The sequence below is a fragment of the Littorina saxatilis genome, linkage group LG4 (assembly GCF_037325665.1).
Source record: "Littorina saxatilis isolate snail1 linkage group LG4, US_GU_Lsax_2.0, whole genome shotgun sequence".
In the NCBI taxonomy this organism is placed as follows: Eukaryota; Metazoa; Mollusca; class Gastropoda; order Littorinimorpha; family Littorinidae; genus Littorina; species Littorina saxatilis.
Window position 1 is genome coordinate 11,426,635 of NC_090248.1, and position 57,572 is coordinate 11,484,206.

At 42.0% G+C, this 57,572-nt stretch overlaps 2 protein-coding genes across 3 annotated transcripts in view; one reads left to right on the forward strand and one right to left on the reverse strand.

Annotated features, from left to right (window-relative positions):
• The window catches only part of LOC138963967 (uncharacterized), a 76,100-nt gene extending 65,058 nt beyond the window's left edge, over positions 1-11,042 (forward strand). For both annotated transcript variants that reach the window (XM_070335827.1, XM_070335828.1), the window contains 5 exons: positions 1,741-1,983; positions 3,490-3,717; positions 4,706-5,035; positions 5,455-5,778; positions 6,876-11,042. In XM_070335827.1, the coding sequence (XP_070191928.1) occupies positions 1,741-1,983; positions 3,490-3,717; positions 4,706-5,035; positions 5,455-5,778; positions 6,876-7,193 (1,443 nt within the window). In that variant the 3' untranslated portion in view covers positions 7,194-11,042. The remainder of the gene's footprint in view (positions 1-1,740; positions 1,984-3,489; positions 3,718-4,705; positions 5,036-5,454; positions 5,779-6,875) is intronic.
• A 10,488-nt stretch (positions 11,043-21,530) lies between these two features.
• Positions 21,531-54,815, reverse strand: LOC138963966 (DNA replication licensing factor mcm2-like). Its single transcript, XM_070335826.1, has 18 exons — positions 54,761-54,815; positions 51,775-51,965; positions 49,359-49,528; positions 48,489-48,577; positions 47,134-47,308; positions 46,052-46,161; positions 44,886-44,995; positions 44,273-44,480; positions 35,067-35,201; positions 33,935-34,126; positions 32,995-33,339; positions 30,680-30,844; positions 29,346-29,420; positions 28,488-28,574; positions 26,887-27,051; positions 25,242-25,424; positions 22,724-22,879; positions 21,531-21,910 (listed from the first exon to the last, which is right to left on the reverse strand). The coding sequence occupies exons 1-18, from the start codon at positions 54,764-54,766 to the stop codon at positions 21,800-21,802; spliced, it is 2,673 nt and encodes an 890-aa protein (XP_070191927.1). The 5' UTR covers positions 54,767-54,815; the 3' UTR covers positions 21,531-21,799.
• Between the last annotated feature and the right edge of the window lie 2,757 nt (positions 54,816-57,572).

Below are 57,572 nucleotides of genomic sequence, written 5' to 3' on the forward strand. Positions count from 1 at the left end.
AACAGGGTCCTGGCTATGAACATCGCTCACCAGCTTGTGTTTAAAGGTTGACATGCTGACACAATTATGCACAGTAGCAACATGCCCCCACGAAGAGAACTGAGCGATTTGGATAGAGGAAGGGCAATAGGATGGCTACAAGACGGTGTTGCTGCCAGGCAAGTGGCCCAGAGGCTTGCAGTGGCTCCCTCTGTCATCATCAGACAAAAACAGATTCCACGCAACTGGAAGAGTGCAGGAGCGACAACGTTCTACTCTCCTTATAGATGCCAACATGCACCTTTCACGTTTCTCCCCGAGAAACACTTTCGCCATTAGCGAAAAGAACTGTCGCTACGACCCGTAACGATGGAGACTCCTCCGTCCAGCCATCTGCGCCGATGTGGTCTCTTTCGACACCATCCTTCTGCGCTCTCCCGTGTGAGGTCCGTCCCTCGTACACTCCATGGAAACTCCTCGTACATGGAAACTCCTAAAGAATTAACCCAAGTCTTAATACAACATTCTCTTAAACCATCTCCTCTTCCCAAACAGTCATGTATCATCTCTCTCGTTCATTCTTCATTCACATTCCGTCCACAGTCAATATCCAAACTATGCTTAATCCATAAATCATTTAATCCACTAATGACACAACCATACATAGTATCACTGTCTTAAACATAACATAAATGCATAACATTTATGTTCAAGAATTTCCCAACAAAAACCATAATACAATCACAACAAGAAATCTCTTAAAACTTCACACTAGAATTTAGTGCACTTTGTATACACTAACATTTACATTCCAGCTATGTATTCAAGCTTCAGGAATATACAACATAATAAATCATTTACCTTAAGAGACCCGTCTCTTGAAAGAGTGCTTGTTCCCTGAACAAACCTGACACACGCTAGACACCTTGCTCGGTCGAGCCTCTACAACGTTGTGACGTTATTAAACCCAGACCAGCTACATTTCTCATACTCGTAAACACAACTCATGTCAAACTAGGGTTTTCTCGTGCAACACACGAAACCCGTGATAACGCTTCTCCTGTCCCCTACGCATCGCAATTCAATATTTAGGGAGGTTAAAATCACGACGTGTTTCACATCACAAATATCCTACTCACATCTTTGTGACACACACACACACACACACACACACACACACACACACACACACACACACACACACACACACACACTCTCTCTCTCTCTCGCTCTCTCTCTCTCTCTCTCTCTCTCTCTCTATCTATCTATCTATCTCTCTCTCTCTTCCTCTGTCTCTCTCTTTCACTCTCTCTTACTTTTTATAAGAAATAGAAGGCAAGATTTGACAATAAGGTGTTCAATTTCTCGAACCAGACATAGGTTTTCAAGTGAGAAATTGCGATAACAGAGAGCACTGAAACATGCATTCACGTAATGATGCTGGCAAGGAAGTAAGTCCAGTGCAAAGCTGAAAACCAAGAAGTCCATGGACTTGCTTCCATTTGCCAATTTTTTGCTTTGAATAAAAAATTTTAAGTGGACTTACCTCTTTAAAAAATTAATAATCATTGATCGCACAACTTAGAAATTTTGACAAAAGATGCGCCTTCGTTTTCTATGCAATATAATACGATAATGTCATTTTGACCAAATTTGGACATACTGCCTTCTGCCAATACACGGCAGAACACACAACAAATTAAATCATGAAATTTATTATTCTGAAACTACAGTGAAAGTCAGGGTTAACTCTTCTTGCAGATGCTCGAGCATCATCCTCTTCACGAAGCTCAACACATTCATCTAAGGAACGAGGAGATCAAGCCTCGCTATGACGACATCCTCGTTGTCAGGGGAACACGCAACAAGCTCGTGGAGTCGGCGGTGTTCTCGCAAAAAGTGTACGCCTCCAATCACAGTCACCCGGTCAAGCCAGTGCCACCAGTGGCGGACATCCCTGTCACGCAGAAAGGTCTGGAAACACCGTGTAAAACTGTCAGAATGGTGAGTTTCATGTTTCTCTCTGTCTGTCTGTCTGTCTGTCTGTCTGTCTGTCTGTCTGTCTGTTTGAGGGCCAGATGCAAAAAAGTATAGGGGAAGGGCCCCTAATATGGACCACTTTTTGTTCATTGCTGATAACTAGCTTGTTTTCTTGCGAAGAAGTTTCATTTTGTGGTTGGTAGTCCTTCTCTCTTAGTTTAACCGTTAGGCCTAATTAGAGTGAAATAGCTTTGATAGACCTTCAGCAAAAATTAAATACAGAAAAAATCACAAATGGTCCATATTAGGAGCCTGGGCGCCCAATATGGACCAGTGAAGCGGCCTTCACGAATCACTGTAAAAAGCCCCCTATACTTCAAAATAACATGATACAACTTAGTGTGCAAGTCAAACTAATTCAAATATGCTTTAGATTTAGCTGTTTCGGGTTGATGAGAGTATTATTTGAAGCACACCAGGAAACTGAAGAAGCTTATCAAAAACAGAGGGAAAATAAGTGAAATTATCAACTTTCACAAAAAAAGAGACTATTTTGTTATATTTTTTTGAAATCTTGAGGGCTAGTTATAGATTATTTTCAGCAAGCTTCTTAATGAATTAATTAAAATTGCCTTTAGTTTTTATTTATTTCGATTTGTTGAAGGAGGGGACTCACACATACTTTGAGGTTTTGCTATCATTTTTTGTTTGCAGTAGAAACTCGGGGTACACGTACACTGTTAAAATATAACAAATACTGTCTTAGCTGTCATATATAGCCATTTTTGTGTAATGAAAGCTTTGGCTGTGGACGGAAACGAGTCCGTTTTAGGCGGCAAATTTAGAGTGAACGCTGCCAAAAGTGAAAAAAAGCGAAAAAGCCTAACGGTTTTGAGGTTTGTGTTTCTGCAACTGTTTTGACATGTGCAACTTATCCAGAGAGGGTGAATAAAGCGAATGAAATTGTTTTGAGCGCTCTTGCGCCGTTAGTTTGTCAGAACAGGACGGGTGGTCCATATTAGGAGCCGGTCCATATTAGGAGCCTTTCCTCTACCAATGCTTATTCTGTTACCCTCGTAAAATAAAGAATTGTCATTGTCATTGCCTCTGTCTCTGTCTCTGTCTCTGTCTCTGTCTCTCTCTGTCTCTATCTGTCTATCTCTGTCTCTCTCTGTCTCTCTCTGTCTCTCTGTCTGTCTCTCTCTCTCTCTCTCTCTCTCTCTCTCTCTCTCTCTCTCTCTCTCTCTCTCTCTCTCTCCGGCCTCTCTCTCACGGCTATGCTTTTTTGCCTGGTTCGTTTGAGACCGTGCCAAAGTCGACTATTCTTTAACTTTCCCTTTCCCTTCAGAACAAAAAATATATAAAATAAATAACAACATAACAAAATAGCGGGTTACAGGGCAGTGCTAGGGGAGGTCCAGGGGGGGGGGGGGGGGGAGGGTTGTTTTGTGAACTTTGGCATTTTAACGTGGATTTTATGTGATTTTTGGACACCGAAGCTGATTTTTTTCTTAAAATGTTTCCACGCAGGTTGAGTTTTTTGGTCAAAAACTGACGCTGAGTGGCGACCCCCTGTGCCAGTGGCTTGACTCCACAACCATGATGGCGGACAATCGCTTCGTCCTCTACGCCAACAAGATGGCGCTGCTTTATGACGTCATCGTGGACCCGGATGCACGCCAGACGGGTCCGAAGGGAGGCGAGAAGATGGAAGAGGTGTGGGGGCAGGACGAGCAATCCGAATACCTACATCTAAAGGTACATTTTTACTCGTCCATAGTCTACACTGGTATCTGCTAAGGTAAGGTAACGGTAAGGTAAGGTAAAGTAAGGTACGGTACGGTAAGGTAAGGTATGGTAAGGTAAAGCAAGGTAAGTTAAGGTAACTTTATATTGTCCTCGGGATTCAACCCACACCTAGCACAAGATCAAGTGCGCACGTAAAAGATCCTGTAATCCATGTCAGAGTTCGGCGGGTTATAGAAACACGAAAACACCCAGCATGCTTCCCCCGAAATCGGCGTATGCTGACTGAATGGCGGGGCAAAAACGGTCATACACGTAAAAATCCACTCGTGCAAAATCTTGAGTGAACGTGGGAGTGTCAGCCCATGCAAGAAGAAGAAGAAGAAGAAGAAGAAGAAGAAGAAGAAGAAGAAGAAGAAGAAGAAGAAGAAGAAGAAGAAGAAGAAGAAGAAGAAGAAGAAGAAGAAGAAGAAGAAGAAGAAGAAGAAGAAGATGAAGAAGAAGAACCCACACCGATAGCGAACTAGCTTCAAAGTCAGCGCGCCGCCGACTGAGCTATCGATCTCCCCGCCCCATAGTCTGGTATGGAATGATAATGTATGTCTTCCCTGCAATGTCATCGGTGGCCACGTAACCAAAATGTTCCCAATAACTCTTAAACGCATAGTAGGGTTATAAGGAATCTAAAGAAGAAGGGGACAGAGAACAGACATTGCCCTTAGTTATTTCTTTTGATTGAATTAAGGCCAGGGATGTTGTTTGGATTCGGCAGTCGGCAGAATTTTGAAACATATTTTCAATCGCCGAAAATGTTGCCGTCATTTTTGTAGAATTGTCGAAGTTTTTCAAAGTGTGGAAAAGGTGACAATGACTGCCAAAAATGTCCGGAAGTTCACAAAACTTTTGATGCCATTTCGGCATGTTTGCCAAAGAAAATAAATACTACCATAAGCAACATTTGCATTAAACTCACGGAGGCCTGTATATTTTTATGTGACAGGACGGGTTCTTCACGCTCCAATGTAAATCCAAGCCCAGCGCTCACTTCGCCGTGCCCAAGGACCACCTCAACGAGTGGCTGGCCTCTGTGCAGTGCGTGGACAACACCACTACGGCGGTCAAGACTGACCCATTGAACACTGTGCGAGGCCTGACGATCGCCGTTCAGCGCTACGAGTATGTGAATCTGTACCACACTATGACGGACTTCTTCAACGCTTTCCTGACCATGATCATGTTCAACCAGCACCCGGACGACGTGACCATACTGTGGGTGGACGCTCACCCTCAGGGGGGACTGGATGACGTGTGGGACACCCTGTTTGGCAAGGTGGGGTGTGCTTGTGTGTGTTGGAAAGAGGGGGGGAGTGAAAGGAGAGGGGGGGGGGGAACGTTCGGGGTGTGGTGGGCGCTGTAAATTGGTGATAGGTTAGAACGTGTGCTCGTTTGTGAATGTCTTGTGGCTTTCGTGCGTGTACATGTTGCAACGTGTATGTACAATGTGTGTGTGTGTGCGTGTGTTTGTGTGTGTCTGTGTATGTGTGTGTGTGTGTGTGTGCCTGTGTGTGTGTGTGTGTGTGTGCGTGTGTGTGTGTCAGTTCGTGCTTGCATGCAGTGCAGTGCATGGGTGCGTGCATGTGTGTGCGCGTATTCCTGTGTACATAAGTGAATGAGTTCCTCGTCATCTCAACAAAATCCAAGTTTTCTTCAACCCAACCCTACACCTTTTCTCGCGGCTCTCTCCCCCAGGTGATACGAGCTGGCCGCCTCCCATCCAAGACCCGCTTCAACAGCATGGCGTGGGCAGCCATGGGCTACAACAGTCCCCTCAACGAGCACAGCCGTCCCTCCGTGTCCTACCTGGAGGAGTTCAGACACTTCTTCCTCAGTCGCTACGGGGTGGATGGCACCCGGAAAGCCAACTGCTCCTCCCTCAACTTCCTCTTCATCTGGAGGCGGGACTACACGGCCCACCCGCGCAACAAGGGGGGCAGCATCAGCCGGAAGGTGGATAACGAGGACCAGCTGATGAATGCCGTGAGAGATGTCATCGCTCCGGGTGATAATCTCCACGTAAGTTGATATTCTTTTTCTCTTAATTCTTTTTATTAAAGCCGAACATCCGTCTCCAGGAGACCAAGCCTTTATTAAAATAGTAGAAGTAGTAGAGTTAGATTTAGAGTTGCCAGCACGAGAAACTAGCTACCTGTGCCGCACGCCGATGTTGGCCTTTAAAGGCACACTTCTTCTCGTGAAAACTGTTAGTTCCGTTCACCATCATAGATTTGGCCAGGCTTTTACATAGGAGAAAACCATCCCTCCACTTGGTTACGAGAAAACCATCCCTCCACTTGGTTACGAGAAAACCATCCCTCCACTTGGTTACGAGAAAACCATCCCTCCACTTGGTTACGAGAAAACCATCCCTCCACTTGGTTACGAGAAAACCATCCCTCCACTTGGTTACGAGAAAACCATCCCTCCACTTGGTTACGAGATAACCATCCCTCCACTTGGTTACGAGAAAACCATCGCTCCACTTGGTTACGAGAAAACCATCCCTCCACTTGGTTACGAGAAAACCATCGCTCCACTTGGTTACGAGAAAACCATCCCTCCACTTGGTTACACACCAAAAATCAACACCCAGACCGTTTGTCTTGTTGAGTTGGAAAATGTTGATGAATTAATTTTTGAGTTTTGTTAACGATATTAATTCATCAGTCGAGAAATCCCCACTTAGCACAGGGAGCACACAGGCTGTTCATGTTTTGTATGTGACCAAGTGGAGGGATGGTTTTATTTCATGTAAAAGTCTGGCCAGATCTGAGACGGTGAGCCAAACTGTTTCCACGAGGAGTGTGCTTGAGTAACGTCTCGTTGATGGTAGCTGTTTGTTTTCTCTTTGGAGCTTTTGCCCATTTACCCCCATGGCATGGAAAACAACTCTGTCAATTTTCAAATTTTAAAAACGTAGCAAAGTGACTACTGCAAGTTTTCCAAACTACAAATGCTCAAACATTGCAGGAATCCAGTAGAAATGCAAACTGTAACTATCATTGTGTATAGCGGGTGTTTCGGGGGTCTGCATTTGGGAGCTCTAGCTTGTGGTATTGGGCGCTCTGGGTTAAAAAGGATAACCCTTCTAATTTTCATCCTCTCATCTCCAGGGCCTACAGCTGGACGCCCTGTCCATGCAGGAGCAGCTGCAGCTGATCGCCGGCACGGACGTTCTGGTGGGCATGCACGGCGCGGGGCTGTCCCACACGCTCTTCCTCCCGCCTCACGGGGGCCTCCTGGAGCTCTACCCCACCTACTGGCCCCAGGCCAACCGCCACTTCAGGGCCATGGCCGGGTGGCGCGGGCTGCACTACCAGACCTGGCAGAACCACGACTCCAGGAACGAGAAGGAGAACCACCGGACCTACATCCCGCCCGAGGTGGTGGTCAAGATGGTGAAAGAGATAAGGAAGAACATCTGTGGGTAAGGGTCCCAAGGGGTTTTAAAGACCTGAGAGAGATAGTCAACACAGGAAACACCAGAACCCAGACACCACGAAAAGACTCAAAGGACCAACAGGCTGCAAGGTGCTCGTCAAGATCGTCAAGAAGATGAGAAAGTTCAAAGAACATCTGTGGACCTATCCTGACCTGAGACCTGAGAGTGATAGTCAACACAGGAAACCCCAGAACCCAGACACCACGAAAAGACTCTAAGGACCAACAGGCTGCAAGGTGCTCGTCAAGATCGTCAAGAAGATGAGAAAGTTCAAAGAACATCTGTGGACCTATCCTGACCTGAGACCTGAGAGTGATAGTCAAGACATAGCAACGTACGCCAGAAACCATTAGAAGAGTCAAAAGGACCTACAGGCTCACTCTACAGGCTCACTCTACAGGCTCACTCTACAGGCTCACTCTACAGGCTCACTCTACAGGCTCACTCTACAGGCTCACTCTACAGGCTGCGTGAGGGGGTGGTCAAGATTGTCAATGAGATGAGGGAGAATGTATGTGGGTGAGAGGATGGGGTGGCTAAAAGAACCTGCCAAGGATTTTGTGAAGTCGAGAACCGCCAGAAATCAGAACCACAGGACTTGCATTCTGTGTGATGTGATAGTGAAGATGGTGAGACAGACGAAGAATAAAAGAAGCGGGTGATAATCCGATGTTATATAAAGGACCTTGGAAGGATTGTTCAATTGACAAGATCGTCAGACGGCAGGAACAAGAAGGAAACTTCCATCCAGCTAGAGTTAGTAGCGAAGATGCTGAAAGCGGAGAGGAAGAACGTCACGTGTGTGAGGGTGAAAGCCTGTAGTGACTCCAAACTCATTTGACAGATTCCAAGTTTCTAGAAACGACACAGATAGGGCATCCTGGGACAATCAGTCTGTTGGATGCTGTGGTGAAAATGGTTAACAGAAAATAAAAATAAAAAGATGAATAAGAACATCAGTTGGTGTAAGAGTCTGTAGTGACTGGACAAATATTTGAGAGATTCCATGCCTCCAGAAACATTAATTACGACGCATCTTCGAGCCAACTATATCCTGGTTAAGATGGTGAAAGAGATGAAGACGAACATTTGTGGGTGAGAGACTGTTGTGACTTAAACACATTTGACAGATTATCTCCAGAAACGACACTAGTCAACAATCTACTGGTGGAAATGGTGAAACAGATGAGAGAGACCCTTGTTGTTGTTGGAACATTGGACGGATTCCTTACAACACCAGATCGTTCAGACCGGGAAGGAATGGGAGAACCATGGGGCCAGCTGTATGTCTGATGTTGTGGTGAAGATGGTGTTTGGTTACTAAACTGTGACAGCTTATGTTCTTACGTCACAAAGCGGTACAAATTTCAAAGAAAATGGTTTAGTTGTGCAAACGCGAGAGAGTTTTTACGATGCCCTTTCAAAGTTTGTCAGTTTATCAACTTTAATTTCGCTGGTATTTTTAAAAGTTACGGTACATAATACATGTAGATGAGTGACTTTACTTGTGGCTCTTAACTCTGACGATCAAGAGTATGAAAGTGATATCAGACCTACATTCCATTGCGTGCCAAAGGCATTGGTTAATATGACGAGGAACCATGTACTGGGTATGATGCCCTGGGACCTTTGCCTTGTGGAGAGGACTGGTTCAAGAAAACAGAAGCTTATAGCAGTTTCACACAAACCTCTATGGGCAGTCATTCACCGATGGACTATATTGTCAGCCTTTGAAGCATGATTTATTGGCTCAGTCTCGATCCATGAGAGTCTTCGTGGTGAGACGATTTGGGGCCGCGGGCGCCGAGCACTGAAGAGTTACATCAACTGCCTTGACCCTTATATGTTATTTGTTACTTATTATTGTTAGAAAGTGTGTTTGGAACTTACGTGGATCGTAGATCAGCCAACACCAGTGTGAGAACGTTGTTATTGTGTGTGTCAGTGTCGGTTTGTTTTGTTACGTCAGTGATTGATACCTGAATGTTGGTTAAAAATGGCTTCTGACAATTTCCGTTCAGGGTCAGATTTGTTAACTGCACAATGCTGTTTATGATGTTCCTCATTCAACTTATGTCATTTGTTATGCTGAATGCTAATGCCGAATGCTCGTTAACCTGTGGTTCGTGAGAATACCTCTGAATCACTGTATACGGAGTGTACCGACTCTAAATAGTTCTGAAGTTTTGAATACGCCAGTTTGTAAATAATTGTTGAATGCTTGTGTATGACTTCCCTGTTGACGATGGAAGGAGAAAGAATTTGAACACTCGCCGAGATATCATAATCGCTCAGTGATGATGGCACAAATGAGCGTTGAATGACTGCTGAAGAATTCCCGATTTCATTTTGCTTTCATTTCACTTTTGCCTGCATTTATATTGCGTAAAGATGCTGTATTTTACAAAAGCATATAACATTGAATCTTAACTGTCTCAGCTGCATTTCTCTTTTTGATTGGTGATCGTACCATTGGGGGGAAAAATATAACCTTACTGTTGTGGAACATGACCGGTACACACACATACAGAACATTCCATCCATATTGTGTATTCGGTTTTTGAAAACTACACCAATGAAAATCTATTTTCTTGAATTCCTTTCACTACGTTTCACGGATTTTGAGTTATTTTGATAATTAGTTGTATTTTTTTTATTTTTTACAGATTTAAAGTCTTTACCAGTGTTATTCTGCCTGAAAACAATTCTCCGCCTGTTTGACGCCAATCTTTGACTTCGGTGAAAAAAGACAGATTGCAATTCCCACTGCTGAAACTTATTTTGAAACATATTTGTTCGTGCAGATTTTGCACAGCTAATTCGATTTACAATTCGTACTAACCCACTTATTTGAGATACCTTTTCTGTTGTTTGTCGCACATCACAATGGTTGCATATCACAGACGACGATCAACCAAGTGAAATTTCTGTTCATTCTTCGTGTTTTTATATTTAGTCAAGTTTTGACTAAATATTTTAACATCAAGGGGGAATCGAAACGAGGGTCGTGGTGTATGTGCGTGTGTCTGTGTGTCTGTGTGTGCGTGCGTGTGTGTGTGTGTGTGTGTGTGTAGAGCGGTTCAGACTAAACTACTGGACCGATCTTTATGAAATTTGACATGAGAGTTCCTGGGTATGAAATCCCCGAACGTTTTTTTCATTTTTTTGATAAATGTCTTTGATGACGTCATATCCGGCTTTTCGTGAAAGTTGAGGCGGCACTGTCACGCCCTCATTTTTCAACCAAATTGGTTCAAATTTTGGTCAAGTAATCTTCGACGAAGCCCGGACTTCGGTATTGCATTTCAGCTTGGTGGCTTAAAAATTAGTTAATGACTTTGGTCATTAAATATCTGAAAATTGTAAAAAAAAATAAAAATTTATAAAACGATCCAAATTTACGTTTATCTTATTCTCCATCATTTGCTGATTCCAAAAACATATAAATATGTTATATTCGGATTAAAAACAAGCTCTGAAAATTAAATATATAAAAATTATTATCAAAATTAAATTGTCCAAATCAATTTAAAAACACTTTCATCTTATTCCTTGTCGGTTCCTGATTCCAAAAACATATAGATATGATATGTTTGGATTAAAAACACGCTCAGAAAGTTAAAACGAAGAGAGGTACAGAAAAGCGTGCTATCCTTCTCAGCGCAACGAATACCCCGCTCTTCTTGTCAATTCCACTGGCACTGCCTTTGCCACGGGCGGTGGAGTGACGATGCTACGAGTATACGGTCTTGCTGCGTTGCGTTGCGTTCAGTTTCATTCTGTGAGTTCGACAGCTACTTGACTAAATATTGTATTTTCGCCTTACGCGACTTGTTTCTTCTCTGTCCTTCTTCTTATTGCCTTAACCTTTATCCCCGTCAGTACCTTAACCTACACGATGCTGTTAAAGATACCTTCCTTCTCGTGTAGACGATCGATTTAAACCATCATGAATCCATCCAGACTTTCACATCGCATGTCTGCATCTCTCAGGTGTGACTGAATCTCAACGATTGAGTCGTGCGTGTGACTGCTGCTTAAGACACATGCCAAAAATCACTGACAGTCTAGCAGCTTACTGTGCACAAGATTTTTTGTTTGTTGTTGTTTTTGCTGGAATAATGTTGCAGGTTGACATAAGTATGTATTACTTACGAACTATTAATTCAACCCCACCAAAAATCCTCACTTTCCGCAAAAAGCAGCTAGTCTGTGGACTGTTGGTATGACTGACTTAACATACTGCTAAACGTCCTCACAGGTAATTTAACCTATCAGGGACATGATTGGTGATACGATAATGACTGTTGGTGTGTGCCCAACAGGTTGCTTTTATCCCATTTGAAAGCCGCCTGCACACATTTGTGCTGGTTCTTTTTCTTCTCGTTCGCTTCTGATGGTTTACTTGATGGTCTTCTGAAAACAGAAAGTACCCAAAGCAACTACTGTCTCATGGTCCAAAACCCACGTGTGCGTGCGTGTTTATTATACACATTTTGTACAGAGGTCGAGGTGACATACTCTAAGCAAATCATATTGGCATTTCTTCGATGATGCAATCATTCTACAGCTCAGTTTTGCATAATCACAGCAATGCCTTGTCTTTTGTGGACCTTCAGTTGTGAATCTGTTTTCTGGGCCTTGCACTGTTTGGACTTCTGTTTTATTCGAACTCTGCATGATATTTTCTGAGGGTCGTAGCGTTTTCTGAGGGTGGTAGCGTTCATCCCTCTTCTACGTTTGTCTTCTGGCAGCTCTTATCTGTGGCCTTACTTTGCACAGATCGGTAAACGATGCCCATCCCCCACACACATACCCCCCTCCCCTTCAGATGTTCCTGAAGTATATCAAGACTTCGAAGTCATTCCAAGGACGTTATACTGTCCATCCTGTTCTTTGCCACATTCAGCCTTGACCTTGACGTTCACGAGTTGCTTAGACTGCGAGTTTCAAGAAAAGACCTCGAAATGCATTTTCTGAGACTCATCAGTTGAGAGTGTCCACTTAACAGAAACGTCTTTTATTTTGGTGTCAATTTGTTATCGAATTCCAGGATCCGAGTTCCATATTTTCGTATGTTGCTTGGTTGTCATGCGCGCCGCGTGTCGCCTACTGGTGCGGAATTCGCGTGTGAACCAAAGCATGCTATCTGTATTGGAAAGTGTAAGTGTACAGAACAGGAAGGACACGCTTGAGAAAAGAGAAATGGTGTCAGTATTTTTTTCCTTCTTTTTCTTGTTTCTTTCTCTCATTTACTCCTCTTTATGTTCACTTTTTCATGTTGCTGTACAAACTTGGTGTACAGATATGGTTGGTTTTTATTATGCGACTATTCCACATCCAGCGGGTTGTGATATTAGCCTAGAATTATATTTGAAAAGTTGGTTTGAGCATATATCCCTGAAATCCAACCCAGACAAAAAACGGATTTCGTTGCTCAATCTGTGTACAGAAGAGTGAATGAGAGCACGGTTGTTTTTACTGTACCGTACACATGGCACAAACAGCTTGACTGCCGAATATTTTCTTCATGAGTAGCACAGACCGTTTCTCTTTAAGTGAAATACCGCGTTGGCAAGTAAAAATGTATATGACTCGTGCTGCAAATATAGGCCAGCCTTAACAGCAAAGCAAGAATTGTTGCATTAAAACGCAACTTTTCGAGCTGAAATGACAAGTGTGTGTGATTGTGGAAAAGGTAATTTTATTTTATTGCTGTTTCTTGTTAATTTGTTATCTTGTCAAAACCATCTGTTGTGTGTTTTGTAACTGCAACATGTGCACTTGATAATTGGTGCCAAACTTTTACCAATGTTTTATTTTTAGGTTTTACTTGAATACAGGCATTTCCCTGTAAGAAACCTTCCAGCGCTTGCTTTCTTTCTTTTTTTTTTTAATAAAATATTTTTAGTTTTACTTTTTTTTTGGTGACGAAAATAGTTTTTAATCCCAAAAGCAATTGTTTGTTCCCTATCTCGTCTTAAACACAATCAAATGCACATGGTATGTAAAGGGTCTAACACAGACATTGTTTATTTCATATCAGAATCCTGGTGTTTGTCGTGTTTTATATATTTTGACCCATACCAGATAAGCCCAGAGATGCAATCATACATGAATATTTATATCTTATGACATAACCTTGTCACGTGGAAAATGAAACGGAGGATTGCTTTTATGACACAGGAGGCTGGAGTTCTGCATGCTTTTAATTGTTTTTTATGATCAATTTTATCAAAAAGGCACCATGGCTTGTTTTAAAAAGGATACCATAATTTGAAGAAGTGCAATCCTGACTGCTGATACGTTGAATGTTATTTCAGTGTCCCATCACTTCTGTGCATTATTCTAGCGTACAACTCCTGGATGAATGTGATTTCTGGCCAGCAAAATGCTGACTGATTACAATAGAATCATTTGCAGTATAAAATGGTGGCTGAAATGTGTGTGTGTTTGTACGTACGCGCGCGCACGCATGTGCGTGTAGTAAATTACACTTTTGACGGACGGATAAAAAAATCAAAACCGTATTGCATATCTGCCGAGTGCCTTGGTAGAAATAGTACTACATGCAATCAAAAGTACTCGTTCAGTCAGATGAAAACATTCCTGGAATAACATCTTTACTTAGCTGTACATAAAGAACTTTTTTTCCAATAGCTTTTTTGACATCGTGATGTCCATTCTGTTTAAATTCAGAATTGTCATCCGTTTTCTGCTTACGAAATAATGTTCCTTGTAAAAAAATTGTTTTAAATCATTCCATGCCACTTTATAAATGAGCGCAAATGCACAGCTTTTCTGAGAAAAAAAATACTCCAAGGGTGAGGAAGAGAGTACGGTCGTGTTAAGGTACCTGCAATGTGTAGCCCCTCCGATGAGAGGACACCTTTCATGAAAGGACACATTCTGTGGTCCCGCTGCTATTTATCTTGGCCCAAGTATACCTGTCATGGCAAGCCACCTTCGATGTAGGGACTCATTGGATAGTGGTACCTGTTAAGAAAGACTGCCCTCGGGGCCAGCCAATGTGTCTATATTGCAGGTTGGCCGTCATGACAGGTATACATGTGTTTTGGTTAAGTTGTTAAACAGACTTGTCAGAACTGAAATGACCTTTCTTGGGAGGTGTTCTCTCGTCGGAGGGGCCTCACATTGCAGGTACACCCCCCCCCCCCCCCCCAAAGAAAACCCCAAGTCGCGTAAGGCGAAATTACTACATTTAGTCAAGCTGTGGAACTCACAGAATGAAACTGAACGTAGTCCGCCGCTAGTGCAAAAGGCAGTGAAAGTGACGAGCCTGTTTGGCGCGGTAGCGATTGCGCTGTGCTTCATAGCACGCTTTACTGTACCTCTCTTCGTTTTAACTTTCTGAGCGTGTTTTTAATCCAAACATATCATATCTATATGTTTTTGGAATCAGGAACCGACAAGGAATAAGATGAAATAGTTTTTAAAACGATTTCGGAAATTTAATTTTGATCATAATTTTTATATTTTTAATTTTCAGAGCTTGTTTTTAATCCAAATATAACATATGTATATGTTTTTGGAATCAGAAAATGACGAAGAATAAGATGAAATTGTTTTTGGATCGTTTAATAAAAAAATAATTTTAATTACAAGTTTCCGATTTTTAATGACCAAACTCACTCATTAGTTTTTAAACCACCAAGCTGAAATGCAATACCAAACCCCGGCCTTCGTCGAAGATTGCTTTGCCAAAATTTCAATCAATTTAATGGAAAAATGAGGGTGTGACAGTGCCGCCTCAACTTTTACAAAAAGCCGGATATGACGTCATCAAAGGTATTTATCGAAAAAATGAAAAAAACATCCGGGGATATCATACCCAGGGACGGGCGCTGTGGCGGGGTGGTAAGACGTCGGCCTCTTAATCGGAAGGTCGAGGATTCGAATCCCGGTCGCGGCCGCCTGGTGGGTTAAGTGTGGAGATTTTTCCGATCTCCCAGGTCAACTTATGTGCAGACCTGCTAGTGGCTTATCCCCCTTCGTGTGTACACGCAAGCACAAGATCAAGTGCGCACGGAAAAGATCCTGTAATCCATGTCAGAGTTCGGTGGGTTATAGAAACACGAAAATATCCAGCATGCTTCCTCCGAAAGCGGCGTATGGCTGCCTTAATGGCGGGGTAAAAACGGTCATACACGTAAAATTCCACTCGTGCAAAAAACACGAGTGTACGTGGGAGTTTCAGCCCACGAACGCAGAAGAAGAAAAGAATACCCAGGAACTCTCATGTCAAATTTCATAAAGATCGGCCCAGTAGTTTAGTCTGAATCGCTCTACACACACACACAGACAGACAGACACACACAGACACAGACACACACAGACACACACACATACACCACGACCCTCGTCTCGATTCCCCCCTCTATGTTAAAACATTTAGTCAAAACTTGACTAAATGTAAAAAAGAGAGGGTTGTTTTAATTTGTTCATGGCTGTGGCCCAAACGTTGAACAGCAGTGTTGCAGTCAGTGATATATGTGTATGTGTAAATAGGATTTTCTGCTGCTCAAAAGTGTTCATTGCAATATTTGTGCATGACGAGAAAGGTCCCCGACCACTCCTACCCTCAAATATGGTGTTCTTAGATGCTGTGATGAACTAGAACTGTTAACACAACTGAGGGATGTTTTACACTTGTAGTTGTACACCAATTAGTTTTTTTTATGAGTCTTAGCATATTCATTTGTCTCAGTCTGTCACGCAGTCAAGCTGATTTGTGAAAGAAAGCGACAGCAAGTTTGGAGAAATTAGATACACCCGTATGCTTACTTTTTTCACAACTCTACATTGTCAATCAATCAATTTTTTCAGAAATGTCAATAATATATTTTTCAGAACACATATATACATTATTTTCAACTGACCTTGTTAATCGGATGGTTTTTTTTTTAATTTGTTAAATACAGTAGTATTCCATAAACTAAAAAGTTGCTAAAGATATTTTTCTTTAATTTGCATTTTACTTATCCCAAAATAATATTATACTTATACGGTTCTGCTTTGACTTAACATTACCTTTTTGTGAAAAGAAGTCTGCATTTTTTAGCAGAAGCTTTTGTCTCCTTGATTCATAATTTGCATGGGTGCAACCTGGAAAATTCCAAAAACCGGCAAAAGTTGGGGTCCAGCTTTTTTAGTATTTAAAATGCCAAAAAAACCCTCTCCTGGAACAAAAACATCGGCAGCCGATGAAACCAAAAACCGGCTGCCGGCGTGTAGCCGGCAGAGTTGCACCCATGAATTTGGGACTAATAAATACTTACTCTGTCCAATTTACCTTTCTTTTGAGACTTATCCATATCCCCCCCTTTTCATTTTGTCTTACTGTGGGGGCTTGTGTCAGCCTGTGATTGTATGACAGAAAGCCTGTGATACGGAGATACCTGCAATGTGTGGCCGCTCTGATGAGAGGACACCTCCCTTAAAAGGACACCTTATGTTTTCCCTTTTCCTATTATCTTTGTCCCTTTTTCTATTATCTTCGTCCCTTTTTCTTTTACCTTCGTCCCTTTACCTATTATCTTTGTCCCTTTACCTATTATCTTTGTCCCTTTACCTATTATCTTTGTCCCTTTTCCTATTATCTTCGTCCCTTTACCTATTATCTTTGTCCTTTTTCCTATTATCTTCGTCCCTTTACCTATTATCTTCGTCCCTTTACCTATTATCTTCGTCCCTTTACCTATTATCTTTGTCCCTTTACCTATTATCTTTGTCCCTTTACCTATTATCTTCGTCCCTTTACCTATTATCTTTGTCCCTTTACCTATTATCTTCGTCCCTTTTCCTATTATCTTCGTCCCTTTACCTATTATCTTCGTCCCTTTACCTATTATCTTCGTCCCTTTACCCATTATCTTTGTCCCTTTTCCTATTATCTCTACCAAACTATACCTGTCATGTGGGGACACTTGTGGTTGGTCTCAAGGGTGTCCTTTCATCACAGGTACCACTGTAACAAGCTTCCATGACCATAGCTGTCGCAGATGGACAGTAGTAAAATTACAAATCTTGATGGTGGGTGTGCCCAGCAACAGTTGAATTTTCTCAAGAGCGCTGCCAGAACTGGCAGGAGTCCTCACAACCATGATTGAATGTGCATGTTGTTTGTTGCATGCAAGTTAGTTTCCAGCAATACACAACATATTTGATTTGACGCCTTGAACTGCTTACAAAACTTGTGATATTTGAATGCGTCAGACAAGATGTTGAATTCATTGCTTTTGTTTGCTTCATGACAACCAGAAATATTTGTTACTCTGTATGTGAGCATAGGAGGGATTTTGGAACTAATTATTAAAAATCAATGAATCCAAGACTGACTGCCATACAAAAAACCGAGAAAGGTAAGTTTAGGTAAAGATAGATTCAGGTGAATTTGTTGTGTTAATACAATATACCATAAACTTACCATTCTTGCTTTTTTTTTTATATGAAAAAAAGGGTAAGTTCTATGCCTGTGATCTTGTCTGGTGCATTTTTGGGGAAGTGATTTCTTGTGCATATTCTGGAGGTATTTCAAAGTCCATGCAAAGTTTGGTTTCAGGCAATTACTCTCAAGCATAACTGTTAATTAACCAAATGAGATGCACAACAGTTCCAGTAAATTAATGTAAAGAGATGGTTAAGGATAAAATAATGCACACAGTTGGAAGGCAATTCTGAAATTTGACAATCATGAATAGAAGCTAATTTTCAAATTGAACAGCTATTAGCTGCGTTCATGAAAGGTTAGTGCTTAACGATATATAAATTTGATCCATTAGCCTTGGTGAAAAAACAAGAAAAAGCAGCAGAATATGGCACGTTGATTTGCAAGTTTCATATATATATATAGGTTCATGAAGTTTTGTTGGTTGACCATTTTATTTCCTTAGAACAAAGGAAAATTAAAATTATTTTAATGGTTTTTTGTTGTTCTTTATGTGTGGGAGATGTCTTGACTCAGAGAATGTGTCTAAGAATGTGTGTGTGTGAATGTGACTGCTACTCCCTCTGTGTGTGTACGTTTGTGTGTGTACATGTGACTGCTACTCCCTCTGTGTGTGTACGTTTGTGTGTGTGTACATGTGACTGCCACTCCCTCTGTGTGTGTACGTTTGTGTGTGTACATGTGACTGCTACTCCCTCTGTGTGTGTACGTTTGTGTGTGTGTACATGTGACTGCCACTCCCTCTGTGTGTGTACGTTTGTGTGTCAGTGTGTGTACATGTGACTGCCACTCCCTCTGTGTGTGTACGTTTGTGTGTCAGTGTGTGTACATGTGACTGCTACTCCCTCTGTGTGTGTACGCTTGTGTGTGTGTGTACATGTGACTGCTACTCCCTCTGTGTGTGTACGTTTGTGTGTGTGTGTGTACATGTGCGCAACGAGGTGACATTTGTAGATTAACACAGAAACGAAGACAACTTCCAATGAACATATCTACATTTATTTCAATTTTAAATAAAAAATAAGTTTCAGGAATTCTGCACTGTCCATATCCTTTCTTTTGTTGCCGCTTAATATGCAGAAAAACATTTATACAAATTCAAATCACTCCTATTCTTCTCATCCAAGGAAGTAAAGAGTACAATTTGGAAGACCATATTTCCTCCTGCAATCAAATGTCAAAACTCTCATGGCAGTTCAAGGAATACACAAAAAGCAATGTACAAAGTATTTTCCTATATATACAAATCCTTTCTTTTCCTCACCATGGGTCCATGTGGTAATATCGTACCGTCAGTCTTAGCAGACGACGTGTCCAGGACCTTATACATGTACAGTCCAAGGGACATCACTCTGGCAGGGGAGCCTCGTTCTGGTCTTCAATAAAGCACGTTGTAACTACACACGCCTTGTGTCTATATTTGCCTGTATCCGAGAATACTACAGTCCACACATTCAATACAAATGATGAAAAAGACACAGAACCACAGCATCTCAGTTATTTTACAAATTTGTTATTATCTTACAGCTGCTGAATAGATGAATTCTGAAAATAACTCTGTCAAGTTTTCTATGGGGTATGAAAGAGTGAAAACTTCTTTGCTTTTAGTGAGGCAAGCTTTCAACACGTGTTTCAGACATAACAGCTGCCCTTGCTTTCTTTATTTGGTGTTTAACGTCGTTTTCAACCGTTCAAGGTTATATCGCGACGGGGAAAGGGGGGAGATGGGATAGAGCCACTTGTTAATTGTTTCTTGTTCATAAAAGCACTAATCAAAAAATTGCTCCAGGGGCTTGCAACATAGTACAATATATTACCTTACTGGGAGAATGCAAGTTTCCAGTACAAAGGACTTAACATTTCTTACATACTGCTTGACTAAAATCTTTACAAACATTGACTATATTCTATACAAGAAACACTTAACAAGGGTAAAAGGAGAAACAGAATCCGTTAGTCGCCTCTTACGACATACATGCTGGGGAGCATCGGGTAAATTCTTCCCCCTAACCCGCGGGGGGGGTTGCTAGTGACTGGCCTGGACTGTCACGTGGAAAAGTTTTTCTCGCTAGAAAGTAAAAGCTAGAGTATTCACTCTTTCACAAGCCATACAAACCCGACAAGGTTATTTCCGAACATTATCTATTTGCACCATCCATTCTTCTGTGTGCATCTGGCACACAAAGAAGAGGTGGCTTAACATATGTATGCACCCCTAATACGAAAAACAAGTATTTCAAAAAAATTCAGATCAAAATTGAAATAATTACACTTTGTACAAACATACAAAAGACAGGTTCCAAACTTAGATACAACAAAGAAATGCAAAAACAGCATCAGAAATTTGCAATTCAATGTACTATCATTCTGTTCTTTCCTCAATAAGCCACATTGACAATCTTGTGTCAAGACAGTATCAAACCTATTAGCTGAATTTTTCTTTCAAAACAGTAGGAAGTGTTCTCTACAAGGCACACAAGAGTCAAGATATAGAATACTTCAATCCTATGACTCGTTATGAGTTTTACTACCCTGAAATGCCACTGAAACTTATCTTTAACAGGCATGGGAATTAAAAATTGTAAAAAAGGCGGAAAATTTATAACTAAAGACGCGAAGCGTCAAGTCGACGGCGCGAAGCGCCTAGCCTTACTAGGGGGGTCCGGGGGCATGCCCCCCCGGAAAAAATTTTTCTCCAAAGAACCCAGATGGTGCAATCTGGTGTCATCTGAGCTCCAAGTTTGCCATTAAATTCTGTTTTTAGAATCAGAGTTTTTAGTACAAAAATGTACCAATTTTTGCTTTTTTGAAGAAAAAAAAATATATACATGTATTATATAATTATGGTTTAAATTTGTAAAAAAATTGATCTGTTGAGACAAACAGGAAAATGTAACTTGTAACACAATCTGTGCAATCTGGTTTACTTTCAAACATAAAAGTTCAATAACTGAGGCGGGTGGTAGCAGTGCGTGAACAAAGTACGGAAAGTTTTCGCGGGCTTTTGCGCAAAGGCCAAAGGAACCGGTGCTTTTTTTGTGCGCCTCCCCCCTTTATTTTTTCGGCGGACACTTTTGCATTTTCGGCGGAACAAAAAAAAAATTCGGCGGAAATCCGCCATTTGGCGGACAATTCCCATGCCTGCTTTAAATGTGTGGGGGAAACAAATCTAATTCAAACATGAAAATTTATAATAATTTTCTTATTTATTTATACTTACCAACACAATGTTATTTTGCATATAACCCCTTAACTACCGAAAGGAAAACGAAAGTGAAACTAGAGTTATACCCCAGAGTGGCCGCCCTTGCTGGATGTCGCTAGTAGCGCTTGGCGCCAAAATCAGCGTCATCCGGCCACGTCATCTTTACTTCACCCTTTTTCGCTGACGTGTCAACATCTTTGGATACTATTCTTCTGCGTTTTCTGGATCTATTACTGTTTGGATATAATTCGTTTGTGAACTTGGTGATCTTCAATGGAATAAAAAAAAAATTTTAAAAAAGAGAAGAAGATCATTTGTGCTTTTGTGCCACGGGTCCTTTCCTTCGTGGTCAGGCATGGGAATTAAAAATTGTAAAAACGGCTGAAAATTAAGGAAAAAAGAGGAAATATTTTTTGATGACCGGGGGGGGGGTTTACGGGTAATATTACACTAAAAGTAAAACACTACATATTTCGCACTAAAATACGAAAAAAGAGGAATTTCTACTGCAAAAATTTTAAAAAAAACGGCGGAAATCCGACTTTTTTTTCACGAAAAAACAATCACCGAACGCATTTACGCCATTTTCACTTAAAAAAAAAAAAATTAAAAAAAAAAAAAATAAAAAAAAATTTTTTTTGCTGAGAAAAAAAAGAGCGGAAATAATGCGATTTTTTTCGGCGGAAAATTAAAAAAAAAAAAAGCGGAAATCCGCCAAACGGCGGACAATTCCCATCCCTGGTGTTGTTGTGTGGTTCACGTGGTTTTGGGATTATACTTTTGCTAGTATCCCTAAAAAGGTGATCTGCAACGGTTCTGTCAGTGAATAATATGACCTCTTAACATACATATTCAAAACAAATATGATGACTTTTGACGATATCTGGATGTGACGACATTAAGGCAGTGAATGAGCTGTAGTCTAGAAAGACTGGAGAATCATTTTTCGCTTGGAGTCAAGAGAGAAGTGATTGGTCTTGAAAAGGTCGCTGTCGTAGAAGGATGTCAAGTTGTGGATGTTGATTTGTCGAGCCTGCAAAGAAATGATAAAAAGATGTAGAAACTGTTGGAAAACCATATCCAGTAACTCACTAATAGGTTGGAGTAGCCTAGCAATTTCTACTTTGACCCTTACAGTAAAACGGAAAGGCGCATAATATTGAGAACCCGTCCACAGGCATCGACAATCAAATCTCAAGAATCCAAAGGGAAAGAACTTTCGTCAGCACAAGATGTTTACAAGAAGAGCACAATAAACACCCTGCCAATATCATGTGCTTGGTCAGATTTGTTAATATTGAGATTTGTTTGTGATTTTAATCAATCAAACTAGACGGGCGCTGTGGCGGGGTGGTAAGACGTCGGCCTCTTAATCGGAAGGTCGAGGGTTCGAATCCTGGCAGCGGCCGCCTGGTGGGTTAAGTGTGGAGATTTTTCCGATCTCCCAGGTCAACTTATGTGCAGACCTGCTAGTGGCTTATCCCCCTTCGTGTGTACACGCAAGCACAAGACCAAGTGCGCACGGAAAAGATCCTGTAATCCATGTCAGAGTTCGGTGGGTTATAGAAACACGAAAATATCCAGCATGCTTCCTCCGAAAGCGGCGTATGGCTGCCTTAATGGCGGGGTAAAAACGGTCATACACGTAAAATTCCACTCGTGCAAAAAACACGAGTGTACGAGGGAGTTTCAGCCCACGAACGCAGAAGAAGAAGAATCAATCAAACCTAGTGCCGTGACCCCACCCAGTTGATCACTTCTCATGCATATCTCCCCAGAAAGCCAGTTTAGCAAAACTGACCACAACACATCCTCGTAAAAAAAAAAACCCCAGCTCAAGACGCACCTTATCAGCGAGATCTTTCTCTGCAATCTGCACCTGGTCCTGCTGCATGCCGTAGCGACTCCGCTGGTACGCCGACTGCTCCTGAGCAAGCTGCTTCAGCAAGAACAGCAGCAACTGATGTGTGTCTTTGCGGAATGAGAGGTAGCGACTGAACGTCTGCAATATGATCAACCATCAGTTTAGTCAAGATTTACATCACACTCAAGTTTTCCATGTTGGAGATTTTGTGAACTGCTCAAATTTTTGATTTTCTATCCTGGGATAGAATTGTATTCTTTTGTTCTTGTCTGCTGAAATACAGCACCCAGCTTCTGGCCAGTCTTAAAATATAGGAGAAAAAAAAAAGAACACAGCGAATCTGTATGAAGAAAGAAAAAACAAGTCGCGTAAGGCGAAAATACAATATTTAGTCAAGTAGCTGTCGAACTCACAGAATGAAACTGAACGCAATGCAACGCAGCAAGACCGTATACTCGTGGTCCACCGCTCACGGCATAGGCAGTGAAATTGACAAGAAGAGCGGGGTAGTGGTTACGCTATGCTGCATAGCACGCTTTTCTGTACCTCTCTTCGTTTTAACTTTCTGAGCGTGTTTTTAATCCAAACATATCATATCTATATATTTTTGGAATCAGGAACCGACAAGGAATAAGATGAAAGTGTTTTTAAATTGATTTCGAAAAAAAAAAATTGATAATAATTTTTATATATTTAATTTTCAGAGCTTGTTTTTAATCCGAATATAACATATTTATATGTTTTTGGAATCAGCAAATGATGGAGAATAAGATAAACGTAAATTTGGATCGTTTTATAATTTTTTATTTTTTTTTACAATTTTCAGATTTTTAATGACCAAAGTCATTAATTAATTTTTAAGCCACCAAGCTGAAATGCAATACCGAACCCCGGGCTTCGTCGAAGAGTACTTGACCAAAATTTCAACCAATTTGGTTGAAAAATGAGGGCGTGACAGTGCCGCCTCAACTTTCACGAAAAGCCGGATATGACGTCATCAAAGACATTTATCAAAAAAATGAAAAAAACGTTCCGAGATTTCATACCCAGGAACTCTCATGTCAAATTTCATAAAGATCGGTCCTGTAGTTTAGTCTGAATCGCTCTACACACACACACACACACACGCACGCACACACATACGCACATACACCACGACCCTCGTTTCGATTCCCCCTCGATGTTAAAATATTTAGTCAAAACTTGACTAAATATAAAAAGCAAGCTTAAAGACTGACCCAGCTTTATCAATGTTAACCATTCTGATCACTCTGTAACACCAACTTCAAATAGCGCAAGGTCACTGTGTACTTTACGAATTGGAAAGCAATGTCTGACAACTGCTTAGGCCACTCACAAAAAAAAAAGTCTGTTTACGGTAACATAGGCAAAAAAAATAGGGTCGGTAGGTCGGGATTTTTATTTTTTTAATTTTTTCCCCCCCAAAACCCCCGTATTTTTAAGTTATTTTGCCAAAAAACAAAGACTTTTTTTCCCCATTCCCCCCCCCCCCCCCCCCCAAAAAAAAGTCTAGGGTCGCGCGAAAAAATAGGGTCGGTCGGGATACCGTAAACACTTTTTTTTTGTTTTGCCTTAAGATAGTACAGTGGAACTCCCCTTGTAAGACTCTCCAATTAAATACTTCCTCCTTTTTAAGACATTTCTTTGTTACATGTTCTGTTTGATAGCCTCTGTAAATTTACCTCCATTTTAAGACTCCCTTCTAGACGGGCGCTGTGGCGGGGTGGTAAGACGTCGGCCTCTTAATCGGAAGGTCGAGGGTTCGAATCCCGGCCGGGGCCGCCTGGTGGGTTAAGTGTGGAGATTTTTCCGATCTCCCAGGTCAACTTATGTGCAGACCTGCTTAGTGGCTTATCCCCCTTCGTGTGTACACGCAAGCACAAGACCAAGTGCGCACGGAAAAGATCCTGTAATCCATGTCAGAGTTCGGTGGGTTATAGAAACACGAAAATACCCAGCACGCTTCCTCCGAAAGCGGCGTATGGCTGCCTAAATGGCGGGGTAAAAACGGTCATACACGTAAAATTCCACTCGTGCAAAAACACGAGTGTACGTGGGAGTCTAAGCCCATGAACAAAGAAGGAGAAGAAGAAGAAGAAGAAGAAGACCCCCTTCTCTTTTAAGACCATTTTCTCAGATTTGTTTAGGTCTGAAGATGAGGGTTCCACTGCACACTGAAAACTATCATCTCTGCAGAAGAGACAACACCAGGCAATCTATTCAAGGAAGAATGAGTTTCAAGGAAATAAATAACGCCAGGGGTCCAGGGCAACAACCCCAAAAGCTGAAGCATTTTGGCCTTGTTAATATGAATGTAACCCCCTCTGATGAAATAAAACTTGTGCATGTAAAGAAGAACACTATTTTGTCCCTCTCCCCCGGGTTAAACGATCTTTTTTCTCATGTATTTTGGTTTGGTTTTGTTTTGCTTTCGCGGAAATCCACAAAATGGAGGAGATTTGGATTGCCTGCAACGCACCTTCCTCATGCTGCGCATGACGCTGAACTTCTGCGTGGAGATGAAGCTCTCCAGCATGATCCTGATTGCCATGTTGACGTCATCCTCGTTGACGTAGTCACGCAGGTGCATGCGGGCGTGGGCCTCCGCCATACGGATCATCGACTCGATGTGACGCACTGTGATGGGGATGCTGCCTGTCGCCTGTTATGGGATGACAGATGTCATAGTAAAATCTATTCAAACAGATCTGAATTTCACAGTGTGGGATGTTGGGATATCAATTTACTGAACCGGAAACGAATTGTGATGAGGATGCTGCCTGTTATGGGATGAAAGATGTGAAGTAAAAATCTATTCAAACAGCTCTGAATTGTGGGATGTTGGTATATCAATTTACTGAACCTGAAATAAAGAAAAAGTTGGTCCTTGATTACAGAGGTATTATAATTATTAAAAACTTGCAGAACTGAGATACATGTGCTATCTGACGGCAAAACATGCACACACAGACACAGATACAGAATTGTAATCATCAAACTATCTCAACAGCCAAGTAATGTTGAAAAATTCAGTTAAAACAAATTCTAGATAATGTAAACACACAGGAATATGCCAGGCTTTTATCCCAGCAGACAATGAACAAACAATAAAATGGATAATAACCAGCACCCAAAATGCTTTAATACATCAGCAACTTTTTCCTTTTCAATACACCCCTTCGGAGTTTCGAGTGCGCATGCGCGGCTAGTCACATTTTTGGCGGCAGGGGGCCAGGGTTCCTGCAGGGCAGAGCTGATACAATTCAATGAGTTTTCAAGGACATTTCCAGGACCAAAAAATGCTTTTCAAGGACATGATTTTCCCCAAATTAATGCAAAGCACCAAGCTTACCTTCAGTTTTTCAAGTCTGCAAACTATTAGTCATTCCGTAGTTGTTTTCCTTGCCAACTTCCGGGAAGGGAAGCAACTACGGGTGACTAGTAATAGTTAGTTCGTCTGCTTTCGTTTTCACTCGATCTTTTATTCTCCCAAAATGTGTGTACTGTATTTGACGAAAAAAAAAGGGGGTTGCATTTTTTTTTAAATAAGACAAGCTGCTGACGAAATGTATAGGCAACAATTTGGAAAAATCAAGTACTTTTCAATGACTATTTAACAAAACTCTATTTTCAAGCACTTTTCAAGGCCTGGAAAAGGTTTTCCAATTTTCAAGGAGTTTTCCAGGGTTCAAGGACTCTGTACGAACCCTGAGGGGGCGCTCCGTTGTACCAAACACACTTGAGATCCATTCCGCTTAAATCATGAAACTATCGTGGGACAAAAACCACAGAAATATCAAAGAGATAAGAGCTTACGAGGGAAAACTTGAACGCAATCGGCAATGTACCTCTTTTGAAGACCTCGTGTTTGGTACAATTTGCAATCCCAGCATGCAATGCGCACTCTCGCCTGAGACTCCGAAAGGGTGTATTCTCTACCAAGCGTCTGATGATGGTTCCTGTCCCACAGGTACAATGCCTATTAGAGACTGTCATTGATATTTCGCGAGCAAGAGGGGGAGGGAGAGCACCTGGCCACAGGAGGGGAGATGACAGGGTTGTTGGTGCGCTATTCTCTGCCCTTTCACCCAAAGCCTTATATCCAACAAAATAACTCAACGTACCATTGACTCTCTTCGCAGGTCGGCGTACATCTTGGCGATCTTGTCCTGGTCCATCTGGTGAAGCTTAGGATGCACTTTCTCCTTGGCGTAAATGATGTACTTCTTCAGCAGCTCCTGGGGGAGGGCCTCCACAGCCTCCGTCTGGTCGCCCTCAAAGCTCTGGGGCTGAACACACACACAATTGCCTGTTAAAGTAACTGATGCCTACCCCTTACTCTTTGCATGGAATGTGTTGCATGTTCGTTAAAGTAACTGATTTATGCCCCTTTTTCTTTGCCTACTTTCTCTTTGCATGGAATGTGTTGCATGTTCGTTAAAGTAACCGATTCATGCCCCTTTTTCTTTGCCTACTTTCTCTTTGCAGGGAATGTGTTGCATGTTCGTTAAAGTAACCGATTCATGCCCCTTTTTCTTTGCCTACTTTCTTTTTGCATGGGATGTGTTGCATGTTCGTTTCAGTGACTGTTGAGTTTTCTTTAATCTCAAATTTAAATAACTATTGTTTCATAAAGGAGGCTGTACATTCACAGAGAGGATACCCACTTTCAACAACAACAAATGTCAATCATACAGCACATTTTAAACAAATTTAAGTTTGCAAATGTCAAGCATGGTGCAGCTAAATACTAAATTCATCCAAAGAAAATAATATGTACAAAACATTTTGTTTTGACACACTGCTCTACTACTACAGAATGCATTTGTATTTATCCTCACAGTCCCAAGAGCTAAACTAAAATCAGCTGGACAAAGATCATTCAGATATGAAGTCCCTACACTCTGGAACTCACTTCCCCTAGCGGTCCGCCAGTCTCCTTCACTACCATCATATAAGATTAAACTGAAGACTCACCTGTACAAATCTGCCTTTTACTAAAATGAACAAAGTAATTAGGACATTAAAGCTGTGGTGTAATGTGTGCATGTGACTTGTGAGTGAATGTGCTGAATGATAAGTTTGCTTGTTGACTGGTTGTTTTTAAACTTCTAGAGGATCATATGTATCTGGTGGTTGTTTATAAAATGTTAACTATTAGTATTAGTATAATGCCTGTATTGTATGATGAATTGAATTCGATGTTTTAATATGTATTGGGTTTAAAAGTTCTAATGTAGTATTATAATACAGTATGCCTGTTGTTAGTAATCTGTTGTTTAATTTGTTGCCCCACAGTCTATGTTACATCTTCGTTCTGTTTTAGATCTGTACGCTTTTATGTGAGTTCTGTTTTATTGTCAGACTTTTTATGTGTAACTATTACTTATCTTACATGTTTTTTTCATCTTTTTAAAAACAATTTTCTAGATCATCTTATATAATTATAAGTGGTCGTTGTCTATGAATTGTTTTTAATGCTTGTATGTTATTTCTTACGAGAAAACTTTTTTTTATATTTAAACTGTTAAATTTTAATGTCTAATGTAAAGCGCCATGAGACTGCCATTCGGCGGTGAACAGCGCTATAAAAGAATGTTTTATTATTATTATTATTTGTCATTGTGTATCACCCTATTTATGGGCTATGGCCTGAAATAAAACATTCCTGAGTCCTGAGTACTACCCGATTGTTTGCCTCAAGGAGAGTTGCAAGAAAACTCACCAGTATTTCATCGGCACCGTCAGCAGAGGTGGCGGAAGGGTGGTGCTTCATGTGACTGCCAGTCACAAACCTGGCCAGGCGCTCATCCTGAAACATTTCATCATTTCTTTCTACTCCTTGCTTAGACATGTTAATTCTGCACGGAACAGAGCAAGCTAAAAACATCTGACAAAGGGACTCTTTGCACAAATGTCTGCATTCTCTTAGGAGAACGTGTTCGATGTATGTTTCTCACAAAAGTCTAAACTTTGACATTTACAACTGACTGAGTCACCATGCCTGATTCTAAGAACTTTTGAGAATTCAAGTTTCAGACCTGTTTACCCCGAAATTTAACGGGTAATGGTGAAGCACAACCATTGTAATAATAATAATAATAATAAAGATAGCTTATATAGCGCCGCTTCACAAATTTAACTATGCTCTTAGCGCTGTACATCGAGATATAACAATTTCAATAATATAAATACAATATTGTAATCTGATGACAAAAAAATAGTAATCCTGTGGTAGCCAAATGCCAACATTAGGAACATAAAACATAATTTAAAGCACATTTTAAAATCAAGGTATTTTTGTTAATCTAAGTATTTTTTTTTTCCTATCTTGCTGGAGTCCCCTCCCCCCCCTCCCCCCAATCTTAGAGTAGTAAGAAATTACTTCAAACTAGTAGGCTTAAACAAGTTTTCAAGTTCCCTTCCAGCAGCATGCAGACTTCTACATACCTCTCTCAACCTGAAGGCATGGGATATCCATTGTATCATACTTCAATCCAAAATATTCTCATAACTGCCTTTCCCTGCATAGCAACAAAAAATAATAAAACAATTTACAAAATAATAAAAAGCTCTTTCTCACCTCAATGGAATCCACAACGTCTCTGACAACACAGAGGATGTCAAATCGAGACAAGATTGGCTCTGTCAAGTCCACCTGCACACATGAAACAAGCACATGACTATTCCAATAAAAACAAAGGTATTAACTAAGGCCAAAAAAAAAAAAAAAAATAGGTGTGGTTAAGGTAACATAGCCAAAAAAAATAGAATAGGAAGGTAGGCAATCACTTTTTTTTTTAAACTTTTTTTTCTAATGTGTACAAATTAAACCTACTTGACAGGGAAATAAGTGTATGACTCGAGCGCTGTCGCTTTCATTGCTTTCTGCACTCGTGTTTTTTTTTGGTTTTTTTTACAAATGTAATAAAAAGTTATAGGGTCGGCCCCTAAAAATAGGGTAGGTCGGGTTACCGTAACCACACCTATTTTTTTTTTTTTTAGGCCTAATGTATATGTTGGTCAATGTTGGGTCTCCACTTGCTCAAGCAATATTTGGCTCTGATAAAAGATTTCAGTGATCATACCAGGCGAGTTGTAGACCAGCATTTGGTTACGCATAGCAGTCAAAGTAAAACGTATTCACGTATCAAAAGCTTTATATTTGATACCAAAGACTCTTCACTGTGATTAAAAGCTGTAGTTTTAACAAGTTCATGGTTTCTTTTCAAAAATGTTCACACACAAAAACAATAAAATACCAGAAATTTGTGGTTAACGCCAAAGCTATATTTCATATCCAAAGGCATCCCAAGGCACAAGTCAATGGAGTGGAACCCCCCTTTTAAGACCCCCTCCTCCGGGCGATGGAACGCTATAGCGTTCCGAGTCCGCCATAGCGTTCCTGACGACGGAACGCTATAGCGTTTCTGAACTTCAAAAATTCGCGCGGCGATCGTGACGTAGTTTGTACGGAACTAAATGTTGCTAGCTTGTTCTGTGGTCTTTCCACAGTGCAAGGGAAGCAACTGCATTCACTTGTCCCTTTCTTTGTCTGTATTGTGACCCGGTTTGCGAAACTACCGACGATCAGCGTCAGGGTAAACAGTAAGACAATGGCGTCTTCCACGCAGTTGTCACGCTCGTCTCGTAGACCCAATGACAGGCGTTTTACGGCGTTGGAAGTTGTTGAAATGCTTCAAACTGAAGGATCTGACGTGGATGAAGGTGAAATTAGCGATTCATCTGTCTATCTTTATTCATTCTTTCACTATGAATTTTTTCCTAACCCATGCAAATGGCCCGTCTGGAGGGAAAGTCAAGGGAGAAAACTGGTCGCCCCTCCTTTTTAAGACCTGATTAACAGGTTTTTGGAGGTCTTGTTCCACTGTACAGCAACTGATCAGAACTACTTACATTTTCTGAGAAAGTGAGAGAAGGGTCGTATCTGCCACCGATGGGGTTGGCAGCAGCGATGACAGTACAGCGAGCCTGCAGTGACGTGACGATACCAGCCTTGGATATGGAGATACTCTGCTGTTCCATCGCTTCGTGGATACTTGTTCTGTCTGCGTCATTCATCTGCACAACAAGATTTCTTTTTCGTCAAAAACACTATTCCAATCATGTTACCAACTATAGTACTTATGGGGTATGAACACTCAAAATTTAAACTCCACCTGTAATTTCTAAGCGCCATATATCAAGGGATAAGCACACCAATGTTAATAAATCGCAAGAAACTCAGCAAAGATAGGTTACTTTGACTAAGCTTTTAGTTCCAATCTTCTCACTCACTGCATGTCTTGTTTTGATAATTTGTTTCATTTCAGAATCAAAGTTTCAGGAGAATCTAAATCTAACTGACTGACTATTAGGGTTTAACGTCCTCTTAGACCAACTGGTCTATATTGGGACAGGTATTGGTAATACGCTGAAGATATGGTGTGATACTTTGATTCGAACAAGCCCGCTGTGGCTGTCTTCTTCGACACACCAGCATTGGGTTTGTCTCGTCAAAGTATCGAAATACGATCATGATAATCAGAGACGAGAGATGATGCATGCGTGTCTTCGTGTTTTCCAAGCCCTGAGACTTTCGCTGTGAACGTGGGATCTTTTTCGTGCGCATGTGTGCACACGGGGGTGTTCGGACACCGAAGAGAGTCTGCACAAAGTTGACTCCGAGAAATAAATCTCTCGCCGAACGTGGGGATCGAACCCACGCTGATAGAGACCAACTGGCTACAAAGCCAGCGCACTACCAACTGAGCTACGTCCCCGCCCAATCTAAATCTAACTGACAGAAAGCTAGGAAAGAACCAGTCAATTCTACATAGTACTCAAACATTGGCAATAATGGGAGGTTCACTCAAACAGTGGCAATAATGGGAGGTTCACTCAAACATTGGCAATAATGGGAGGTTCACTCAAACATTGGCAATAATGGGAGGTTCACTCAAACTGTGGCAATAATGGGAGGTTCACTCAAACATTGGCAATAATGGGAGGTTCACTCTAACATTGGCAATAATGGGAGGTTCACTCAAACATTGGCAATAATGGGAGGTTCACTCAAACAGTGGCAATAATGGGAGGTTCACTCAAACATTGGCAATAATGGGAGGTTCACTCAAACATTGGCAATAATGGGAGGTTCACTCAAACAGTGGCAATAATGGGAGGTTCACTCAAACAGTGGCAATAATGGGAGGTTCACTCAAACAGTGGCAATAATGGGAGGTTCACTCTAACATTGGCAATAATGGGAGGTTCACTCAAACAGTGGCAATAATGGGAGGTTCACTCAAACAGTGGCAATAATGGGAGGTTCACTCAAACAGTGGCAATAATGGGAGGTTCACTCAAACAGTGGCAATAATGGGAGGTTCACTCAAACAGTGGCAATAATGGGAGGTTCACTCAACCATTGGCAATAATGGGAGGTTCACTCAACCATTGGCAATAATGGGAGGTTCACTCAAACAGTGGCATTAATGGGAGGTTCACTCAACCATTGGCAATAATGGGAGGTTCACTCAACCATTGGCAATAATGGGAGGTTCACTCAAACAGTGGCAATAATGGGAGGTTCACTCAAACATTGGCAATAATGGGAGGTTCACTCAAACATTGGCAATAATGGGAGGTTCACTCAAACATTGGCAATAATGGGAGGTTCACTCAAACATTGGCAATAATGGGAGGTTCACTCAAACAGTGGCAATAATGGGAGGTTCACTCAAACATTGGCAATAATGGGAGGTTCACTCAAACATTGGCAATAATGGGAGGTTCACTCAAACAGTGGCAATAATGGGAGGTTCACTCAAACATTGGCAATAATGGGAGGTTCACTCAAACATTGGCAATAATGGGAGGTTCACTCAAACATTGGCAATAATGGGAGGTTCACTCAAACAGTCACTTTTCTCTCAGTTTGTGACGTCACTTCCACAGGATTAATTCGGGACTCTGCCCTAACATTTCCATGGGTGAAGCCTAGGAAAAATAAATTGACTCATAAGAAAGAGGCAGGGATCGAGGGGCTGCCCAGCCCAATATTTTTCTCTTTTGGTCAACACTTTGGATTGACGGAATTTCCGTCACATTACTTTCAATTGACGGACTAGTTTCACCCATGCATTTCCACTGAAAGAAAGCTAAAGACAACCACCTTGTCAAACTTAATGCCCTAACACTTGCACTGAGAGAAAGCCCAAGACACCCACCTTGTCAAACTCATCGATGAGACACACGCCCTTGTCGGCCAGAACCAGAGCACCAGCCTCCAGCGTCCACTCCTTGGTGATAGGACTCCGCTGAACGTAGGCCGTCAGACCCACCGCCGACGCTCCCTGCCCCGTCGTGAACACAACGCGAGCCGCCGTCTTTTCAATGTACTTGAGGAACTGGGATTTAGCTGTGCCAGGGTCACCGCAACAAAGAATGTTCAAGTCACCTCGCACTTTGTGCTTACCGCCTGGATTTTTGGGCTCGCCTCCGAAAAGTGCCAGAGCTAGCGCACGTTTGATGTCTTCGTGACCGTAGATTGATGGGGCCATGCTGGCGAAGATCTGGAAAGAGAAGAATTAAGTGTTAATGCACAAAGTTTGCAAGAAAAAAACTTATGTCACAACAACAACAAAATGCTTGTTTCGGATGACAAAGCCAAATAAAATAGGTGGCCCCCCTTTTTTTTGTTTTTGACTGCAGTTTGTTTTTTTATTTTGTCGCATGTGGCTTTTTTAAGGACAGAAAATGTGTGAACTCTGTCCCCTGGATGTCAGTGAGAAGTCTTGTAAAGTCTGCAAAATTGACTTTTGTAATTTTGTTTTAAAAAGTCAAGAAAAGTTGAAGGGTTGGGCAGAAAAAATAGGGTGGGGGAATCAAAGACTGATTGTGTTGTTGTTGAAGGGGAGCCTAACCCTTGATTTAATTTGAAGATGAGTTGTGGATTTCAGGTCATGATTTATTTAAAACCAGTGCCAAAGTAACAAGATTACCTCAATGTAACAAGATTCTCCTGCAGCAGTTTTTTCACAGCACCAAACATTTCTAGCAAAACGTCTGAAAACAAGTTTGAGCCTCTCACAAAGGAACCAACAGAATGTGTTGAGCTCATAAAAAAAGACATATCATGGTAACACTAATCGGAGCCGTAATCCATACCTTCTCTCCGATTCTTTGATCCTTTGACAAGGCAACAACAGCTTTGATGTCTTCGTCTGTCAGACTGTTGGCGGCCAGTTTGTCGTCCTTCTTCAGAATGTAGTTGGCCTGAATAACTGTGGCAAACACTGGGAAGCCGTTGGCTGTGTTGAGGGATCCGTCGTAGTTGTTGTGGTAGATCCCTGTCAACTCCTACAACAGGAGAAAAATGAATCATTACTTACAGATCTTAAAAAATAAAAAAAATCAGTTTTAAGTGTTATTTCCATACAACAGAAGTGTTTAATGACTGTGAAACCCCATTATTGGCAAGTAAATGCGACAATGACTCTACTCTGCTTTGCAAGATAGTGTTCTGCACACGCAGGATGTGCAATGTTTTGCCTGGCCTTTCAAAGTGGAATAAAATTTTTAAAAAAGAGTTATAGTTAATGGAATGTTTAACATTTGACAAAACAAAGACATTCACCAGAACATCAACCCAAAGTGAAAGTGGTCCAGGCCTTTGTTTAGCCTTTCTATAAACGGAGAGGAAAGGCTTGATCATAGTAAAACGCCATACTTCTATACTTAACAAGTGCAACATCACAGAACTACCGAGGTGAGGTCACCAATCGTTTGATTTTATGTTCCAAACCACATGTCACGACACATGAAAACATCCCTGATAAGATGACAACTGTACAATCATTCAATCAATCGATGAGGCTTATATCGCGCATATTCCGTGGGTACAGTTCTAGGCGCTCTGCAGTGATGCCGTGTGAGATGAAATTTTATACGGCCAGTAGATTGCAGCCATGTCGGCGCATATTTACTTTTCACGGCCTTATTCCAAGTCACACGGGTATGGTAGACAATTATTAACTGTGCCTAAGCAATTTTGCCAGGAAAGACCCTTTTGTCAATCGTGGGATCTTTAACGTGCACACCCAATGTAGTATACACGGGGGGTGGTTCGGACACCGAAGAGAGTCTGCACACAAAGTTGACTCTGTGAAATAAATTTCCGCCGAACCTGGGATCGAACTCACGCTGACAACGGCCAACTGAATACAAATCCAGCGCGCTACCGACTGAGCTACATCCCCGCCCAGGTCTGCTGTGAATGAAAAGCAGCAATCAGACTTACAAGTTCATCCCCAGGTTTGACTGTGTCCACAAGGTCGTCAAGGAGAACAGCATCTTTCGATCTCGGTAGACGTCCTGCTGGTACTTTGCCAGGTGACTCCTGCATCGTGATTCTCTGGTAGTTCTTATACAACGTCTGCAACAACAAACAGTTCATTCAATTTACTGCAAATTCAGGAAGGATTCAGGAAGATTTACACATTCAAGATACTGTCATACACAACCCGTGATGCAAAGTGACCAAAGAAAGTTCTGAAAGAAGCAAGTAAATATCAAATTATACTAAGAAACTGATTGTGCCAATGTATAGCTAACATCTTTTAAACTGTTATGATTGCTTTGCGTACGGCAAAAATATGGAACACGAGACTGCAGGTACAACGGCGAACAAAGTTTTTAACAAAAAAGTTTTCAATAAAACTTAAATTCAAATTAGCAATACTATCTTCTGCTGTGTACCCCAGCCAGTTAAGTTTAGTTAACTGACTACAGAAGGAAAAGAGTTTCCTTTTCCATCAAATAAACACTTCATCTCTGTCTCCGTTGGTTGGGCAAGGGCTAAATGTTGGCACTTTAACAGCAAGGCATCATCATTTTAATTGCCAAGAGCAACATCTTGTGCTTGCACCTGTACCATGTTGATTAAATCAAAGATGACTCACAGGTACTGCTTATTCATTTTAATTGTCAAGAGCAACATCTTGTGCTTCGCACCTGTACCATGTTGATTAAATCAAAGATGACTCACAGGTACTGCTTATTCATTTTAATTGTCAAGAGCAACATCTTGTGCTTCGCACCTGTTCCATATTGATTTCAAAGATGAATCACAGGTACCGCTTATTCATTTTAATTGTCAAGAGCAACATCTTGTGCTTCGCGCCTGTACCTTGTTGATTAAATCAAAGATGACTCACAGGTACCGCTTATTCATTTTAATTGTCAAGAGCAACATCTTGTGCTTCACACCTGTACCATGTTGATTAAATCACAGATGACTCACAGGTACCGCTTATTCATTTTAATTGTCAAGAGCAACATCTTGTGCTTTGCACCTGTACCATGTTGATTAAATCAAAGATGAATCACAGGTACCGCTTATTCATTTTAATTGTCAAGAGCAACATCTTGTGCTTCACACCTGTACCATGTTGATTAAATCACAGATGACTCACAGGTACCGCTTATTCATTTTAATTGTCAAGAGCAACATCTTGTGCTTTGCACCTGTACCATGTTGATTAAATCACAGATGACTCACAGGTACCGCTTAGTCATTTTAATTGTCAAGAGCAACATCTTGTGCTTCACACCTGTACCATGTTGATTAAATCACAGATGACTCACAGGTACCGCTTATTCATTTTAATTGTCAAGAGCAACATCTTGTGCTTTGCACCTGTACCATGTTGATTAAATCAAAGATAAATCACAGGTACCGCTTATTCATTTTAATTGTCAAGAGCAACATCTTGTGCTTTGCACCTGTACCATGTTGATTAAATCAAAGATGAATCACAGGTACCGCTTATTCATTTTAATTGTCAATAGCAACATCTTGTGCTCGCACCTGTACCATGTTGATTAAATCAAAGATGAATCACAGGTACCGCTTATTCATTTTAATTGTCAAGAGCAACATCTTGTGCTTTGCACCTGTACCATGTTGATTAAATCACAGATGACTCACAGGTACCGCTTAGTCATTTTAATTGTCAAGAGCAACATCTTGTGCTTCACACCTGTACCATGTTGATTAAATCACAGATGACTCACAGGTACCGCTTATTCATTTTAATTGTCAAGAGCAACATCTTGTGCTTTGCACCTGTACCATGTTGATTAAATCACAGATGACTCACAGGTACCGCTTAGTCATTTTAATTGTCAAGAGCAACATCTTGTGCTTCACACCTGTACCATGTTGATTAAATCACAGATGACTCACAGGTACCGCTTATTCATTTTAATTGTCAAGAGCAACATCTTGTGCTTCACACCTGTACCATGTTGATTAAATCACAGATGACTCACAGGTACCGCTTATTCATTTTAATTGTCAAGAGCAACATCTTGTGCTTTGCACCTGTACCATGTTGATTAAATCAAAGATAAATCACAGGTACCGCTTATTCATTTTAATTGTCAAGAGCAACATCTTGTGCTTTGCACCTGTACCATGTTGATTAAATCAAAGATGAATCACAGGTACCGCTTATTCATTTTAATTGTCAATAGCAACATCTTGTGCTCGCACCTGTACCATGTTGATTAAATCAAAGATGAATCACAGGTACCGCTTATTCATTTTAATTGTCAATAGCAACATCTTGTGCTCGCACCTGTACCATGTTGATTAAATCAAAGATGAATCACAGGTACCGCTTATTCATTTTAATTGTCAAGAGCAACATCTTGTGCTGGCACCTGTACCATGTTGATTAAATCAAAGATGAATCACAGGTACCGCTTATTCATTTTAATTGTCAAGAGCAACATCTTGTGCTTCGCACCTGTACCATGTTGATTAAATCAAAGATAAATCGAAAATTTTATAAGTAAATTTTGATTTGATTAATATACTTACCCGACTCACATTTAGCATTAACTTCAGATTAATAGCTTGGACACTGAACTACGCTTCACCCCTAAAGGGGAAGCAACCCCTTAAAAAAGAACGGCCTTGACCCAAACCAAGTTAACAAGAGTCAAGGTCATACCGCTCTCGCGACCTATCACGCGAGACCCACCCGGCGCCATGTTAGAACGTCACTCCTACTGAAATGATCTGTTCTTTTTTATGGAAACCCTAAGCGGGGTAGGCGGGAGGGTATTAACGATGTGAGTCGGGTAAGTATATTAATCAAATCAAAATTTACTTATAAAATTTTCGATTAAATTACATATCTTAACCCGACTCACATTTAGCAGATTGCTAATGTAGGTGGCGGGTACTTACTCTATGATCTTGGAAGAACCTGTCCTGCGGCTACCACAGCCGGTAAGGAGTTGGTCCCATCTTGCCGCGTACTTGCAATGTCACGCAAGTAAAAATTTATGAAGACGTCTTCAGACGCCCAATACGCAGAGTCAAGTACTTCAGACAGCCTTCCTGACTGTAGTACGGCCAAAGACGAGGCCCAGGCTCTCGCCTCATGAGTACGTGCAGACGACATGGGGAGAACGGACTGCCCCCCCCCTTTTCCTTTCTGCCACCACTCATATGCTTGTTTTATGAGTGTGGCGATCCACCTAGCCAAAGTCACCCGTGACAGGTCCCTGTTCCGAGCAGTATTGAGTGAGATAAACAGAAGTCTCTGTTCCTTAGCTCTTAACGGAGCAGTCCTAGACAAATAGCTGCTAAGTGTTCGCACTGGACAATTTGTCATGTCAGGGTCACCTGGTGCTAGTATAGTGGACAAAGACGGAATCCTGATAACGGGAGCAGGATGGTGAGGCTTTTGATTTTTTGCTAAGAAATCGGGTCTAAAACGAAGTGAGATAGAACCATCACTCTCAACAGAGATGTCTTTTGGAAGGCCTGAGAGCGCGTGTACTTCGCTGCTCCGTCTAGCTGTAGCCAGTAAAGTGAGCAGAAGAGCTTTACGTGTAAGATTATGGAGACTTGCCAAATGTAAAGGTTCAAAATCCGAAGATCTCAAGAAGTTCAAAACTAAAAACAGATCCCAGGCTGGGACTGGAGTCTTTGTCTTAACAAAATCCAATGCAGCGCCTCTTAACACGCTTGCAATGACCCCACCCAGGGAAATAGTGCGACCTAATTGCTTTAAGGTGGACGAAATCGCTGATCTCCTGACCTTAAGAGATGATGGGGATTTGCCTTGGGAGGCCAACCAAGACAAATGATTAGCTACCTGCATTGACCGAGGGGATGTAGCTTCGACCCCATTATCTGCGCACCATGCTACCCATGCAGACCAGTGTGATGTGTAAACAGAACTAGTAGACTGTCTGTGAGCCTTTTGAACCAGATCCAAAGTCCCCTCGGAAGCACCTGAGCGACGCAAAGATTTTCTCACAGTCTCCACGCGTGAAGCCGCAGAGCCTGCGGATTCTCGTGAAGAACGCCCGTGCGTGGTTGTAGCAGATCTCCCCTCTCTAGGTTTAGCGGAATAGGAGGACCTACTGTGAGACGAAGCAGGTCCGGAAACCAATGTTGGCTTGTCCACATTGGAGCCACCAGAATGAGAGACGGGCGTTCCATCTCGGCCTTTCTGAGTACCCTGCCCAGCAGTTGAAACGGAGGGAAGGCGTACGCCGTGAGATCCGACCAGTTGATCTCCAGAGCGTTTGTCTTCCAAGCTTCCGGATCGGGAAACGGGGAGACAAATACCGGTAGTCTCCGGGAAAACCTCGTAGCGAACAGATCGACTACAGGCTTTTCGACCTGAACCCACAATCTCTGAAGTGCATGGTGGGTGATCGTCCACTCCGTGTGCAACACACTGGACGAACGGCTGAGAGCATCGGCTAGAACGTTGAGCCGACCTGGCAAGAACTTCGCCGACAGAGTGATCCGATGCTGAGCACACCACCGCAGAATCTGACAAGTTCTGACTGAGAGTGTTTGCGACCGTGAACCGCCCTGCTTGTTCACATAAGCCGCTACCGTGGTGTTGTCGGTATGTAGCCGAACATGCTTTCCGACAACAGCAGGGAAGAAGCTCCGAAGCCCCAAAAAGGCTGCCTCCAACTCCAACACATTTATGTGAGACTGGGCTTGACTCTCGGGCCAAGTCCCCGAGGCCGTGAGCTGTGCAAGATGAGCACCCCAGCCTAACTGAGACGCATCTGTGAACATGTCGACCTCCGGAGGAGGAAGCACAATCGGAACTCCCAGAAACAAGTCTGCTTGCAACCACTGATTTGTGGTCTGTCGAATCCAGCTGTGTATCTGAACAGAGACATCCCAGCCCTGGTAAGCCGGATTCCACTCCGAGCTGAGTGCAGCCTGAAACGGCCTTTTGCAAACTCTCCCCAGCGGAATGAGAGTGGCCATAGATTCCATCTGTCCTAGGGCCGACGCCAAGACCCTGGCCTTGGCCTGCTTCTGTGACCTGAGAGACCTGAGAAGGTCTTGGAGCTTGTTGACTCTTCTCAGGGAGGGACGGACTGACCATGCCACCGTATCGAATGTCATCCCTAGGTACGTGAAGTTTTGAGACGGTATCAGCTCTGATTTGCTCTGGTTGATCTGAAAACCTAGATCGTTTGCCTGATCCAACACTGCCTGCGTGTGAAGACTGCAAGACTGCTGGCTCTGATTTAGGACGAGCCAATCGTCTAAATATGCACGCAGACGAATGCCTTTTTGCCTGACCAGGGAACAAAGTTGTCGTGTCACCATTGTGAAGACCCAAGGGGCCAGAGACAAGCCGAAGGGGAGAGCCCTGAACTGATAGATCTCTGTTGCCCATCGAAATCTGAGCCACTTTCGATCTGACGGATGCATGAGTATATGAAAATACGCATCCGTCAGATCGATTGATGTTGCCCAATCCCCTGGTCTGAGTGCCTCCCGAACGGAAAAGGGAGTCTCCATGGTAAACCGAATCTCCCGGAGGAATTTGTTCAATGGGGACAGGTCTAAGACTGGACGCCACCCTCCCGAACTCTTTGGGACTACGAATATCCTCCCGTAAAAACCCGGGGAGTTGTGGTCTGAAACAACTTCCACTGCTTCCTTTTGAAGAAGAGCAGCGATTTCCGACTGAATTGTGGCCTTTGCCTCTGGTTTTGCCGGAAACTTGAATGCAGGAGGTGTTCTGGTAAGAGGCGCTTTCTGCTCTTTCCAGAGCAGCCTGAACCCCGAACGTACTATCCCCACAATCCACTGACTGTTTACATGCTGTAACCAGTAGTGAAGGGCCCGGGAGGGGCCGCCCGCCACCAAAAGGGTGGGGGCTGTGGGGATGAGTAGCTCGGGGCCTCGTCATTGGGGGTTAGGTTTTCGACCCGACCCCCTAGCATTGCCGAAAGACGGCTTCTTCTTGGGGTAAGGAGCGCCCCTGCCTCTACCCCTAAAAGAGGACTGTGAATGCTGAGAGCCGCGTCCCCGATTAGCAGAAGAGAAAGACGCTTTAGGTGGACCCTGCTGTTTGGCCTGAGGCTTAGCGAGACCATGTTGGGCAAGCTTTGCGATCGCTAAGTCCCTAGCGTTTTGTGTTTGTTTGTCAAGCGCGTCAAGTGAAGGTTGACCGAGCAAAGACCCCTCTGTGAAAGGAGAGACCTTGAGCAAGTCCAAAGTAGACTTGTCTTGAATTCTAGAGCCAGACAAGAAAGCGTCTCTGCGCGTGAAAACCGCATGTGCGTACAACCGTGCCGCGACTGACATTTGTTCGGCTGAAACCTTAGCCAAAGAGGCCAGGAGTATGGGAACGTCTTTCACGCTAGCGTCGTTTCGAAATTCGAAAGGATCCAACGACACCGCGATCGACCGAGAAAGAGATCTAAGAAGTGTCTCTGAAAGAGACGCAAGTTCCAACGAGTATCTTCCCGTCTCCTCCAAACCAATCAATGCACCTTCGGAGTAAGTGCAAGGTTTGTCAAAACGATAGACATCCTCTCTGAGGTTCGCCAACTCCGGAGTGACCGGAAGCGGTGCACTCGGCAAAGCGTAAGTCTCAATAAGGCTGTGGTGACGACGGGAGAGAGTAAACTTGCGTGCATGAAACGAAGTGCTCGCCTTCCGTAACTGGCCTGAGGCAAGCCATGGCTGAGCAGCATCAGGCGCCTGACCGTGTGCAGTCAGTAAAGGCACAGTATCCACAGGCAAGCTATTCTCAGAACCCGAAGTTCTAGCCAGCACCTTGGAAAGTTCGTAAGCAACAGAAGGAGACTCGCTAAAACGATATCCCTGAACTTCCGTTAAGGCAGGGCGGAAATCACCCACCGCTGAGGGTGGTGGTGCCGCAAAGCTCGTCGTAGCTGTCACCCCTTCAGCGAAGTACTTGGCAGACACCTGAGCTGCAGTAACCATAGCTGGTTTAAGTTTGAGTGACAACTTGACATCGACTTCCTCCTCAGACAGTGAGTGAGAATCATCGAACTCCGAATCTGCTGTGGCTGGACCGTGAAAATCACTGTGACTAGCTGCGTCACTAAAACGATCCACCACAGGCGAGGCTGATTGCAAAACGGAAGAACCGTGCAAAGCCTGCCCGAAAGCAGCATCCTGCCCAGAGGGAGGAAGTTGAGACTTGTTTACATTCACCGGAGACATACCAGTCTGCCTGTGAGTAACACTGTCTCGTTGTCCGGTGTCGACCCCCCGTGAGTTCCGCTTGCTAAGAGCGATAGCCTCTGGGAAAGTCGAACTTTCACCCCCCGGCCGTGGCGGGGGGGCTACTAGTTCCGGCCCAACTTGTTGTCCGGTGTCGACCCCCCGAGTTCCGCTTGCTAAGAGCGATAGCCTCCGGGGAGTCGTACTTTCACCCCCCGGCCGTGGCGGGGGGGCTACTAGTTCCGGCCTAACATGAACACTTTCACCAGAGAACCTGGCTACCGGTGAACTTGACAAACCTGAAGAGCGTGAAACCGCCCCTTGAACGAAGTAATCACCCTGCTCTGCGTGCACGTCGGCCGACGTGATAGTGCATGAAGGCGGAACCTTAGCGTAAGCCAGCGAAGCCACTCCGCCCACTCCCGCTGGGAGCGAGTGCAACTCCTTACGAGTAGCATGCAAATCAGCTGCAAACTGCTGTTGTTGTGCAAACATGTTATTCATATTGACAGAAAACTTCTCAAAAAGGGAGGAAAAATCATCTTTCGCACGAGTCTTGTCTTTACCACTACGTCTCTTCTTGGCTGAAGGAGCCTTACTTTTAGCTTCTTTCAGTACAGGCATGACTGGGCTATCGGGGTCCGAAATATTAACGGACATGGTAGTTTGCGAAACTGGATCATGAACCGAGACGGTAGTACTTTTGCCTGTCTCTTTATGTGTGACCTTACTAGGCGAACACTCAGCAGCCATTTGCCTAGTCTGAGGCTTCTTTCTCTCTTTGTCAGCCATGCTGACGAAAACAAACAGTCTAAGAAACGTAAACACGAAACAGACTGCAAAACGGAGAAAGACACAAACAAACAGGAGCCGAACAAATTAGAAAGAGCTCACCCAATCTTGCTTAGGCAGGGACCTGTAGAACGGGGTGAAAAAACTGCTTGAAAAACAGTAGTAGGCTGAAAGCCTTTAGCGTAGCTGTGAAAACACGTCCGAGCTGATCGGAGGCTGAAGTAGGAGTGACGTTCTAACATGGCGCCGGGTGGGTCTCGCGTGATAGGTCGCGAGAGCGGTATGACCTTGACTCTTGTTAACTTGGTTTGGGTCAAGGCCGTTCTTTTTTTAAGGGGTTGCTTCCCCTTTAGGGGTGAAGCGTAGTTCAGTGTCCAAGCTATTAATCTGAAGTTAATGCTAAATGTGAGTCGGGTTAAGATATGTAATTTAATCACAGGTACCGCTTATTCATTTTAATTGCCAAGAGCAACATCTTGTGCTTGCACCTGTACCATGTTGATTAAATCAAAGATGACTCACAGGTACTGCTTATTCATTTTAATTGTCAAGAGCAACATCTTGTGCTTCGCACCTGTATCATGTTGATTAAATCACAGATGAATCACAGGTACTGCTTATTCATTTTAATTGTCAAGAGTAACATCTTGTGCTTCGCACCTGTATCATGTTGATTAAATCACAGATGACTCACAGGTACCGCTTATTCATTTTAATTGCCAAGAGCAACATCTTGTGCTTGCACCTGTACCATGTTGATTAAATCAAAGATGACTCACAGGTACTGCTTATTCATTTTAATTGTCAAGAGCAACATCTTGTGCTTCGCACCTGTATCATGTTGATTAAATCAAAGATGAATCACAGGTACTGCTTATTCATTTTAATTGTCAAGAGCAACATCTTGTGCTGGCACCTGTACCATGTTGATTAAATCAAAGATGAATCACAGGTACCGCTTATTCATTTTAATTGTCAAGAGCAACAAATTGTGCTGGCACCTGTACCATGTTGATTAAATCAAAGATGAATCACAGGTACTGCTTATTCATTTTAATTGCCAAGAGCAACATCTTGTGCTTGCACCTGTACCATGTTGATTAAATCAAAGATGACTCACAGGTACTGCTTATTCATTTTAATTGTCAAGAGCAACATCTTGTGCTTCGCACCTGTTCCATATTGATTTCAAAGGGTCCCTGCGACTGACACTCTGGGCAGGCGCCGGGCTTTGTCTCGGTGCTCTGCGACTGGTAGAAAGGGCCCAGGATGAAGCCGCACTTGTTGCAGTCGTACTTGACCATGGACAGCTGGGGCAGCACGCCCGTGACACTGGTCACCACGCCGTTGGTGCGGATCAGCTGGTTCAGATGCAGCTGTCTGCAAATGATACAGGAATATCATGTAATGAAGAATTGGAGTGTTTCAGAGGAGAAGCACAAAACTGCCTGCAAATGGAACGAGAATACCATGAAGTTGAGAAGTTGAGAGGAGAAACACAAAACTTTTGCATTAAATATGCCAACTTACATGTGCTGTTGGAATGCCCGAAACAGTGGAACACATTTTTAAGACTCCCCCTCCCCCCCCCCCAAAAAAAAGAGAAAATCATGTCTTAAAAAGGAAGTCTTAAATTGGAGTTAAGAAGATAGTTGGTAAACATACAAACTTAAAATGCACTGTGAGACTGGCTCAACACAACCCTCTCTTACACTTTTGTATGAGTGTTACCTATATCTCAAATTGAACACATAGAAAACTGCATTTATATCAAAGCATACACACCTGAGTGAGCGAATGTCTTCTATCAGGGGTAGCTCTGCAATTCGGACCCTGATTTCCTTGACGATGCGTTCATAGTTGGGATACATACTCAACACTACTTCCTTGGCAGCCTGAAATACAAAAAATAAGTATAAGATAACACTGACACATGGTTACGATCTAGCATAGGGATGGTCCCCGTCCCCCCCCCTCATGACATTCTCAACTGCAACAAATTGTTTTTCTCACCTCAGATGGTAGTTTGAATAAACTAAACAGTTGAAATGCACGCAATGCTGGTGGCAGAGCAGCAAGTATGATGTACTTGGCGTCAAACTCAAACCAAATTCTCATTTTGCCTCCAAAGGCCATGACCTCCAACCTCATCCTGAACTCAGGTCAAAATGAGTTCGGCTCATTCTCTCCCTGACAGGATGCCTTGAGTTTCCTTGTCTGGCAAGGAAACCGATTTTTTTAAAAACATATTTAGAGCTTTTTGTAATGCATTATTGACATAAGCAGATTCGCGATCGTCGATAATGATTTTTCATGGTGTTTAGTAATTTTTAAATTACAAAGGAATTGATATGTAAGACAGTTTCAAGCGAGCTATTTTTCGCGGCTGTATTTACTGTGCAAACAACTCTAAATATGGCAAAAGTGTCACGTGATAATCAACCGTTTGGTTTCGGCGCTCACTGGAGCAGACGATTTTTTCTGTAACCAGTTGACAGTGATGAAACCATATATTACGGTCTCCTTCCGGCAGCAGTCCCAAAATTTCGACTTGTTTTGACCTTAGAACGATGTCTTTATCTTAACTGTAAAGAACAGAACGGAGATCACTGTCGAAGTCGGCCAATCTGCAATCATTTTTGTCTCTCGAACACCGATCTCAAATTTAGATCAGTGCTCGCGAAAACCATATGGGAGATAACTCTGTATTTTTGTTTTGATAGATTCGCGTAGGACTGTAGCGTCCGGTCAGAGAGACAACTGGCAATAGCCGTGGAGCGATGCTTATCAGAATGCTCCAACCTTGTAGTTTCATGCTCTTCCCAGGTATAAATAAGCACACTAACGTTCTACAAGTTTTTCAAACTCCTGAAAAATCAACATCTCATTACAGTTCACTACAAGAAGACTATATTACCTTGACCACACAAAGAAGAAGAGGAAAACCATACCTCATCTAAGTTTTGCAACATCTCGACAGGTGCCTCAGGTAGAAAGTAGGCCAAAACCTGCTCCACGGAGGCCAGCATGTTGTAGTCGATGGTCAAACTCTCCTTGTTAGCTGCAAAAAATTCAAAGTACAGTTCATTTGTTCATGTTGTATTTATTCATAAGTGCATTTTCTTACTTGAGGCTGACTTTAAGGCTGTAAGGCCAAAAAAAAAAAAAAAAAGTCTGTTTACGGTAACATAGGCCAAAAAAATAGGGTCGGTAGGTCGGGAATTTTTTTAAATTTTTTTTTTCCCAAAAACCATATTTTCACGTTATTTTGCAAAAAAAACAAAAGAATTTTTTTTCCCAAATGCCAAAAACAGCCTAGGGTCGCGCGAAAAAAATAGGGTCGGTCGGGTTACCGTAAACAGACTATTTTTTTTTTGGCCTAATCATTTGCTAGTTTCCATACAGAAATGACAAGAACTACACCTGGCCAGAGTTTGAAGAACACTTTTTGTCAATTTGTTCCGACTCGCATTTATGGGGTAAATCTAATCTGATATGACAAATAACGCTTTTGTGAAGGTCTAACAGGACCTCCAAAAGCCCTCTTGGTCTTGGGACACTCTAAAGTTCTGCTCAGGGGGGTTTCTTGGATCCCCTCAAATTTAAAATTTGGAGTCTCGGGACTTTCTAGATAAAGCATCAGTGAGGAGCCCTGGTAAAGGCCAAAAAGAAAAATATGTCTGTTTCCGGTAACCCGACCGACCCTATTTTTAAGCGCCGACCCTAAAGTTTTTTTTTTGCTTTTTGCAAAACAAATAAAATAAAATAAAAAATAAAATAAAAAATATATGAAGTCAAGTACACTTTATTTAGTTTCAATATATTTAGGTCAAAAACATGTGCTAAATAATTGTAAGTAAACTAAGGAAGCGTTAAAATTTTTTTTTTTTAAAACACGTAAAAAGACGTTAACAAAACGTAAGAAAAAGGTAACAATTTTTTTTTTTTTTAAAACACTATTTTTTTCCGCGATGTTACCGGAAACAGACATATTTTTCTTTTTGGCCTAATGTAAAAAAGACCGAAAACTTACCTTCCACCATCTGCCTGACCTTCTCCCTGTACACACTGTGTCCTTTCTGGTCCACGTATGTGCGGAGGAAGTTCTTGAAGCGATTCTTGATCTCCGTCTTTGGCCCCAGCATGGCCACCCACTCCCTGACCGAATGACCCTTCATGTCTTCCAAGTTTTCAATACTCTCCACCATCTGACAAAACATCACATTAAAATTACAACTTGATTTATGTTCATCAATGACACAATCAAAACTGATGGAATATTTCATTCATGAATAAAACAAATAAAACCAAACAAACATGAATTGTATAAGTTCATTGACAGTTCCATTGACAAAATTGCATGCATGATATGAACTGATCCATATAATTACAAATCCAAACAGATTGGCGACTTCAGCTCACTTCACAGACGATGAGAATTAACTGTTCTTAAATTAATACAGCAAATTATATGACTTTAAATGCACTTCTTAATTGAAAAGAAAATTGAATTACCACAGCTAGCTGACATTTGTCATTTAAACAGGGGTGGGACTCTGTCGTGATGAAAACAGAGGAAATCCCTTTTTTCTAGGGGGGTTCGGGGGCATGCCCCACCGATTTTTTTTTAAATGGTTCATTAAAATCTGTGCAATCTGGTGCATTCTGAAAGTAAAATCGTACTTGTTTGGATCAGGTAAAAAAAGACATTCTCCTCGTCCCCCTCCCCCCCCCCCCAAACAAAAAACCCATTTTCACACAACAATGGTAATGGTGCATATTTACATACTGAACCATGTATCCATAATCCAATACTGGCAATAGCATGATCCAAGTGAAGCTCAAAAGATGCATTGAAGCTCAAAATTGCTATTAGTTATCAGGACTTTTCAGTCAGCACAATTTAACTCTCAAGCCTCCAGTGTTCTGTTCCATCTTCACTTCTCTCCATATCATTCAGTCAACAAGTTATAGATACTGTGATGAATTCTCCAATAAGTTCTTTATCAACCCTCTCCCCTGTCCAATCCCATCTCCACTGTTTTTCAAACTTTCATCCAATGTTGAACATTTGCTTCGTTCGACAATGTCTTTGCGGTGCACCATTTTGTTTCGCAAACCGGAAAAGGCAAAGGTGAAGACAGTACCAAATACAATTCCGAACTGTTTGAGAAATAAATGCTGTTTGAGAATAAAATCGTTAAATATCATTTGACGCGGAAAAATAGATTACTCCAGCGCAATTCGTAAGTTGTGTCCATGGAAATCCGCGGATTCGCGGAAAAGTCCCACCCCTGTTTAAATTCAGCTAGCAAAACATTCAGAGTCTCTCGACTGAAAGTTCACAAACTTTTTTGTAAGCGTTCACCAACCAGAATACACGCTTACCTCCTCATCCTCATCACCAACACCCTCAGCAGCTTTCTCTGCCATGCGCCGTTTGCGTGCTGGCCGCCCGTCCTCATCATCAGATTCGTCTGAAACACCAACAGTTCAGCGTATGTAGTTTTACTCTCATTCAAAATTAATGGTAGAAACAAAAATCAAAATTTATTTAAATTGCTATTGCTCTTTCTGAATTCAAGGTGGTTGCCTATCTAAAACACCAACAGTTCAAAGTGTGTTGTTTTCTTCTCATTCAAAATCAATAGCAGCAACAAAAATTAAAATTACTTCTTAAATTGCTATTGTTCTTTCTGAGTTCAAGGTGGTTGCCCATCCTTATCAGAAATGCCAACAGTTGAAAGTATGTAGTTTTTCTCTCATTCTTTTTCTTCTGCGTTCCCAGCCTTCCTCTCGTTCAAGATATGCAGAATTTTTTTTTTTAATTTTAGCAGTCGTAGACGACAACGTGCTTCACAACAATCGTTGCTCGGAAAATGATAATACCACAGAACCATAATTTTCACTCGCCAAGTGGGCGATCATTATAAGGCAAAAAAAAAAAAAAGGTCTGTTTACGGTAACCCGACCGACCCTAGTTTTTTCGCGCGACCCTAGACTTTTTTTTGGCATTTGGGGGGAAAAAAAAAGAAAAAAAAATCTTGTTTTTTTGGCAAAATAACGTAAAAATATGGTTTTTTGGGAAAAAAAAAAAAAAAAAAAAAAAAATCTCGACCCTATTTTTTTGCCCTATGTTACCGTAAACAGACCTATTTTTTTTTTTGGCCTAAGACTTTCTACACGCCCACACTCATTTCTGGTCGCCTGTGGCCAGTGGGCGACCGATCTTGCTCATGCCTACAACTCAATACTTACCATAGACAAGGCCGCGTCTCATGCGTCCCCTGATGGTTCCTTCTTCTTTGTCTCTCTGATGCATCTCTCGGTCTGCGGCCTGTCGCTGCGTTTCAGACAACTCGGAGTAGTCGGATGTGTCCAGCCCCTCCTCCTCAAAGGTATCGAGGGCAGGAATCGCTCGGTAATCTCTGCACGGATTTTAATGGTGGGGTGGGGGGGTATGATGTAATTTAATGTACGATGATATATTTGGTGTTTGATAGTGTATGATTGTTTGTTAGTTGTAGATTATAGTACGATGTTTGATGTTGTAATGTTTGTGCGTGTGTTATAATGCAATATGTTATGATGTAATGTGTGATGATGTATTCGGTGTTTGATAGTGGATGTATGCTTGTTAGTTGTAGATCTAGTACGATGTTTGAGGCTGTAATGTTTGTGTGGGTGTCATATGTAGCCGTACGAGGGTTCCAGTGTGTGAGTTGTGCATGGCCGGGCGCTAGAGTGCTGCATGAATGAGTAAGTGCATGTGGAGTTGTATGGCTGGGTGAATTGTGGGTTGCGTACGTCCGAGGGGCACATGTAGCCTGTGTGTCTGAAGTAGTGGGTATGTGTGCGTAAGGGTGTGTTGATATTGAACTTCAGTTGTTGCTTTGTAAATGTCTATGTATCAGTGTATTATGTCTTGCCACACACATGCCAAATTTCCTTGTATTGATGAGGACAAAAAAATTTCTTGTATCTTGTAAAAAAAAAATAAAAAAAAAATCATTTCATCATCATATTGAGCTTTATATTGCCACCCAACTATTCTAGCTCATAAAACTTTTCCACAAGAGCAGACCTGTCTTGTTTGATATCAAATTAAAACTTCAATACTCGTTTTAATCTTTTACACTAGCGACATAACATGTTTAGACACCTTTCAAACAATAAATGCACAAAATGAATTACGAACACTTCAAATTTCCCTTGAACCCTATGCACTTTCGGCATAAAGCAAGAGGAAGAACTCCTAAATAAACAGCCAGTCAAACTAAGCACAATGTATCACAGCAGAAGTCTTTTTTTTATTTTCAAAAGAACTGTTGTATGTATCGTAATCATAACCCGTGTGACTGACTGATGACTTCCTTTCTGTTTTTAACTTTAACATGAAAACTCCAAATAAATGTCTAGTTTATGCAGACTGCAAGTACATTACCCAGACCTGGGAACCCCTGTTTTGCACTTTGAGTATTCTCAAACTGACAAACAAACTTGGTGTATTTTCAAAACAATGAGCGTACTCTACACAGCGTTTGCACATCCATGATTAAAACATGCATCATGCGCGTCCGTCACACCGTTAATTAAGTTTACCTATACATTTAAAACAAATGCTTTTTTCAATTTTTACTGACACAAACTGTACCGTATTTGACGGACTACAAGCCGCGACTTTAAAAAAAAAAAATCTCATTGCGGCTTATAAAAAGATGCGGCTAAAACATTACCTAAACTTAAATAGCATTCACCTAATGGAAGTCGCCGCGGATTTTCATTTCGCTCGATTAGCGATTACGGTACATGTACTTTATTAGCTCTCTATTCAAGACTCGGCGCTTTTCTCTTTCTTTCGCGAATCTTCGTTTGTCAACAAGTCGTCGTGACAAGCGTACAGAGAAACACCCGATGTATCAGGATCTCGCGCGAGATTTCGTTTTTTTGTGTCTCGCGATAGTTGGAGGAGCGAGAACCGCCATGTTGTGTTTTCGTCTGCTCGAAATGTGCGCAAAAGTTGTAATTCATCCCAAAAAAGCTTATTCCGGGCGGGACTACATGTGTGTGTTGGTTACAAATTGTGTGTGTGTGATATTTTTCTTCAAACTTTTACACTTTTCTTCTTTGTTTCACTTGTTTATTCTCGGACCCGATTTCGCCAAATACCGTACTTTCGTTTGCCTGGTTGTTTTGATTGATTGACACGAACCGATTACGTTTTTTTCTACGGCGGCTAATATAGTGACGTAATCATGTGCCAAAATACTGGATCGGCTTCAGGATGGGCTTGTGAAGAAAAGTAGTCTTGGAATTTTTCTCGTCGTATTTTTTTCCCACTGACCGTACTGAGCGTATTCTCGACAATCATGCGTACAAAATACGGCGAAATCGTATGGGTTCCCAGGTCTGATTACCCTTATTGATTATTCGGTGAGGCTATTGTCAATGTCGATCTAAAAGTGCTGCATTTGTGCTGCTTTTAATGTTTGCTTCTGCTATTTGTTTTCCTGTGTATTTGTTGTACAAAAGAAGCTTCCATAGACGAACATTGACTTTGTGTTGGTGAGTACCGATTTCTTTTGTTTTCAACCACAATCATCTTTTTGTTTTTCAACCTAAAAGTGAGCACACCAACCTTTTCTGTCAGTGTAAAATATCAAACATAACTCACTGTTCCAAAGCATCCCCGAACAGCTCCTCTCCATCCTCCTCCTCCTGTTCAACGTCCCCTCCCAGCAGCTCCGACTCATCTTCAAATGGCGGGAGGTCACGCCCTGGACTGGAAGTGATGGGGTCTGGGCGGTTGCTGCCGGGTCTGGCAGGGCTGGTTGCCGTGGAGAAGGGATCTGATGATGGTTCGTCCTGCACGATGAGATCGATTATAAATTATACTATATAACACCTACAAGCGAGACTGTTACCGTTACTATACAAATGCATGGGTGCATAAATAGAGAATACTACATGGCTTGCTGTGTCGTACCAGATTTACACGAGGTTTTTTTTTAAATATTGAACTGCGAGCGAAAGCGAGCTGTTCACTATTTGAAAAAGCAACGAGTGTAAATCTGGTACGACACAGCAAGCCATGTAGTATTCTGTTTATCCTACATACTGTACTTACGTGTATTTTACTGAAAATGTCTTGCAGTCGAGGCAGCTAAATTGAAGACGCTTGTTTTGGAACCTCGATCTCTTCTAAAGCCTCGTGCAATCTATTACGTCAAAGCCAGGGTTCCACATCACGTAAACTTGGAGGTATTATACCCTCTGACCCCCCAAATCACGTACGAGACGCTCTTTGAAAGGGTGTCGGTAAGTAACAATTATTTTGCCAAGAGGTATAATAACGTACGTCTTGAAAGGCAAAAGGGTATGACTTTGATCGTTTTATAAACGGTACTACGACTGGTTATGCGACGCTCAAGGTTTTTCTGGGGTTTTTTCGCGGGAGACTAATTTCGGAAAGCTTCACCGGCGATCTCGACACGTGTTTACTGTCTCCAGGAAGTTGGCGCTGTCAGCGTGACCAGAGTTACTTCCCCTCCGCTATTTTCGGTTCTGTTGGTTCCGCGAAGACCGCGAGCGTGCAAGTTTGCAGACGATCAGTTTTGTCACTGACTTTGTGTTTGAAAATGCCACGACCAAGAAAGCCTGCTGCAGTTGATTCAAACCAACGAACTTGAGTTTGACGTTTGCGATAGGCTACCTGATTTTAGCATGCTTGGTGAAATTCTCTTGACCATTCCAATCACTTCTGTACCCTGTGAGAGAGGCTTTAGTCAACAGAACCGGGTGAAGTCACAGGCGGAAGGTATCGTCCACTGGACTACTACTATCACAGAAGTAGTCTTTCTGTGATAGTAGTAGTCCAGTGGACGATAGCTTCCGCCTGTGGTGAAGTCAAAGCTAAGGAACCGACTCTCAATGGAGAGACTGGCCAAAAAAATGATGATTAAACACGTAGGCACTGTCCTAAAGCGTGACATCACTGGAAGGGCATTGCAGGTGCACGGAGCCATGAGGAAAAGGAAATCTGTTGACAGTGGCTGTGACTTGCAAAGCAAAACACCAAGACTTCACCTAAAGACTGAGTAATATTAGAGCCATACAGTTGCAACGCCCTTTCAATGATGCCACGCTTTAGTGTGTTGGAACTTAGATTGAACTGTTGTTGTGGAGAGACACAGTCACAAGTGTGTTGCAGATGTGAATTTCAACAGGCACTTGATATGTGTGTTGTTAATTTGTAACCAACAACTGAACAGGCAAATAATTTCAAACTTATTGACACTCATAATAATGTTCTTGTTGTTGTGGAACTGAACTGACTTTTCATAGCATTACCCTGAATTTGTGGGGAAATAAACTGTGTGGCACTGCACTGTTGAACTCATAATTGTCAGTTGGTGGCTGGGTTCTGGGTTATTAAAAAAAGTTTACTGTTCAGAATTTCAAGCCAGTTTACTTGTTCATTTTGTGAAAGCTCTCAGCCTCTGACTAGTGTTTTGATACCCCGGTAATTGCTGTAAATGTGTAAGTGTTATTCACTTATTGTAATGCTACAAGCAAGAATTTACACATATATATGACATTTCACAATGGTCATAAATTATTTCCTTTATTCAAAGCACTCTCAAATTGACAATGCAATTTGCACACATTGACATCATGCACATGCAAGAACCTGGTAAAACAGCAAAGCAATACACCGAGTCCCCGACAACATGCCACACCCTTTGATCAATCAGGAAAGGGTATGAAAACCCTTTACTTTTTTGGTGAAAGGGTATGAATACCCTTGACCTCAGAGCCTGTGTGGAACCCTGAAAGCAAAGAAACGTCACTCTGAAAGTGTGGCGTGACGTGTTAGTTCTAAAGATTCATCGAGGGTAATTAGCGAGCGCAATTTGTGTTTCTATAATGACGTTTGTCTCGGTGACTTTGGCATCATAAGCAGTGGAAAAAACGGTCCCTGCCAGACTTGCTTGACATGATCTCATTTACATGATATACACACGTGTGATTTGAACGATTATTATCTCACGGGTGTCTCTCTCACGTATGTAGGATAAACTTGACGACTGCCTGAACAATTTTCTAAAGATGTGCCCAAGGTTCATCTTACACTAGTCTTAGTCAGTGTTCTTCTTCTTCCATTAGACGCCCAGGGTCAACATTATGACAATTAATGGCGCTCGAGTAGGCATGCTGGGTATTTTCGTGTTTCTAAAAGTATAACCCACCGAACTCTGACATGGATTACAGGATCTTTTCCGTGCGCACTTGGTCTTGACTCTTGTGCTTGCGTGTACACACGAAGGGGGTTAAAAGTCACGAGCATGTCTGCACATAAGTTGACCTGGGAGATCGGAAAAATCTCCACTTTTAACCCACCAGGCGGCAGCGACCGGGATTCGAACTCACGACCTTCCGATTCAACTTTGAGCACATTTCCCCCCAGCTTAAGTCGTCTCATGCAACCCACCCCTGGCAGCTGGCAGACTTCAGTCATAGTATCATACGCTACCTGAGCATCATCGAACAAATGTCAAAAATATTCACCAAGATAAAAATCAACCCAATGTCTCACAAATTCACAAGTCCGATTGATTGAAGTCACACGTACAACCTGAGAAATCGCAAATTTGACTCACCGACATTGTTCTGCTGCGTCTTTCTTGCTCGAGTTGTAACCGCGGGAACTGTGAGGTCAGAGGTTACAGGTCACAGTGCACAATATAGTCCAAGGTTCTGTTCTAGAAATGTGAGCACATTTGTTACCGGATTTAATCTGCTATTAAAAACAGCGGTCAGTAACTAAACGAAGTACCCATAATACAGAAAGTTACTCGTGAAAGACAACATTACTTATAACAGGTAATTAGTCCCAAGAATTGCTCCGCCACTTTCGCGCCTTTTCAGGCCTACTTTCAAGGGAAAGAATCATTAGGTGCACAGTGACTGTATACTGATCATCGGTAGTCGCCCTTCTTCCATGTCTGATGGCATTCCTTTCCCTGCCACATCGCATTGTCATCATTTCTCAATTTTTCTGTTGTGCATGATGTTTTTGTCCATTTCAAGGAGACTTGATATCAAAACACTGTTTTATAAATTAGAAATCTATTTGTTCTTTTAGTCAACATTTGACTAAATGTTTTAACAATATTATTGGTAATCGAGATGAGGGTGATGGTGCGTGTGTGTGTATGTGCATGTAGAGCGATTTAAATACGAGAAAACTACTGGACCCATCTTCATAAAACTTTACATACAATTTCTTCCAGATGATGTCCCCAGACCATTTTATTTTTTTTAGAAAAATGTCTTTGGATTTTAAACATGCAAGCTCAGAAAGTTAAAAAGAATGAAGAAAAATACACTTTCCTGTTGAGCGCAGTATACTGCACTATACTGCCCAGGGCTGGACCAAGTTCGTTTGAGGGGGGGGGGGGGGGGGGAGTCCAACTAAAGGCAGGGGTCCAGGGGCCGCTCAGGCCCCGGTGGGGTGCAAGGGCAACGCCCCGCTGGGGTGCAGGGGCAACGCCCCTATGGGGGGTCAGGGGAGCAAAGCCTTCCAGAAGCTGAGAAAATGTTGCATTTGTGAGGTCATTTTTTGCTACATGGTAAGGATTGAGGAAAATAATATTGTAGTTTAAAAAAAAACCGGGGAGGGCAGGCCGTTGTCAACTTGATGTTGTTCATAATTTGAAATAGTTTTAGAAGACCAAATAAACTAAGGGAGTTTGGGGGAAGAGCCACATATTTTTTTTCTTTTCTCTGAGAGGTACATCGGATGGCCAGGGGGGGGGGGGGGCCGGAACCCAGGACCCCCCCCCCCCCCCCCCCAGATCCGGTGTAACACGAGAAAATTACTCCCACAAGATTTTTACTCCGGAGTAAAAATTTTGTACGAAAATGTTACTCCATTTACGAAAAAAGTACTCCCCCATTACACGAGAAAATTACTCCCCACGACAGGTGAGTTCCGAGTAAACATTTCGTACAAAAATGTTACTCCCCTGACGAATAAAAAAACTAATAAATTACTTCACCCTAACACGAGCAATTTAACTTCCCATGCCAGGTGTACGCAATTTTTGCTCCCTTGTCCCCTGTTAGTCTTGGTGGTGGAAAGCGTGGAGGGAGGGTAGCGCGACATTCGTTTGCTCGAGATCACATATTGGCATTATCCCTTCGCCCGCATCCCATTTTCGCGAACGGGATTTTTACTTGAAGTAACAAAAAATGGGGAGTACAAATTTCGTGAAGGGAGTAATTTTTTCGTATCTTGGAGAGTTCTTTTCTCGTACGAAAAATTTACTCGGAGTAAGAATTTCGTACGAAATTTTTACTCCGGAGTAAATTTTTCGTGGAGTAAAAATTTCGTGTTACACCGGCCCTGCTGCCTTGCCCTGTGCGCTTTTCATGAGAGCATGTCAGCGCTTTCTGGGGGAATGGACATAGCTATTGTTTTGGTGAAAAACTGCAGTGGGTTAAATTTCATTCTGTGAGTTTGACAGATTGATTAAATGTTTTAATTTCGCTTTACACAACTTGTTTTCTTTTTCTGGTAAGATTTTTTTGTCATCATCATATTTTGTTGTTCTTCATGTACAAATGAAAAGCAATTGCTTTTTACATTTAGTCAAGTTTTGACTAAATGTTTTAACATAGACTTAGGGGGAATCGAGACGAGGGTCGTGGTGTATGTGTGTGTGTGTGTGTGTGTGTGTGTGTGTGTGTGTGTGTGTGTGTGTGTAGACTGCTGGACCGATCTTTATGAAATTTGACATGAGAGTTTCTGGGAATGATATCCCCGGACGTTTTTTTTTATTTTTTTCGATAAATGTCTTTGATGACGTCATATCCGGCTTTTTGTAAAAGTTGAGGCGGCACTGTCACACCCTCATTTTTCAATCAAATTGATTGAAATTTTGGCCAAGCAATCTTCGACGAAGGCCGGACTTCAGTATTGCATTTCAGTTTGATGGCTTAAAAATTAATTAATGACTTTGGTCATTAAAAATCTGAAAATTGTAAAAAAAAAAAAATGTCTATAAAACGATCCAAATTTACGTTCATCTTATTCTTCATTATTTTCTGATTCCAAAAACATATAAATATGTTATATTCGGATTAAAAACAAGCTCTGAAAATTAAAAATATAAAAATTATTATTAAAATAAAATTTCCGAAATCGATTTAAAAACAATTTCATCTTATTCCTTGATGGTTCCTGATTCCAAAAACATATAGATGTGATATGTTTGGATTAAAAACACGCTCAGAAAGTTAAAAAGAATAGAGATAAAGAAAAGCGTGCTATCCTTCTCAGCGCAACTACTACCCCGCTCTTCTTGTCAATTTCACTGCCTGTGCATCGAGCGGTGGACTGACGATGCTATGAGTATACGCTCTTGCTGTAAAAATGCAGTGAGTTCAGTTTCATTCTGTTAGTTCGAC

Coding starts and splice junctions, on each gene's coding strand:
- LOC138963966 (XM_070335826.1), bottom strand. Junction 27,052..28,487: donor ACGGTGCCGATGAAATACTG/GTGAGTTTTCTT, acceptor GTGTGTGTTCAG/CCCCAGAGCTTTGAGGGCGA. Junction 22,880..25,241: donor TCATGCGCAGCATGAGGAAG/GTGCGTTGCAGG, acceptor ATCATATTGCAG/ACGTTCAGTCGCTACCTCTC.